At 44.0% G+C, this 72,089-nt stretch overlaps 3 pseudogenes; all 3 read left to right on the forward strand.

The window, feature by feature from the left end:
- The first annotated feature begins 7,932 nt into the window (after positions 1 to 7,932).
- On the forward strand, positions 7,933 to 14,635 carry LOC141562560 (germinal-center associated nuclear protein pseudogene; annotated as a pseudogene).
- A 20,713-nt stretch (positions 14,636 to 35,348) lies between these two features.
- LOC141562561 (germinal-center associated nuclear protein pseudogene) lies at positions 35,349 to 42,491 on the forward strand (annotated as a pseudogene).
- Positions 42,492 to 64,464: 21,973 nt separating this feature from the next.
- Positions 64,465 to 71,611, forward strand: LOC141562563 (germinal-center associated nuclear protein pseudogene; annotated as a pseudogene).
- Positions 71,612 to 72,089: the final 478 nt, after the last annotated feature.

The following is a 72,089-nucleotide window of genomic DNA, read 5'->3' on the forward strand; positions in this document are numbered from 1 at the left end:
CAGAAGGCAGGCAGAAATATTAAAGTCTTTCTTTTTAGATCACGATGCAATAAAAACTACATTCAACAAAAAGTTAGGGGTAAATAGATCAAAAAGTCATGGGAAACTAAATAAAATCTCATCTTGAAGAATGATTGGGTGAAACAGCAAATTATGCACACAATTAATAATTTCACTCAACACAGTGACAATGATGAGACATCATACCAAAATTTGTGGGATGCAGTTAAAACGGTAGTCAGGGGAAATTTTATATCTTTGGAGGCTTACTTGAAGAAAATAGAGAAATAGAAGATCAATGAATTGGGCTTGCAACTTAAAAAGCTAGAAAAAGACTAAATAAATTAAAAGCCCCAATCAAATACTAAACATGAAATTCTAAAATGAAAAGGAGAAATTAATGATATTGAAAGTAAAAATACTATTGAACTAATAAATAAAACTAAGAGTTGATTGTATGACAAACCAATAAAATAAATAAACCTTTGGCAAATCTGATTAGAAAAAGGAGAGAGGAAAATCAAAGTGTTAGTCTTAAAAATGGAAATGGGGAACTGTCCACCAATGAGGAGGAAAATAGAGAAATAATGAGTTATTTTGCCCAACTGTATGCCAATAAATTCGATAACCTAAGCGAAATGGACGACTACCTCCAAAAATGTAGGCTTCCCAGATAAAGAGAGGAGGAAGTAAATTGCTTAAATAGTCCCATTTCAGAAAAAGAAATACAACAAGCTATTCATCAACTCCCTAAGAAAAAATCCCCAGGGATAGATGCATTTACAGGTGAATTCTACCCAACATTCAAAGAACAATTAGCTCCAATGTTGTATAACCTATTTGAAAAAATAGGGAATGAAGGAGTCCTACCAAATTCCTTTTATGACACAGACATGGTACTGATACCCAAACCAGGTAGGGTGAGAACAGAGAAAAAAAATTATAGACCATTCTACCTAATAAATATTGATGCTAAAATCTTAAATAAGATATTAGCAAAAAGACTCTCCCCAGGATAATACATCATGATCAAGTAGATTTTATACCAGAAATGCAGGGCTGGTTAAATATCAGGAAAACTTTCAGTATAATAGGCCATATTAATAACCAAATTAACAAAACTCATATGATCATCTCAATAGATGCAGAAAAGGCATTTGATAAACTCCAACATCCATTTCTATGAAAAACACTTGAGAATATTGGAATAAATGAACTTTTCCTTAAAATAATCAGTAGCATCTGTTTAAAATCAACAATAGTCATATGTATTGGGGAAAGACTGCAACCATTCCCATTAAGATCAGGGGTGAAACAAGTTTGTCCTCTATCACATTACTATTCAATATTGCATTAGAAATTCTAGGCTGGGCAATAAGACCCCAGAAAGTGATTAAAGGAAGTAGAGTAGGTAATGAGGAAACCCAACTATCCTCTTTGCAGATGATATGATGGTATACTTAGGGAACCCCAAAGATTCTGCTAAAAAGCTATTAGAAATAATTTGGAACTTTAACAAAGTTGCAGGATACAAAATAAATCCACATAAATCCTCGGCATTTTTATACATTAACAACACAATCCAACAGCAAGAGCAACAAAGAGAATTTCCATTGAAAATAACATTTGCTAGTATAAAATCTTTAGGAATCTATCTCCAAAAGGAAAGTCCAGAATTATATGAGCAAAATTACAAAACACTTGCCACGAAGAAAAAGTCAGATTTAAACAATTGGAAAAATATTAAGTGCTCTTGGATGGGCCGAGCGAATATAATAAAGATGACAATACTCCCTAAACTAATCTATTTATTTAGCACTATAACAATCAGACTCCAAAAAAACTATTTTAAAGACCTAGATAAAACAACAACAACAACAACAACAACAACAACAACAACAACAACAACAAACTTCATATGGAAAAACAAAAGGTTAAGAATTTGAAGGGAATTAATTAAAAAAAAAAAAAATCAGACAAAGGTGGCCTAACTGTACGTGATCTAAAACTATATTATAAAGCATCATTCACCAAAATCATCTGGTATTGGCTAAGAAACATACTAGCTGATCAGTGGAATAGGTTAGGTTCACAGGACAAGATAGTGAATAAAAATATTAATCTAATGTTTGATAAACCCAAAGATCCCAAATTTTGGGAATAGAAATCTTTTTTGACAGAAACTGCTGGGAAAACTGGAAATTAGTAAGGCAGAAACTAGGCATAGACCCACATTTAACACCACATACTAAGATGAGATCAACATGGGTCCATGATTTAGGCATAAAGAACAAGATCATAAATAAATTAGAGGGGCGTAGGATAGCTTACCTCTCAGACTTGTGTCTGAGGAAGGAAGGAGGAGGAAGGAATTTGTGACCAAAGGAGAACTAGAGATCATTATTGATCACAAAATAGAAAATTTTGATTACATCAAATTAAAAAGCTTTTGTACAAACAAAACTAATGCAAACAAGATTAGAAGGGAAGTAACAAATTGGGAAAACATTTTTTTTACAATTAAAGGTTCTGATAAGGGAGTCATCTCCAAAATATACAGAGAATTGACTCTAATTTAAAAGAAATCAAGCCATTCTCCAATTGAAAAGTGGTCAAAGAATATGACCAGACAATTTTCAGATGATGAAATTGAAACTATTTCCACTCATATGAAAGAGTGTTCCAAATCATTATTGATCAGAGAAATGCAATTTTTAAAATTTTTTTAAATTAATTTTATAATTATAATATTTTTGACAATACATATGCATAGGTAATTTTTTACAACATTACCCTTTGTACACTCTTCTGTTCCAAAATTTCCCCTCTTTCCCTCCACTCCCTCCCCTAGAAGACAAACATTACAATACATATTAAGTATGTTATAATATATCCTAGATACAATATATATGTGGAGAACTGGATTTTTTTGTTGTTGTTCTTCTTGTGAAGGAATAATTGGATTTGGAAGGCAAAAAAACCCTGGGAAGAAAAACAAAAAATGTAAACAATTTACACTCATTTCCCAGTGTCCCTGCTCTGGGTGCAGCTGATTCTGTCCATCATTGATCATTTGGAACTGGATTTGATCTAAGAAATGTAAATGAAGACAACTCTAAGATACCACTACACACCTGTCAGATTGGCTAAGATGACAGGAACAAATAATGATGAATGTTGGAGGCGATGTGCTAAAACAGGGACACTGATGCATTGTTTGTGGAGTGGTGAAAGAATCCAACCATTCTGGAGAGCAATCTGGAATTATGCCCAAAATGTTATCAAACTGTGCATGCCCTTTGATCCATCAGTGCTACTACAGGACTTATATCGCAAAGAAAATACTAAAGAAGGGAAAGGCACCAGTATGTGCCAAAACATTTATGGCAGCCGTTTTTGTAGTGCCTACAAACTAGAAAATGAATTGTAGAATGGATAGGTCAATGATGGTATATGAATGTTTTGGAATATTATTGTTCTGTACGAAATGACCAGCAGGATGACTACAAAGAGGTTTGGAGAGACTTACATCAACTGATGCTGAGTGAAATGAGCAGAACCAGAAGATCACTATACACTTCAACAACAATACTGTATGAAGATATATTCTGATGGAAGTGGATATCTTCAACATACACAAGATCCAACTCACTTCCAATTGATCAATGACAAGCAGAAACAACAACACCCAGAGAAAGATCACTGGGAATTGAATGTAAACTGTTAGCACTACTGCCTTTCTAACCAGGTTACTTATACCTTCGGAATCCAATTCTTAATGTGCAAGAAGAAAATTGGCTTTATACACATATATTGTATCTAGGTTATACTCTAACACATGTGATATTGTATGGGGCTGCCTGTCATCTTGGGGAGGAAGTAGAGGAAGGGAGGAGAAAATTTGGAAAAATGAATACAAAGGATAATGCTATAAAAAAATAATTACTCATGCTTATATACTGTCAAAAATTATAATTATAAAATTAATTTTAAAAGAGTAAAAAAAATAAAAACTAAATTCGACACCTATTAAAAAAAGAAAGAAAGAAACAAGAAAAAAAAAAGAAATGATCAGCAGGATGAATACAGAGAGTCTTGGAGAGACTTACATCAACTGATGCTGAGTGAAATGATCAGAAGCAGGTGATCATTATACACTTCAAGAACAATACTGTGTGAAGAGGATGTATTCTGATGGAAGTGGACATCTTCACCAAGAAAAGATCTAACTCACATCCAATTGATCAAAGATTGACACAATCAGCTACACTAAGAGAAGGATCACTGGTAAATGAGTGAAAACCATTTGCAATTTTTGTTTTTCTTCCCAGTTTATTTTTACTTTCTGAATCCAATTCTTCCATTGCAACAATAACAACAACAACAACAACAAAAATCGATTCTGCATACATATATTGTATCTAGGATACATTATAACATAGTTAATATGTATGGGCATGCCTGCCAACTAGGGAAGGTGGTGGAGGGAAGGAGGATAAAATTCGGAAAAGTGCAATGGATAATGTTATAAATTACCTATGCATATGTCAAAAAAAATTATAATTATAAAATGAATAAAAAGAAAGACACAATTCAAACATACAATAGAATTCAACTGGTTTTAGGAAATTATTTAAGTTATAGAAAAAGGAAAAAGAAGAAGGAGCTATAGGGGGAGGGGTCAACTAAACAAGGTGAGAAGGATGAATCAGATAACAATGGAGTTAAATACAATTTTGAGCAACAAGAGCATTTCCCATCTCCTCCCTCAATTAACCCTTCCGTGTTGGAAGAAGGAGGAGGAGGGGAAGAGGCAGAAACACAAGCAGAATTGCCTGTTAAGCAGCCTGACAAGATTAGAAAAAGCATTGATTAAGGCTAAGAAGAAGAACAGGATGTAAGAGATTTTATAGATGCATAGCCTGGAATTGAAGAGATTGACTCTTCAGATCAAAAAAAGAGAAGTGACACTCCTTTTAATTTGGATAAAATGAAGGATTTGAAAAAAAAGGTTACACCCTTTATGGAGCCACATCATCTTATGTTAAGATGTTAATAGTTCATTTGTCTTATGAAATCCTAACCCCAAGTGATTGGAAATCCATAGCAGGGACATGTTCAGAACCTGGACAAAACTTGTTGTGGCTTTGAGAATTTCATGAATTATGTAGGATTCAAGTCAGAGGCAATAGGGAAATAGGAGTTAACACACAATTGACTTTTGACCAACTAGCAGGTGAAGGTCAGTATGGAGAAAATTCAGAACAGATTGATTATCCCATAAGAGTGTATGAGCAAATTTCTAAGGCTGCAATAAAAGCTTGGGGTTCTCTCCCCAGACAGAAAGATCGAAGGGAGGCTTTCACTAAAATAGAGCAAGGTCCCAATAAACCTTTTGCGGATTTTGTGGGATGTCTGCTAACTGCTCTCAAAAGAAGTATTGGAGAAAATGCAGCTACAGAAATAATGACTAGACATTTGGCTATGGAAAATGCCCATGAGATTTGCAAAAGAATTCTATGGGGACTAGACAAAGATGCTTCTTTAGAGGAGATCATAAGAAGCTGTGCTACAGTGGGCAGCAATTCTCATTATGCTCAGACTATGAAGAACATGGAAAGACAGGGTCCTTCCTGGCAAAGGATTTTTAGGGAAACTCGTTGATGTTTTCAATGTGGAAAAGTTGGACATCTAAGAGCTCAGTGTAGATAAGAAGATAGAGTGAGAAGACAGGGTGAAAGAAGACCTAAAACCCCATGTCCAAAATGTCACAAGGGCTTCCACTGGGCCTCAGAATGTAGACTGACCCAGAGAAATGAGAGGTGAGGCCCAGCTCCAAGAACACAATGAAAAGATACATGGGGCAAGATGGCAACTGAAGTTACACCCAAATAGTCTTGGACTCTGCTGTAATCTATCAGATGAAAAGTTATCACATGGAAGAAAGGGATTACCTGATCAGTCAGCCAAAAAGCAATCAGATATCAGAAATGGAGAGAAATTCACCTGGGAGAATACACGCCTTTTAAACCCATGGGGCTGTGTCCAATGCAAACAGCTCCAATGTGATTGCCAGATGATGAGAAGAGATTTAAAAAGTGGTCAAAAGAAGGGGAAATTAGGTAGGTTAACTACCTGGGAGAGAGGGTTTGCTTATATTTTAACAGGCATGAGGAAACAGGTGGAGAAGGAAACAGATGGATGGCAACAAGCACCTGGAGACAGAAAGAAAATGAGCAAAAACTTAAAAGAAAGAGAAGATCTAAGAAACATCTGACACTGAAAGAGCATGGCTGATAAAGAGACTGTTAAAGAACTTTAAAACTAGCAGGAATCATTAGATTCCTTAATACAAGATAAAACTGTTAAAGTACTTGAAAACCAGCAGAGATCATTGATTCCTTGAGATAAAAAATTGTTAATGAGACTATTGTAGGATTTCAAAACTTGTAGGAATTATTGGATTATTGGCACATGAACTAATGGAGAATGGATTCCCTTTGGACTATTTCTAAAACTTATGGACATGTATAAATTCTCAATTTATGACTATTTCATCATGTTATTGGTTACATCACTTCCAGCATGTGTTATGATGCTATGTATTTGTGTAATTTATGTAATTATGTGTAATATCTCCCATAGTAATGGATTTATGTATTCCTGTTTCTTTTTAAAATTTTTTTAAAAATTAATTTTATACTTATAACATTTTATTGAAAGTAGATATGCATAGGTAATTTTTTCAACATTATCCCTTTACTCCCTTCTGTTCTGAGTTTCCCCCTCCTTCCCTCCACCCCGTCACATAGATGGCAGGCATTTCCATACATATTAAATATGTTCTAGTATATCCAAGATACAATATATGTTGCAGTACCGAATTTTGTTGTAGTTGTAGTTGTTGTTGTTGTTGTTGTTGTTGTTGTTGCAAAGGAAGAATTAGATTCAGAAGGTAAAAATCACCTGAGAAGAAAAACAAAAAAAAGCAAACAGTTTACAACTATTTGCCTGTGTTCCTTCCCTGAATGTAGCTGAATCTGTCCCTCATTGATCAATTGGATCTGAGTTAGATCTTCTCTTTGTTGAAGATAGCCACTTCCATCAGAATACATCCTCATACAGTATTGTTGTTGAAGTGTCTAATGATCTCCTGGTTCTGCTCAAGTCACTCAGCATCAGGTGATGTAAGTCTCTCCAAGCCTCTCTTTATTCATCCTGCTGGTCACTTCTTACAGAACAATAACATTCCATAACATTCATATACCATCATTTACCCAAGCATTCTCCAATTGATGGGCATCCATTCATTTTCCACTTTCAATCCACTACAAAAAGGGCTGCCACAAACCCTTTGGCCGATACAGGTCCCTTTCCCTTCTTTAGTAGTTCCTTGGGATATAAGCCCAGTAGTAGTAGCACTGCTGGATCAAAGGGTATGAACAGTTTGATAACTTTTTGGGCAATGTCTACCTGTTTCAAGGTCATGACCACCCTATGTGCTAAATCAAAAGAAAGGGGGGAATGCTAGCTAGGTTCCTTCCTGGGTGCTAAGTAGGTACCTAACAATTCTGTAGGGCAGAATTCAGACCTTTAAAAGCACTTGACACTTTCAGGATGCTGAAAGGAGTTAACACCTTTCAAAGGGCTTGCTCATTGGTCTAGAAGGAGTTCCCTCCCACAAGCCCCTTCTCTGGGAGGATTTAAGGAGCCAGCATTCAGGAAGAAGAGCATCTGAGATTCCACTTTGGTGCTGACTGGAGACACTTGGAGAAGAGCAGATTCACAAGGACTAAAGGAAAAGCCGGCTTGTGGAGATTCACAGGTAGGATTGACTTCCGGGAAAGCCAGGTAAGTCTGATTCCTTTCGGCGTCTACCTTTGTCTGCCTGTCCTTCTGTGCGTGCTTCCAGGAGCTGCTGGGATGGCCGCGATGAAGACAAACTTAGAGGAGGAAGTGATTTCTTTGCTCTCCTCTTCTACCAGTGGCTCCCTGGGAACGTTCCAGGTTCAGCCACCATTTCGATTCGGTCAGTCCTGGCTTTTTGGCCAGAGCGCCGTGGGCTCGGGGCAGAGTACGGGATTGGCCCAGACTTCTTGGGGGACCCAGTGTTCCTCAGGATCTACGGTCGGATTCCCGGCCACCTGCCGAGCCCCCCAGGCTCCTGAATGCACGGCGCCTTCTGGAACCCCCAGTGCGTCTGGATTTAGTTTCAAGATGCCCACCAACCTCGGAGCTTTCCCCAGCAAACCGGGCTTTGGGCACCGTAGCCGGGAGGCATCGGGTTGTAGTTTGGGGGCATCCGACTTCAGCTTTAAGGCTCCTGAAAGCTCAGTCTTCAGACCAATCTTTGGGGCCCAATCGGAGCCGGAGAAGACGCAGAGCCGCATCAGTGCGGCCTCTTTCACTTTCTCCCTCCCAGTTAGAGGGGGGCCTGAGACGCTGGGCTCCTTCACGTTTTCCCCGGGCTCAAGCAGCTCAGGCACCAGCCCGAGCGCCGTGGGCTCGGGGCAGAGAACGGGATTGGCCCAGACTTCTTGGGGGACCCAATCTTCCTCAGGTTCTAAGCTCGGATTCCCGGGCACCTCTGGAGCCCCCCAGGCTCCTGTTTTCGAGGCGCCTTCTGCAACCCCCAGTGCATCGGGATTTAGTTTCAAGATGCCCACCAACAACGGAACTTTCCCCAGCACCCCGGGCTTTGGACACCGTAGCCGGAAGGCATCCGGCTGTAGTTTGGGGGCATCCCAGTTCAGCTTTAAGGCTCCTGAAAGCTCAACCTTCAGACCAATCTTTGGGGCCCAATCGGAGCCAGGAGAAGATGGAGAGGGACATCAGTCCGGCCTCTTTCACTTTCTCCCTCCCAGTTAGTGGGGGGCCTGAGGCGCTGGGCTGCTTCACGTTATCCCAGGGCTCAAGCAGCTCAGGCACCAGCCCGAGCGCCGTGGGCTCGGGGCAGAGCACGGGATTGGCCCAGACTTCTTGGGGGACCCAGTCTTCCTCAGGATCTACGCTCAGATTCCCGGCCAATTCCGGAGCCCTCCAGGCTCCTGTCTTCCCAGCGCCTTCTGCAACCCCCAGTGCATCCGGATTTAGTTTCAAGATGCCCACCAACAACGGAACTTTCCCCAGCACCCCAGGCTTTGGACACCGTAGCCAGGAGGCATCCGGTTGTAGTTTGGGGGCATCCGAGTTCAGCTTTAAGGGTCCTGAAAGCTCAGTCTTCAGACCAATCTTTGGGGCCCAATCGGAGCCGGAGAAGATGGAGAGCGACATCAGTCCGGCCTCTTTCACCTTCTCCTTCCCAGTTAATGGGGGGCCTGAGGCGCTGGGCTCCTTCACGTTTTCCCAGGGCTCAAGCAGCTCAGGCAGCAGCCCGAGTCTTCCTTTGTCCAACGCATCTAGCAAGCCTCCCTCCTCTACTTTTGCCTCTCCAAGTCAGAATGTGGAGGAGGAAAAGAGGGGCCCTAAACCAGCATTTGGCAGTTCAGGGAGCGGCTTCACGAGCTTCGCCTCCCCGGGCTCTGGAGGGGAGCCCTTTCGTAGGAGCAAAGCAGAGGGCAAGCTAGGAAGGGGAGATGCTGCTGGCCACGGAGGGTCGCTCTCTGGCCACGTGAAGGGGCCGAAAAGGAAGAAAGAGCACGACGGCTCACCCAGGAGACGAAACTACGACTGTGTGGAGGACATGCAGCTCTTGTCCCAGGGAGATCATCCTCGAAAGAAGCGCCCTCCTCGCCTGGCTCGCCCACGGGCTGGCGGCTCGTTCGGGGGGACGCTGCAGGACACGCTGAGGAGTAACAAAGGAGGCGGCCACCTGGGAAGCACAGGAATGAAAAAGGAAGTGGGCAGTGTAGAATCCAGTGAGACGGAGCAAAGCGCTGGAGCGGGAGCCACCTGGTCCACGTTGTTCGCCCCCCGGCTGAAGGAAGAGGAGATGGGTGGCAAAAGGAGCCAGGAAGTGTCCGCCTGCAGGGCTACCCCTTCCCGCCGCGGAGGGAAGAAGGAGAGCGTGGAGAGCTCGAGCAGCCTGTCCCCCAGCGAGCTCCCCGCCATTCAGTGCAAGAAGATCCCCAACTACCTCAAGGACAGAGCCATCCTGCAGGAGCACTTTGGCCGATTGAGGAAGGTGCGGCGCATCCATCCCCGGCGCCGAGGCAAGCTCGCCTCTGTGCCCTTCTGGGACCACGCCTCTGCAGCCCTGGCTCGGAAGAAAGGGAAAGGGAAAGGCTTGCACAGAGTCCTCCTCTTTTGGCGCGAGAACAAAAGAAGTCCCAGGAAGAAGACCTTTTTCCCAAAGGAGAAAATAGCGAGTCAGAGCTGGGAAGACTCTGGTTTCCAGCGCTCCCCGCTGCCCAAAGCCCTCTGGAGACCTGCAACTGGCCAGAGCAGCAGCCTTCTCGGGAAGAGTTGTCCAGTGAAGAAATCGAGGCAGCCCGAGTCTCTGCAGTCTGAGGGGGAGCCCTTGGATTGTGGGCCTGAGATCCCGAGCTCAGACCTGCCGGGACTGTCAGTGAGCAGCCTGAGCACCTTGATGGGCGCGGTGGCCGAGACGTCGGAGGACAAGTACCGCCTCCTGGACCGGAGGGATAAGATCCTGAGGCAAGCTCGCGGGAAGAGAACGGCTCTGGACCAAGCCAAAGGCTTTTGGGGCACGTGCCGAGACATGTGTCCTGAGAAAGAGCGCTACATGAGAGAGAGCAGGAAGCAGCTGAGCTCTTTCGAAGTGATCCCTGGCACAGATCAGGTGGACCACGCGGCGGCAATCAAGGAATACAGCCGCTCCTCCGCTGACCAGGAGGAGCCTCTGCCTCAGGAGCTGCGTCCTTCCGGGGTGCTGGGCATGACCATGGACTACCTGGTCACTCAGGTCCTGGACCGGAGGGAAGGGAGCTCGCGCGACTGGTACGACTTTGTGTGGAACAGGACCCGCGCCATCAGGAAGGACATCACCCAGCAGCACCTCGGTGACCCGCTCACCGTGTCGCTGATGGAGAAGTGCACCCGCTTCCACATCCACTGTGCGCACGCGATGTGTGAGGAGCCCGTGGGCTCCTTCGACGCCAAGATCAACCAGGAGAACATGACCAAGTGCCTGCAGAGCCTTAAGGAGATGTACCAGGACCTGGCCGACGAGGGCGTCCTCTGTGCGCGGGAAGCGGAATTCCGAGGCTACCAAGTTCTGCTCCATCTCCACCAGGGCGACATCCTGAGAGAGGTGCAGCAGTTCCGGCCCGAGGTGCGAAACTCCCCCGAGGTGAAATTTGCAGTGCAGGCTTTGGCGGTTGTGAACAGCAACAACTTTGTCCGGTTCTTCAAGCTGGTGCGCTCTGCCTCCTACCTCAACGCCTGCCTCCTGCACTGCTACTTCCATCAGATCCGGAAAGAGGCATTGCGGGCTCTCCTCGTGGCCTACACGGGGAGCGCTCGGAGATCCACACGCTTTCCGGTGGATCACCTGGTGCCCATGTTACTGTTTCGAGATGCCCAGGAAGCCAGCGACTTCTTGACTTCCTGTGGCCTCGCGGTGTCTGATGGCTGCGTGGAGCTGAAGCGGTCCGCCTTCTTGGAAGCCGGGGGCTCAGCCAAGGCAAAGAAGTGCCCTTTGATCACCGAGAAGCTCGCCGTCTCCGTTGGAGAAGTGGTGAATGGGGGGCCGTTACCCCCCGTCCCTCGTCACATCCCGGCGTGTAGCTTCAACACCCACAACGAATACGTGGGCGAGAGCGCGGCCCCCGAGTCTGCTCCGCGTGGACAGAAACCCGCTGTGGAGAGGGGGGGAGGCGGCAAGCTGGAAGAAGGCAGCCCTGGGACCGAAGCGCTGGCGCTGTGTGTTCCGCCGCAGCCCTGCCCGCCCCTGCCTCAGCCGCTGCTGACCCAGAGCGCCGGGCTGCCGCCAGCCCTCGGGGCTCCCGGCCCTGTCCTGCCAGGGGCTGCCTCGTCATCTCGCTTCCAGCCCGTGGGGCGGCCCGAGCTGCCTGCTCCCCGGCCTCGGCCGAGCTACACCGACTCGGACCTCGTGGGGGTCGTGGAAGACCTTGCCCGGGACGTCCTCAGAGGCTACTATGAAGAAGTCGGCCAGGCCGGAGCTGCCTACGCCGCTGCGGCCTGGAGGGTTTCCCAAGTGCTCACGGAGGAGCTCCTGGCCACCACCACCGGGGACATGCTGAGGCAGACCGCCGCTGAGGAACTGAAGGAAGAAAGAGCAAGAATTCAAGAAGAACAGAAGAGAGCTGAAGAACAAAGACGGGCCCAGGAGCTGGAGAGCGCCCTGGAGACCGAGAGGAGGGCCTGTGTGGCCCGCTGCTCTGAAGACGTCTGCGATCGCCTCATGGATCTCTTCTTGCCAGAGGAGATTTTCCAGAGTGCCCGAGAGACCCTGCAGGAACTTCAGGGCCTCTGTCAATACTGGCAGAGGTGGAGGAAAGCCCTGGCAGCGCGGAAAAAACTCCAGAGACAGAGGAGACCATTCCCCGCGGCCCCCTGCCGTGTGGACCTCAGCAACGGATTGCAGGCCTTGGCCCCCCGTGCCCAGAGTCCCCTTGCTAAAGAGCGCCTGGCCAAAGGAGTCCCGGATCTGGGGCACCCGGGAAAACTGGGGCTCTCCTGCACCAGGTTACAGTGGACGAGAAACAAGACGATCCATCCAATGAAGGTTCACTCTTTCTCCCAGCAATTGCTCAGTGAAGCGGTGTGGAGCCCTCTGGACCTGCCGGCCCTCGTCGCCGAGCATTACCCTGGGCAGCGGGAACAGGTGTTCTGGAAGCTGGTGTTGGCGCTGCCGGACGGTGAAGAGGCCGACAGTGAAGAGCCCGCCTCTGGCTATCCCAGCAGGATGCTAGAGACTTGGCTGAAGGTCAAGTTCATGGGTGGGGAAGATTTCCAAAAGGGGGCCCGTCACGCTTCCCAGGGGATCCAGACGCTGACCCTGCTGAAGGCCTGGAGCCCCAAAGGGGCTCGAGCGGTCCGGGTCAACGTGTGCATTAAGGTGGCCCACGGCCTGTTGAGCGACTGGGCCCTGGATGCCACGGAGACGCAGAAGGCCCTTCTGGGCACCAGCGGCCTTCTCTTCGTGCTGCCCCCCCGCGGCAAGAGTGTGGTGGCGGCCGAGGAGGACGCGTGCTGGCTCTCGGCCCTGCTGCGGCTCCAACAGCTGCTGCAGGCCAAGCCCTTGCAGCCCCCGGTGCCCCTGGTGGTTCTGGTGCCCGGCCGCGAGGGGGCCAGCGTGAGGGACGTGGAGGAGGGTCTGAGGCTTCGGGACTTGCTTTCCTCGCAGCTTCTCTCGGATTACACGGTCTTGGAGATCCCAGCTGCCGTCAACGATGTCCAAGGCACCAACAGGGTGTCGCAGGCCGTCCAGTGGCTGGTGTCTCGCTGCCCCAGCTCCCCGGAGCTCTGCTGCCAGACCCTGCCCCAGTACATCGAGGACGGCGTCAGGCGCGAGTTCAGCGAGCGCTTCTTCCAGGACCGCAAGGAGCGGCGTGTGGCCGGCCTGGCCTGGCAGGAGCCCGGCGCCATCATCGAGCTCTTCAACGGCGTGCTGCACTTCCTGGCGGACGTGGCCTCCTCCGAGCAGCTCTGCCAGCTGTCCTGGCCCATCACGGAGTTCGCCGAGCCGGGCGGCAACAAGCTGCTTCCTCCCCTGCGCTGGAACGCGCCCGGCCACCTGGCCTGGCTGAAGAAGGTCGTTCTCTCCTTGCAGCTGCCCCCCGTGGACCTCCCCGCCCCGGGCGCTCCTTGGCCTCTGGCGTGCAACGCCATCTCCCGCTACGTCTCGCAGATCCCGAGCTGTGGCCAGACGCAGCCCATCCTGCAGTCTCAGCTGGACAACCTCCTGAGTCGGACGTACGCCAAGTGGACGAACCAAGACCTGGGGGCCTTGGGCGACACGGGGCCCCGTGGGGAGGAGATTCCGTGGGATGACATCATCGCTCTGTGCATTAATCACAAGCTGCGGGACTGGAAGCCTCCCAGTCTGCCCGTCACGCCAGAGGCTCTGAGCCAAGATGGGCACATCTGCGTCTACTTTTTCAAGAGCCACTTACAAAGCTACCAGGTCCCCGGGGCCTGGGCACACGCCCGGCTGCAGACCCACAAGGAGGTGGTCCAGCGGCCCGCCCGCCGACCTTTGGGCCTAAAGCCTTGGCGCTCCGCCAAGAGCCTCTCCCCGTCGTGGCTCCACGTTCCCTACGGCGGGACCAGGGCCCCCGACAGCGGCCAAACCGGCCGCGTGCCCGACGCCCAGGAGCTGGCCCGCCCCGCCTCGGCCGAGGAGCTGCTCCCGGGGCGCCTGGCCGCCAGCCTGCAGCTGGAGAAGGAGGAGAGCAGGAGGTTCGAACAGCAGCTGCGTCACTGGCTGTCGGGAGACGCCGAGCAGGGCCCGGACTCCAGCCCCCTCCCCGTCTACCTTCCTCAAGCTCTCCTATCGACGCCTCAGGCTCTGCGGCCCGTCCTCCGAGGGTCAGCGCCCAGCAGCCCCCGGGACCAGAAGGCCGCCGAGGGGCGGAGGCCGGCCCCGGCCATGGGCGGCTCTCTGACCCACAAGCTGAGACACTTAGAAAGCCTGATTCAGCGCACTCGACAGGAGGAGCTCGTCTGGGAGCGGCACCTCTCCAACTTGCTGGACATGGTGGACATCTGACAAGCCGGACAGTGGGGAGGGTCTCTGCGCGCACACAATCATGTTCTCTGCCGATGCTTGCCCAGTGGCTGCCACTGGGGCTGTAAATCAAGAAAATAAAGACTGGGACTTAACAAAACCAACAAACAAACAAACAAACGAAGGAATGAATGAATAAAGAAATAAGTGAATAAATAGATAAATAAATAAATAAACAAAAATCAAACAAACAAACGAATGAATGAATAAAGAAATAAGTGAATAAATAGATAAATAAATAAATAAACAAAAATCAAACAAAAAAGAAAAAACAAACAAAAACAAAAACAAAATAAACGAACAAAAAAAAAAGAATGAAAAATGTGATATATTTACATTTATGATATGCAGTCTGAATGAAACGGGCAATCAAAATATTTTACTCTTATCCCAGACTCAGAAAAGTTACTATTAATTAAATGAGTAAATTTGATATGATACATGGAAAATAGGGAGAGAAACTGAGGCTGATCAAAGTTGAGGGCTGGCATGAAAGCCTAAGGCTGCCAAAAGCAGGGAGGAAAAAATGAGGAGGGGGCTAGTTTTGGTTGCAGGCGGCCAGTTTTCCCATGAAAGAAGAGTACCTACCCTCTGTGGGTTTCCATGAGCTCCATCATCATAATTCTCACCGACATCGAGCCAGTGCTTTCAATGATATCCATATTTGCACAACAAAAAAAGAAAAAACAAACAAAAACAAAAACAAAATAAACGAAGAAAAAAAAAAAAAGAATGAAAAATGTGATATATTTACATTTATGATATGCAGTCTGAATGAAATGGGCAATCAAAATATTTTACTCTTATCCCAGACTCAGAAAAGTTACTATTAATTAAATGAGTAAATTTGATATGATACATGGAAAATAGGGAGAGAAACTGAGGCTGATCAAAGTTGAGGGCTGGCATGAAAGCCTAAGGCTGCCAAAAGCAGGGAGGAAAAATGAGGAGGGGGCTAGTTTTGGTTGCAGGCGGCCAGTTTTCCCATGAAAGAAGAGTACCTACCCTCTGTGGGTTTCCATGAGCTCCATCATCATAATTCTCACCGACATCGAGCCAGTGCTTTCAATGATATCCATATTTGCACAGCACAGGTGTTTGAGCACAGGGCATGAAATAAAGACTTAAAAAAAAACTGCTTCTGCTACTGCCTGTCTACACGACCATGAACAAGGGCCTCAATCTCTTTAAGACTGCTTTCTTGTCCATAAAATGACAATGTTAATAACTGTAAGGTCTATGTTGTTGGGAGGTTGAAAGGAGACAATGAATAGAAAAGTTGTTCCAAACCTCCCAGCCATAGCTCTCCAAAGTTACTTATTATCTTTGAAGGGTCCAATGTGGTTTACAAACACTAGAATACTCCATTTAAAGCTGGAAAAAGATTCCACAGATTTGATCAATCAATGTGCATTAATTAAACACTTACTATGTTGGAGATACTGTGCTAGGTGCTAGGAACAGCAATCTCACAAGTAGGAATTATTCTCAAGGAAGATAACAATGTGTATCCATATTGGCATATTTTCTTCTTGTGCAGTCTGTAATGTCTGACTCTTTGTTACCCCATCTGGGGTGTTTTTGGAAAAATTACCCACATAGTTTGGCCTTTCCTTCTCCAGCAATTTTACATGTTAGGAAACTGAGGCAGACAGGTTGAAGGGATGTGTCCAGAATCACACAGCTAGGGAATGTCTGAATTCAGGAAAATAAATCTTGCTGACTCCAGGTCCACTAATCTATACATTGCACCACCTACCTGTCCTTCAGTTATAAACATGATACATACATACATATAAATTAGAACCATCAGTTTAGCACCAGAAGGGAATAGGAAAATCTTTTAGTTCAACTTCTTTCATACACATGAGGAAACTGAGATCAGAGAGGCAAATTGATTTGCCAATAGAACTAATAAATATTAGGAAGCACGATCTAAACCCAGGTTTCTACTGAGTCAAAATTTAGAAATTAGAGTTTAAATTTAGAAAATTTAGAATTTAGTCAAATTTAGACTGGGTAGCATGCTTTTGTTTTCTTGGGGGAGAGGAACCACTGCAGTCTGGTGACTTCAGCCAAGAGAGACAGAAACTGGGCCTTTGGAACTCTCAGTGCTCATTTGGAGATAGCCTTGTGCCTTGATGCATGTGGGCCAACCCTGATTATTGCTTGCAAACAGCAGGTTCTGAAGGCAGAAAGCCTGACAGCACTTATGTCGTGCAGCTTGTTTTCCTAGACATTATTTCTCAGTTGCCACAACCGGCTGACATGGAGACTATGCCTTCCAAGAGGAAACAATGATCCCCTATTCATGGGGAAGCATATAGAGATAGAAAATCATGATATCCAATGATGGACAGAATCAGATACACCCAGAGAAGGAACACTGGGAATTGAGTGTAAACTGTTTGCACTATTGTCTTTCTACCCAGGTGACCTTTACCTTCTGAATCCAATCGCCCATGCATATGTACTATCAAAAAATTATAATTATAAAATTAAAAAAAAAAAAGAAATGGACTCAGACACAATCAGTTCTTTCTCTGGAGGTGTATAGCATTTTTCATCATAAATACTACAGAAGTATCTTGAATCATTTTAATGCTGAAACAAGCTAAGTCCCTCATGGTCATCATGCAATATTGCTGTTATTGTGTATTTTGCTCTGGTTCTGCTTGCTTCGCTTTGCATCAGTAAATTTAAGTCTTCCCAGATATTTCTGAAAGCATCCTTTTTGTAATTTTATATATTTCAATAGTATTAAATCATGATTATATATGTTCAACTATTCTCTAACTGACGTTATCCTCTCAATTTTAATTTTTTTTTGCTACCACAAAAATCATTTGGGTGTGTATATCTATATACATATCACAAAGAAGTCCTTTCCCTTGTATTTTATCGCTTTAATTTTTTGGTTTTACCAAACATATTGCTACGTTCATTTAATACGATTTAAAAAATTGTGTACCTATTCTATTTATTTCACTTGTCCACTGCTTTATTTTGTAGCCTGTACCAGATTGTTTTGATGGTTACCATTTTGTAATACATCTTGAAATTTGGTTTGTCTTGCTAGCGATTAATCATGCTATTGACCATACCACTATCTCTCCTGAAAATGAGTTATGTTACATATCATCTTTGCCTGGAGATTTTTCTCATTCAATCATGGAATCAATAAACATACATTTAGTGAGTGCTTATTAATTGGAAAGTCATGCTAAATGCTGGAGATACACAATTTTTAATGTAAAGTTCCCTGTTCTCAGGGAATTTATTCTTTATTTTATTTTCTGTGGAACATGTAGCCAGATATGTGAAGGGGAAATAGACAAAGTAATTTAATGTAGAGAACAGAACTGGAAAATATCAGGATAAATCTTCTGTAGAATCTGAGATATGGCTTGAAGGAAGCTATGGATTCTAGAGTTGAAGGAGAAGAGATAGTGAATTCCAGGTAGAGAGCACACCCTATGCAAAGGCACGGAGGTGAGAGATCATAAAGTTCTATACAAGAAAAATAATTCTATGTAAAAGCGGGCCAGTTTGTCTGGAACATAAAATGCTTGGGAGTGAAGTGTAGTATAGCCTACAAAAGTAGGCAGAAGAATTAAGATTTTGAAGAGATTGAAAAAGAGGAGTTAATTGTTGATCCAACAGGCTATATGGAGGCCCTATAACTTCTGGAACAGTTGATGGAGCATATTTTAAGAATATTTCATTCATGTGACTCATTATTCGAGCCCATCTTAGTGTCTGGGAACCTCAGTATCTGGCACTACTTCTAAATTAGTGATCAATCTTCTGGGGTTCTGTTTTGATTGTAATTCATTGTCTTTTTTTCTGTTCTCTCCTCTGGAAGGGACTCACAGGATATGCAATAATTTCCCTAATGACTCAGGAACCATTTTTGCATCTTCCAGAGTTAGAATACTTCTGGCTTATCTACATCTTCTGTGCTATAATGCAAAGGTTCCACAGTACTATCTTCTGGAAGAGACACAAACAAACAATATATCCTTAGATGGCTCTATAAGGATCATTCTTCTCAACTGCTGCAATAATTCTCCTATTTATTAGTTACTGTTGAGTGCATCTTGTCTTCTTTATATTAAAAAAAATAAAATCTTTGTAAATGATTTTTGTTTGATCAACTCCTCCAACTGATTTGTTAATTGTTTTCTTTTCCCCTGAAAAACACGCTTCTCTATATTTTTACTCCTTTGTAACTCCTATTTTTCTTCAGGACACCTGATCTGGGTCATATAATAGTTGAACCTGCTTCTAATACTTCCTCAAACCAATAGAAACTGATGCCCCAAAATAAAGTTTTTTGTTTGTTTTTTTTTTTTTTTATGCTAAGGATACTGTATTAATCTGCATTCATTCCAGTCAAAGTAGACACTTTAAATATTTGTTGTAAGTATGAATGAACAAATGAGCAAAAAAAAAGAGAGAGAGAGCAAATTAAACATAGGTCAAAAAAGATATAGAAGGAAATAATTGTTTGGACATGGATAGATACATTATATTTGAATAATACTTTAATATATTTTACATGTATTGGTCAACCTGTCATGTGGGGGAGGGGAGAGGGAAAGGAGGGGAAATGTTGGAATAAAAGGTTTTGCAATTGTCAATGCAGATATCTTGTAGATAAAATGCTATAATAATAGATAGATAAACAAACAAACAAACAAATACATAAATACATAAATATACAGATGAATGGATGAATAAATGAATAAATAAATAAAACAAAAAAAGAGATTAAAGGACTTCAAGATCATATCATATGATCATCATCTGAATGTACTAGCGATAAGATAAGATTAAAGTCTGACACAAAATGATGAGGTTGGGAAGTGTAGCAATTGATGAGTTTTGGCACCAAATGTTGGGGTTCAGTGCCAGTTCCTCGTTTAAAATACAAGGTGCAAGGCCTGTATGATGAATCCACAAGAGTTTTCTCCTTGTCAAATGATAATTGTGTTTATTGGAAGAGATTATGAACAATATGAAGAAGTAAAATAGATACTAAAAGTGGCAAATATGAAATAGTATCTGGAGAGCATAGTGCTCACAAAGAAAGGGGTTTTAAAAATCAACAAGGGAAAATACAAGTTCCCTAGTGGAGTTCCCAGTTCATCAGAAGAATGAGAATACACCATGAAGTGGGAATATTCCATCGAGAAGTTTAGTATCCTAAGGGAAAAGACACCATGAGGCATGGGGAGGAATGAGAAAACACTACTAGGCAGAACCCAGTAGCAGGATAATGCCAATAGTGATAGCACAAATCAATAAAACTAAGAGTTGATTGTATGAAAAAACCAACAAAATAGACAAGCCCTTAGTAAATCTGATTAAAAAAGGAAAGAGGAAGATCAAATGGTTAGTCTTAAAAATGAAAAGGGAGAATTCACCACTAATAAAGAGGAAATTAGAACAATAATCAGGAGATACTTTGCCCAACTTTATGCCAAAAAATTCGATAACCTAAAGGAACTGGATGACTACTTCCAAAAATATAGGCTTCCAAGATCAACAGAGGATGAAGTAAATTGCTTAAATAGTCCCATTTTAGAAAAAGAAATACAACAAGCTATTCATCAACTCCCTAAGAAAAAATCCCCTGGGCCAGATGGATTTACAGGTGAATTCTACCAAACATTCAAAGAACAATTTTAGCTCCAATGTTATATAAACTATTTGAAAAAATAGGGAATGAAGGAGTCCTGCCAAATTCCTTTTATGACACAGACATTGTACTGATACCCAAACCAGGCAGGTTGAAAATGGAGAAAGAAAACTATAAACCAATCTCCATAATGAATATTGATGCTAAAATCTGAAATAAGATATTTATTAGCCAAAAGATTCTCCCCAGGATACTACATCGTGATCAAGTAGGATTTATACCAGGAATGCAGGGCTGGTTCAATATTAGGAAAACTATCAGTATAATAGAACATATTAAGAACCAATTTAACAAAAATCATATGATCATCTCAATAGATGCAGAAAAAGCATTTGATAAAATCCAACATCCATTTCTATGAAAAACACTTGAGAATATTGGAATAAATGGACTTTTCCTTAAAATACTGAGTAGCATCTATTTAAAACCATCAATAAGCGTCCTATGTAATGGGGGCAGATTGCATCCATTCCCATTAAGATCAGGGGTGAAACAAGTTTGTCCACTATCACCATTACTATTCAATATTGTATTAGAAATGCTGGCTTTGGCAATAAGAGTGGAGAAAGAGATTAAAGGAATTAGAGTAGGTAATGAGGAAAGCAAAGTATCACTCTTTGCTGATGAGATGATGGTGTAATTAGAGAACCCCAAAGATTCAACCGAAATGCTATTAGAATAATCCACACCTTTAGCAAAGTTGCAGGATACAAAAATAAACCCACATAAATCATCAGCACTCTTGTATGCCACTAACAAAATCCAACAGTTAGAGTTACAAAGAGAAATTCCATTTAAAGTAACTACTGATAGTATAAAATATTTAAGAACCTATCTGCCAAGGGAAAAATCAGGAACTATTTGAGCAAAACTGCAAAACACTTTCCACACAAATTAAGTCTGATCTAACCAATTGGAAAAATAGTAAATGCTCTTGGATAGGGTGAGCAAATATCGTAAAGATGACAATACTACCTAAAACAATCTATTTATTTAGTGCTATGCCAATCAGACTCCAAAAAGACTATTTTAATGACCTAGAAAATAATAACAACAAAGTTCAAATGGAAAAACAAAAGGTCAAGAATTTCAAGGTAATTAATGAAAACCAAACCAAACCAAACCAAACAAAACAAAACAAAAAAAAAATCCAACGAAGGTGGCCTAGCTGTACCTGATCTAAAACCATATTATACAGCAGCAGTCACCAAAACCACTTGGTAATGGCTAAGAAATGGACTAGTTGATCGTTGGAATAGGTTAGGTTCGCAGGACAAGATAGTGAATGAAAATAACAATCTTGTGTTTAACAAACCCAAAGATCCCAACTTTGGGGATAAGAATTCATTATTTGACAAAAACTGCTGGGAAAACTGGAAATTAGTATGGCAGAAACTAGGCATGGACCCACACTTAACACCACATACTAAGATGAGATCACAATGGGTCCATGATTTAGGCATAAAGAACAAGATCATTAGAGGAGCATAGGATAGTTTACCTCTCAGACTTGTGGAGGAGGAAGGAATTTGTGTCCAAAGGAGAACTAGAGCTCATTATTGATGACAAGAGAGAAAAGTTTGATTACATCAAATTTAAAAGCTTTTGTACAAACAAAACTAATGCAAACAAGATTAGAAGGGAAGTAACACATTGGGAAAGCATTGTTACTGTTAAAGGCCTTTATCAGAAAAGGCCTCATCTCCAAACTATATAGAGAATTGACTCTAATTTATAAGAAATCAAGCCATTCTCCACTTGATAAATGGTCAAAGGATATGAACAGACAATTTTCAGAGGATGAAATTGAAACTATTTCCACTCATAGGAAAGAGTGTTCCAAATCACTATTGATCAGAGAAATGCAAATCAAGACAACTCTGAGATACCACTACACACCTGTCAGATTGGCTAACATGACAGGAATAAATAATGATGAATGTTGGAGGCGATGTGGTAAAACAGGGACACTGATGCATTGTTGGTGGAGTTGTGAAAGAATCCAACCATTCTGGAGAGCAGTCTGGAATTATGTCAAAAAAGTTATCAAACAGTGCATCCCCTTTGATCCATCAGTGCTACTACTGGACTTATATCCCAAAGAAATACTAAAGAAGGGAAAAGGTCATGTATGTGCCAACATGTTTCTGGCAGCCCTTTTTGTAGTGGCTACAAACTGGAAAATGAATGCATGCTCATCAACTGGAAAATGGTTGGGTAAATGATGGTATATGAATGTTATGGAATTGTGGAATATCATTGTTCTGTAAGAAATGACCAACGGGATGAATACAGAGAAGCTTGTAGAAACGTACATCAACTGATGCTGAGTGAAAGGAGAAGAACTAGCAGATCATTATACCTTCAACAACAATACTGCATGAGAATGTATCCTGATGGAAGTGGGCATCTTCAACAAAGAGAAGATCTAACTCAGATACAATTATTCAAAGGTGGACAGAATCAGCTACAATCAGAGAAGGAACACTGGTAAATGAGTGAAAACTGTTTGCATTTTTTGTTTTGTTTCCCACTTTATTTTTACTTTCTGAATCCAATTCTTCCGTTACAACAAGAACAACAACAACAACAACAAAAATCGGTTCTGCACACATATATTGTATCTAGCATATCCTATAACATATTTAATATGTATGGGAATGCCTGCCAACTAGGGAAGGTGGTGGAGGGAAGAAGGATAAAATTCGGAAAAGTGCAATGGATAATGTTATAAATTACCTATGCATATGTCAAAAAAAAGTTATAATTATAAAATGAATAAAAAGAAAGACACACTTCAAACATACAACATAATTCAACTGGTTTTAGGAAATTATATAAGTTATAGAAAAAGGAAAAAGAAGAAGGAGCTATAGGGGGAGGGGTCAACTAAACAAGGTGAGAAGGATGAATCAGATAACAATGGAGTTAAATACAATTTTGAGCAACAGGAGCATTTCCCATCTCCTCCCTCAATTAACCCTTCAGTGTTGGAAGAAGAAGGAGGCAGGAAGAGGCAGAAACACAAACAGAATTGCCTGTTAAGCAGCCTATGACAACATTAGAAAAAGCATTGATTAAGGCTAAGAGGGAAGGACAGGATGTAAGTGATTTTATAGAAGCATACCCTGTGATTGAAGAGACTGACTCTTCAGGTCAAAAAAGGAGAAGTGACACTCCTTTTAATTTGGATGAAATGAAGGATTTGAAAAAAGGTTGCAACCTTTATGGAGCCACATCATCTTATGTTAAGATGTTGTTACTAGTTCATTTGTCTTATGAAATCCTAACCCCAAATGATTGGAAATCCACAGCAGGGACATGTTCAGGACCTCGACAAAACTTGTTGTTGCTTTCAGAGTTTCATGAATTATGTAGGATTCAAGTCCGATGCAATAGGGAAACTGGAGTTTAACACACAATTCACTTTTGACCAACTAGCAGGTGAAGGTCAGTATGGAGAAAATTCAGAACAGATTGATTATTCCATGAGAGTGTATGAGCAAATTTCTAAGGCTGCAATAAAAGCTTTTGGTTCCTTCCCTGGACAGAGAGATCGAGGGGAGGCTTTCACTAAAATAGAGCAAGGTCCCAATAAACCTTTTGCGGATTTTGTGCGATGTCTGTTAACTGCTCTCAAAAGAACTAGTGGAGAAAATGCAGCTACAGAAATAACGACTAGACATTTGGCTATGGAAAATGCCCATGAGATTTGCAAAAGAATTCTATGGGAAATAGGCAAAGATGCTTCTTTAGTGGAGATCCTAAGATGCTGTGCTACAGTGGGCACTAATACTCATTATGCTCAGACTATGAAGAACATGGAAAGACAGGGTCCTTTTGGGCAAAGGAATTCTAGAGAAACTCGTTGGTGTTTTCAATGTGGCAAAGTTGGACATTTAATAGCTCAGTGTAGATATGAGATAGAGTGAGAAGACCAGGTGAAAGAAGACCTAAAACCCCATGTCCAAAGTATCACAAGGGCTTCCACTGGGCCTCAGAATGTAGACCGATCCAGAGAAATGAGAGCTGGGACCCAGCTCCAAGAACTCAATCAAAAGATAGATGGGGCATGATGGCAACTGAGGTTACAGCCACCAAGTCTTTAGAAGGTCAGGACACTCTGGGGCAGAGCCAAGATGGTGGAGAAGCTAGATGGAACTTTCTAAGCTCTCTAATTCCCTTTCTACCTTGGTATTTAATTCAGCCTCAGAAACAGCACTTGACTGGTAAAACCCACGAAGATTGGAAATACAAAAACTTACCAGAGGAAGAGAATCTGGAATATTGCCAGAAAAGGTTTGACCTGAGGTGGTGTGAGTAGCCCAGTGCAGGGCATGGATAGAAACGGGAGCGGAGTGGTTTTTGTGGTTGAAAAATTTACAAAGAGTCCCCTGCAGTATCCTGACTGCTTTGCTTTGATGAGGGAGCAGGGGGCCAGCAGAGAAGTTGGAGCCTGGGGTAGTGGGTACTCAGGGGGTCACCAAAGCCACAGAGGATCTGTCTGGGATCACCCAGGACCAGAAGTGCCTCAAGGCAGACCATAACACAGCACTTCACAGCATTCTGCAGTGAGGGGCTCTTGCCCCTGGGGGGCCAGTAATACACAGCAGGGGCACAGCCTGGGTCAGCCTTTCATCTGTATAGTGAGGGGCTCGGCCAGGGGAAGTGGAATTTCCCCAGCTCGACTGTGCTCCCCAGGCAGTGGCACTTCCAGTTCGGTGAGGGACAGGACCACTTTGAGGGCATTTGTGGGGGCGCAGTGATACCTTTACTCCTTAACCTCTAGCCCCAAGGCGGTCACTAATCTTCACAGTGGGGCTCCTCTCAGGGTACTTACACAGCCCTGTCTGTAATACCTAGACATGCTCACTTCTGCATAAAGTTCTTCCCAGAGCCCTCCTGCAGCTTGGCTGTTCCTTGCAGCACATTGAGAGGGCAGATACTGTCCATAAACCCATCCTTGCTCTGCAGAGGAACCTGGTAGTCCCCTTGTCCTCAGGACAGACCCTGAAGGCTTTAAAAAAATGAGCAAAAAAATGAAGAAAACCCTTTACAGCTTCTATGCAGAAAAACAGCTTGTTTCCCACCCTGAGGCGGCTACAACCTCCAGACAATACCCCAAATAACACTCTGCTAGAAGAAACTATTAAAAATCTGAAGAGAGAATTAGAAGAAAAATGGGGAAAGGAAAGAGAAGCTATGCTAGATTATATCAATGTCCTGAAATGTGAATTAGAAAAGGCAAACAACTTCCTCAAATGGAAAGGATTTACAGAAAGTGCAGGGAAACAGAATTAAGGAGCTGGAAAAAGGTAAAGAAACCACAGGACAGTAGGATCTATGAATTGGAAAAGATAAAGAATTCCCAAGAAAGTAAAATTTGTGAATTGGAAAAAGAAAATAACTCATTAAAAAACAAATTTAGTGAAGTGGAAAAAAAATTCATAGACCAAAACAACTCATTTAAAAACTCAATTGGACACATACAAAAAGAAGGAAAAAAAAAAAAAGCTAATGAAGAAAATAACTCATTAAAAATCAGAACTGAACAAATAGAAATGAATGATTCACTGAGACACCAAGAATCAGTCAAGCAAAGCCAAAAAATTGAAAATCTGCAGAAAAATGTCAGCTATCTACTTGCCAAAACGACAGACCTGGAAAACAGATCGAGGAGAGACAATCTGAGGATTATTGGACTTCCTGAAAATTATGATGAAAAAAATAGCGTAGATACTATTATACAGGAAATCATCAAAGAAAACTGCCCAGGGGTAATAGAAACAGAAGGTAAAACAGACATTGAAAGAATTCATTCAACACCTTCTGAAAAAGACCCCCCAAAAAACACAAACAAATAAACAACAACAACAAAAAAAACTCCCCGGAACATTGTGGCCAAAGTTCATAAGTATTAGACTAAGGAAAAAATACTACAAGCAGCCAGGATACAACAATTCAAATACCAAGGTGCCACAATGAGGGTGACTCAAGACCTGGCTGGTTGGAATGGAAAGGGGATAGTGTCAGAAAAAGAGGAAAGGGGAGATAAAAAGAGGGAAACTACATCCCACAAAGAGGCAAAGAAAACCTATCATATCTGAGGGAAGTTAGAGAGGGGGAGGAACATTGTGTAAACGTTACTCCCAGCAGAATTGTCTCAAAGAGAAAATAATGGACATATTAGTATTACAGAAAATTCTTTCTCACCTCATTAAAAAGAGGGAGAGGAAAAGGGAAAAGGAAAAAGAGCAATAAGGACAGGGAACAAGAAAGGGTAAGGGATTTCAAGGGAGGAGAGAGGGATATTAAAGAGGGAGGGCTGTGTGACACAAGTGAGGCTCATAAGTTTAATTCTGGGAAAGGGGTTCAGGAAGGTAAGGTAAAAAAGCATAATCAGGGGATATTACGCTGGCAGGAAATACAGAATTAGTCATTTTAACTGCAAATGTGAATGGGATGAATTCTCCCATAACACAGAGACAGATAGCAGATTGGATCAAAAGTCTGAACCCTACAATATGCTGTTTCCAGGAAACACATTTAAAGCAGAGAGATACATACAGAGAAAGGTAAAAGGCTGGAGCAGAATCTATTATGCCTCAAGTGAAGTCAAAAAAGCAGGGAGAGCCATCCTTATCTCAGATGAAGAAAAAGCAAAAATTGATCTAATCAAAAGAGATAAGGAAGGAAACTATATCTTGCTAAAGGGTAGCAGAGACAATGAAGCAATTTCTATACTAAATATATATGAACCAAGTGGTATAGCATCTAACTTCCTAAAGGAGAAGTTAAGAAAGTTGCAAGAAGAAATAGACAACACAACCTTGCACTCTCAGAATTAGAGAAATCAAACCACAAAACAAAACAAATCAGAAAGAAATTAAAGAGGTAAATCAAATATTAGGAAAATTAGGTATGATAGCTCTCTGGAGAAAACTGAATGGTGACAGAAAGGAGGATACTTTCTTCTCAGCAGTTCATGGAACCTATCCAAAAAAAATGACCATATATTAGGACATAAAGATCTCAAAATTAAATGCAGAAGGAAGGCAGAAATATTAAAGTCTTTCTTTTTAGATCACGATGCAATAAAAACTACATTCAACAAAAAGTTAGGGGTAAATAGATCAAAAAGTCATGGGAAACTAAATAAAATCTCATCTTGAAGAATGATTGGGTGAAACAGCAAATTATGCACACAATTAATAATTTCACTCAACACAGTGACAATGATGAGACATCATACCAAAATTTGTGGGATGCAGTTAAAACGGTAGTCAGGGGAAATTTTATATCTTTGGAGGCTTACTTGAAGAAAATAGAGAAATAGAAGATCAATGAATTGGGCTTGCAACTTAAAAAGCTAGAAAAAGACTAAATAAATTAAAAGCCCCAATCAAATACTAAACATGAAATTCTAAAATGAAAAGGAGAAATTAATGATATTGAAAGTAAAAATACTATTGAACTAATAAATAAAACTAAGAGTTGATTGTATGACAAACCAATAAAATAAATAAACCTTTGGCAAATCTGATTAGAAAAAGGAGAGAGGAAAATCAAAGTGTTAGTCTTAAAAATGGAAATGGGGAACTGTCCACCAATGAGGAGGAAAATAGAGAAATAATGAGTTATTTTGCCCAACTGTATGCCAATAAATTCGATAACCTAAGCGAAATGGACGACTACCTCCAAAAATGTAGGCTTCCCAGATAAAGAGAGGAGGAAGTAAATTGCTTAAATAGTCCCATTTCAGAAAAAGAAATACAACAAGCTATTCATCAACTCCCTAAGAAAAAATCCCCAGGGATAGATGCATTTACAGGTGAATTCTACCCAACATTCAAAGAACAATTAGCTCCAATGTTGTATAACCTATTTGAAAAAATAGGGAATGAAGGAGTCCTACCAAATTCCTTTTATGACACAGACATGGTACTGATACCCAAACCAGGTAGGGTGAGAACAGAGAAAAAAAATTATAGACCATTCTACCTAATAAATATTGATGCTAAAATCTTAAATAAGATATTAGCAAAAAGACTCTCCCCAGGATAATACATCATGATCAAGTAGGATTTATACCAGGAATGCAGGGCTGGTTAAATATCAGGAAAACTTTCAGTATAATAGGCCATATTAATAACCAAATTAACAAAACTCATATGATCATCTCAATAGATGCAGAAAAGGCATTTGATAAACTCCAACATCCATTTCTATGAAAAACACTTGAGAATATTGGAATAAATGAACTTTTCCTTAAAATAATCAGTAGCATCTGTTTAAAATCAACAATAGTCATATGTATTGGGGAAAGACTGCAACCATTCCCATTAAGATCAGGGGTGAAACAAGTTTGTCCTCTATCACATTACTATTCAATATTGCATTAGAAATTCTAGGCTGGGCAATAAGACCCCAGAAAGTGATTAAAGGAAGTAGAGTAGGTAATGAGGAAACCCAACTATCCTCTTTGCAGATGATATGATGGTATACTTAGGGAACCCCAAAGATTCTGCTAAAAAGCTATTAGAAATAATTTGGAACTTTAACAAAGTTGCAGGATACAAAATAAATCCACATAAATCCTCGGCATTTTTATACATTAACAACACAATCCAACAGCAAGAGCAACAAAGAGAATTTCCATTGAAAATAACATTTGCTAGTATAAAATCTTTAGGAATCTATCTCCAAAAGGAAAGTCCAGAATTATATGAGCAAAATTACAAAACACTTGCCACGAAGAAAAAGTCAGATTTAAACAATTGGAAAAATATTAAGTGCTCTTGGATGGGCCGAGCGAATATAATAAAGATGACAATACTCCCTAAACTAATCTATTTATTTAGCACTATAACAATCAGACTCCAAAAAAACTATTTTAAAGACCTAGATAAAACAACAACAACAACAACAACAACAACAACAACAACAACAACAACAACAAAGTTCATATGGAAAAACAAAAGGTTAAGAATTTGAAGGGAATTAATTAAAAAAAAAAAATCAAACAAAGGTGGCCTAACTGTACGTGATCTAAAACTATATTATAAAGCATCATTCACCAAAATCATCTGGTATTGGCTAAGAAACAGACTAGTTGATCAGTGGAATAGGTTAGGTTCACAGGACAAGATAGTGAATAAAAATATTAATCTAATGTTTGATAAACCCAAAGATCCCAAATTTTGGGAATAGAAATCTTTTTTGACAGAAACTGCTGGGAAAACTGGAAATTAGTAAGGCAGAAACTAGGCATGGACCCACATTTAACACCACATACTAAGATGAGATCAACATGGGTCCATGATTTAGGCATAAAGAACAAGATCATAAATAAATTAGAGGGGCATAGGATAGCTTACCTCTCAGACTTGTGTCTGAGGAAGGAAGGAGGAGGAAGGAATTTGTGACCAAAGGAGAACTAGAGATCATTATTGATCACAAAATAGAAAATTTTGATTACATCAAATTAAAAAGCTTTTGTACAAACAAAACTAATGCAAACAAGATTAGAAGGGAAGTAACAAATTGGGAAAACATTTTTTTTACAATTAAAGGTTCTGATAAGGGAGTCATCTCCAAAATATACAGAGAATTGACTCTAATTTAAAAGAAATCAAGCCATTCTCCAATTGAAAAGTGGTCAAAGGATATGACCAGACAATTTTCAGATGATGAAATTGAAACTATTTCCACTCATATGAAAGAGTGTTCCAAATCACTATTGATCAGAGAAATGCAATTTAAAAAATTTTTTTTAAATTAATTTTATAATTATAATATTTTTGACAATACATATGCATAGGTAATTTTTTTACAACATTACCCTTTGTACACTCTTCTGTTCCAAAATTTCCCCTCTTTCCCTCCACTCCCTCCCCTAGAAGACAGGCATTACAATACATATTAAGTATGTTATAATATATCCTAGATACAATATATATGTGGAGAACTGGATTTTTTTGTTGTTGTTCTTGTTGTAAAGGAATAATTGGATTTGGAAGGCAAAAAAACCCTGGGAAGAAAAACAAAAAATGTAAACAATTTACACTCATTTCCCAGTGTCCCTGCTCTGGGTGCAGCTGATTCTGTCCATCATTGATCATTTGGAACTGGATTTGATCTAAGAAATGTAAATGAAGACAACTCTAAGATACCACTACACACCTGTCAGATTGGCTAAGATGACAGGAACAAATAATGATGAATGTTGGAGGCGATGTGCTAAAACAGGGACACTGATGCATTGTTTGTGGAGTGGTGAAAGAATCCAACCATTCTGGAGAGCAATCTGGAATTATGCCCAAAATGTTATCAAACTGTGCATGCCCTTTGATCCATCAGTGCTACTACAGGACTTATATCGCAAAGAAAATACTAAAGAAGGGAAAGGCACCAGTATGTGCCAAAACATTTATGGCAGCCGTTTTTGTAGTGCCTACAAACTAGAAAATGAATTGTAGAATGGATAGGTCAATGATGGTATATGAATGTTTTGGAATATTATTGTTCTGTACGAAATGACCAGCAGGATGACTACAAAGAGGTTTGGAGAGACTTACATCAACTGATGCTGAGTGAAATGAGCAGAACCAGAAGATCACTATACACTTCAACAACAATACTGTATGAAGATATATTCTGATGGAAGTGGATATCTTCAACATACACAAGATCCAACTCACTTCCAATTGATCAATGACAAGCAGAAACAACAACACCCAGAGAAAGATCACTGGGAATTGAATGTAAACTGTTAGCACTACTGCCTTTCTAACCAGGTTACTTATACCTTCGGAATCCAATTCTTAATGTGCAAGAAGAAAATTGGCTTTATACACATATATTGTATCTAGGTTATACTCTAACACATGTGATATTGTATGGGGCTGCCTGTCATCTTGGGGAGGAAGTAGAGGAAGGGAGGAGAAAATTTGGAAAAATGAATACAAAGGATAATGCTATAAAAAATAATTACTCATGCTTATATACTGTCAAAAATTATAATTATAAAATTAATTTTAAAAGAGTAAAAAAAATAAAAACTAAATTCGACACCTATTAAAAAAAGAAAGAAAGAAACAAGAAAAAAAAAGAAATGATCAGCAGGATGAATACAGAGAGTCTTGGAGAGACTTACATCAACTGATGCTGAGTGAAATGATCAGAAGCAGGTGATCATTATACACTTCAAGAACAATACTGTGTGAAGAGGATGTATTCTGATGGAAGTGGACATCTTCACCAAGAAAAGATCTAACTCACATCCAATTGATCAAAGATTGACACAATCAGCTACACTAAGAGAAGGATCACTGGTAAATGAGTGAAAACCATTTGCAATTTTTGTTTTTCTTCCCAGTTTATTTTTACTTTCTGAATCCAATTCTTCCATTGCAACAATAACAACAACAACAACAACAAAAATCGATTCTGCATACATATATTGTATCTAGGATACATTATAACATAGTTAATATGTATGGGCATGCCTGCCAACTAGGGAAGGTGGTGGAGGGAAGGAGGATAAAATTCGGAAAAGTGCAATGGATAATGTTATAAATTACCTATGCATATGTCAAAAAAAAATTATAATTATAAAATGAATAAAAAGAAAGACACAATTCAAACATACAATAGAATTCAACTGGTTTTAGGAAATTATTTAAGTTATAGAAAAAGGAAAAAGAAGAAGGAGCTATAGGGGGAGGGGTCAACTAAACAAGGTGAGAAGGATGAATCAGATAACAATGGAGTTAAATACAATTTTGAGCAACAAGAGCATTTCCCATCTCCTCCCTCAATTAACCCTTCAGTGTTGGAAGAAGGAGGAGGAGGGGAAGAGGCAGAAACACAAGCAGAATTGCCTGTTAAGCAGCCTAACAAGATTAGAAAAAGCATTGATTAAGGCTAAGAAGAAGAACAGGATGTAAGAGATTTTATAGATGCATAGCCTGGAATTGAAGAGATTGACTCTTCAGATCAAAAAAAGAGAAGTGACACTCCTTTTAATTTGGATAAAATGAAGGATTTGAAAAAAAAGGTTACACCCTTTATGGAGCCACATCATCTTATGTTAAGATGTTAATAGTTCATTTGTCTTATGAAATCCTAACCCCAAGTGATTGGAAATCCATAGCAGGGACATGTTCAGAACCTGGACAAAACTTGTTGTGGCTTTGAGAATTTCATGAATTATGTAGGATTCAAGTCAGAGGCAATAGGGAAATAGGAGTTAACACACAATTGACTTTTGACCAACTAGCAGGTGAAGGTCGGTATGGAGAAAATTCAGAACAGATTGATTATCCCATAAGAGTGTATGAGCAAATTTCTAAGGCTGCAATAAAAGCTTGGGGTTCTCTCCCCAGACAGAAAGATCGAAGGGAGGCTTTCACTAAAATAGAGCAAGGTCCCAATAAACCTTTTGCGGATTTTGTGGGATGTCTGCTAACTGCTCTCAAAAGAAGTATTGGAGAAAATGCAGCTACAGAAATAATGACTAGACATTTGGCTATGGAAAATGCCCATGAGATTTGCAAAAGAATTCTATGGGGACTAGACAAAGATGCTTCTTTAGAGGAGATCATAAGAAGCTGTGCTACAGTGGGCAGCAATTCTCATTATGCTCAGACTATGAAGAACATGGAAAGACAGGGTCCTTCCTGGCAAAGGATTTTTAGGGAAACTCGTTGATGTTTTCAATGTGGAAAAGTTGGACATCTAAGAGCTCAGGGTAGATAAGAAGATAGAGTGAGAAGACAGGGTGAAAGAAGACCTAAAACCCCATGTCCAAAATGTCACAAGGGCTTCCACTGGGCCTCAGAATGTAGACTGACCCAGAGAAATGAGAGGTGAGGCCCAGCTCCAAGAACACAATGAAAAGATACATGGGGCAAGATGGCAACTGAAGTTACACCCAAATAGTCTTGGACTCTGCTGTAATCTATCAGATGAAAAGTTATCACATGGAAGAAAGGGATTACCTGATCAGTCAGCCAAAAAGCAATCAGATATCAGAAATGGAGAGAAATTCACCTGGGAGAATACACGCCTTTTAAACCCATGGGGCTGTGTCCAATGCAAACAGCTCCAATGTGATTGCCAGATGATGAGAAGAGATTTAAAAAGTGGTCAAAAGAAGGGGAAATTAGGTAGGTTAACTACCTGGGAGAGAGGGTTTGCTTATATTTTAACAGGCATGAGGAAACAGGTGGAGAAGGAAACAGATGGATGGCAACAAGCACCTGGAGATAGAAAGACAATGAGCAAAAACTTAAAAGAAAGAGAAGATCTAAGAAACATCTGACACTGAAAGAGCATGGCTGATAAAGAGACTGTTAAAGAACTTTAAAACTAGCAGGAATCATTAGATTCCTTAATACAAGATAAAACTGTTAAAGTACTTGAAAACCAGCAGAGATCATTGATTCCTTGAGATAAAAAATTGTTAATGAGTCTATTGTAGGATTTCAAAACTTGTAGGAATTATTGGATTATTGGCACATGAACTAATGGAGAATGGATTCCCTTTGGACTATTTCTAAAACTTATGGACATGTATAAATTCTCAATTTATGACTATTTCATCATGTTATTGGTTACATCACTTCCAGCATGTGTTATGATGCTATGTATTTGTGTAATTTATGTAATTATGTGTAATATCTCCCATAGTAATGGATTTATGTATTCCTGTTTCTTTTTAAAATTTTTTTAAAAATTAATTTTATACTTATAACATTTTATTGAAAGTAGATATGCATAGGTAATTTTTTCAACATTATCCCTTTACTCCCTTCTGTTCTGAGTTTCCCCCTCCTTCCCTCCACCCCGTCACATAGATGGCAGGCATTTCCATACATATTAAATATGTTCTAGTATATCCAAGATACAATATATGTTGCAGTACCGAATTTTGTTGTAGTTGTAGTTGTTGTTGTTGTTGTTGTTGTTGTTGTTGCAAAGGAAGAATTAGATTCAGAAGGTAAAAATCACCTGAGAAGAAAAACAAAAAAAAGCAAACAGTTTACAACTATTTGCCTGTGTTCCTTCCCTGAATGTAGCTGAATCTGTCCCTCATTGATCAATTGGATCTGAGTTAGATCTTCTCTTTGTTGAAGATAGCCACTTCCATCAGAATACATCCTCATACAGTATTGTTGTTGAAGTGTCTAATGATCTCCTGGTTCTGCTCAAGTCACTCAGCATCAGGTGATGTAAGTCTCTCCAAGCCTCTCTTTATTCATCCTGCTGGTCACTTGTTACAGAACAATAACATTCCATAACATTCATATACCATCATTTACCCAAGCATTCTCCAATTGATGGGCATCCATTCATTTTCCACTTTCAATCCACTACAAAAAGGGCTGCCACAAACCCTTTGGCCGATACAGGTCCCTTTCCCTTCTTTAGTAGTTCCTTGGGATATAAGCCCAGTAGTAGTAGCACTGCTGGATCAAAGGGTATGAACAGTTTGATAACTTTTTGGGCAATGTCTACCTGTTTCAAGGTCATGACCACCCTATGTGCTAAATCAAAAGAAAGGGGGGAATGCTAGCTAGGTTCCTTCCTGGGTGGTAAGTAGGTACCTAACAATTCTGTAGGGCAGAATTCAGACCTTTCGTTCGCACCTTTAAAGCACTTGACACTTTCAGGATGCTGAAAGGAGTTAACACCTTTCAAAGGGCTTGCTCATTGGTCTAGAAGGAGTTCCCTCCCACAAGCCCCTTCTCTGGGAGGATTTAAGGAGCCAGCATTCAGGAAGAAGAGCATCTGAGATTCCACTTTGGTGCTGACTGGGGACACTTGGAGAAGAGCAGATTCACAAGGACTAAAGGAAAAGCCGGCTTGTGGAGATTCACAGGTAGGATTGACTTCCGGGAAAGCCAGGTAAGTCTGATTCCTTTCGGCGTCTACCTTTGTCTGCCTGTCCTTCTGTGCGTGCTTCCAGGAGCTGCTGGGATGGCCGCGATGAAGACAAACTTAGAGGAGGAAGTGATTTCTTTGCTCTCCTCTTCTACCAGTGGCTCCCTGGGAACGTTCCAGGTTCAGCCACCATTTCGATTCGGTCAGTCCTGGCTTTTTGGCCAGAGCGCCGTGGGCTCGGGGCAGAGTACGGGATTGGCCCAGACTTCTTGGGGGACCCAGTGTTCCTCAGGATCTACGGTCGGATTCCCGGCCACCTGCCGAGCCCCCCAGGCTCCTGAATGCACGGCGCCTTCTGGAACCCCCAGTGCGTCTGGATTTAGTTTCAAGATGCCCACCAACCTCGGAGCTTTCCCCAGCAAACCGGGCTTTGGGCACCGTAGCCGGGAGGCATCGGGTTGTAGTTTGGGGGCATCCGACTTCAGCTTTAAGGCTCCTGAAAGCTCAGTCTTCAGACCAATCTTTGGGGCCCAATCGGAGCCGGAGAAGACGCAGAGCCGCATCAGTGCGGCCTCTTTCACTTTCTCCCTCCCAGTTAGAGGGGGGCCTGAGACGCTGGGCTCCTTCACGTTTTCCCAGGGCTCAAGCAGCTCAGGCACCAGCCCGAGCGCCGTGGGCTCGGGGCAGAGCACGGGATTGGCCCAGACTTCTTGGGGGACCCAATCTTCCTCAGGTTCTAAGCTCGGATTCCCGGGCACCTCTGGAGCCCCCCAGGCTCCTGTTTTCGAGGCGCCTTCTGCAACCCCCAGTGCATCGGGATTTAGTTTCAAGATGCCCACCAACAACGGAACTTTCCCCAGCACCCCGGGCTTTGGACACCGTAGCCGGAAGGCATCCGGCTGTAGTTTGGGGGCATCCGAGTTCAGCTTTAAGGCTCCTGAAAGCTCAACCTTCAGACCAATCTTTGGGGCCCAATCGGAGCCGGAGAAGATGGAGAGGGACATCAGTCCGGCCTCTTTCACTTTCTCCCTCCCAGTTAGTGGGGGGCCTGAGGCGCTGGGCTGCTTCACGTTATCCCAGGGCTCAAGCAGCTCAGGCACCAGCCCGAGCGCCGTGGGCTCGGGGCAGAGCACGGGATTGGCCCAGACTTCTTGGGGGACCCAGTCTTCCTCAGGATCTACGCTCAGATTCCCGGCCAATTCCGGAGCCCTCCAGGCTCCTGTCTTCCCAGCGCCTTCTGCAACCCCCAGTGCATCGGGATTTAGTTTCAAGATGCCCACCAACAACGGAACTTTCCCCAGCACCCCAGGCTTTGGACACCGTAACCAGGAGGCATCCGGCTGTAGTTTGGGGGCATCCGAGTTCAGCTTTAAGGCTCCTGAAGGCTCAGTCTTCAGACCAATCTTTGGGGCCCAATCGGAGCCAGAGAAGATGGAGAGGGACATCAGTCCGGCCTCTTTCACTTTCTCCCTCCCAGTTAGTGGGGGACCTGAGGCGCTGGGCTGCTTCACGTTATCCCAGGGCTCAAATAGCTCAGGCACCAGCCCGAGCGCCGTGGGCTCGGGGCAGAGCACGGGATTGGCCCAGACTTCTTGGGGGACCCAATCTTCCTCAGGTTCTAAGCTCGGATTCCCGGGCACCTCCGGAGCCCCCCAGGCTCCTGTTTTCGAGGCGCCTTCTGCAACCCCCAGTGCATCCGGATTTAGTTTCAAGATGCCCACCAACAACGGAACTTTCCCCAGCAAACCGGGCTTTGGGCACCGTAGCCGGGAGGCATCCGGTTGTAGTTTGGGGGCATCCGAGTTCAGCTTTAAGGGTCCTGAAAGCTCAGTCTTCAGACCAATCTTTGGGGCCCAATCGGAGCCGGAGAAGATGGAGAGCGACATCAGTCCGGCCTCTTTCACCTTCTCCTTCCCAGTTAATGGGGGGCCTGAGGCGCTGGGCTCCTTCACGTTTTCCCAGGGCTCAAGCAGCTCAGGCAGCAGCCCGAGTCTTCCTTTGTTCAACGCATCTAGCAAGCCTCCCTCCTCCACTTTTGCCTCTCCAAGTCAGAATGTGGAGGAGGAAAAGAGGGGCCCTAAACCAGCATTTGGCAGTTCAGGGAGCGGCTTCACGAGCTTCGCCTCCCCGGGCTCTGGAGGGGAGCCCTTTCGTAGGAGCAAAGCAGAGGGCAAGCTAGGAAGGGGAGATGCTGCTGGCCACGGAGGGTCGCTCTCTGGCCACGTGAAGGGGCCGAAAAGGAAGAAAGAGCACGACGGCTCACCCAGGAGACGAAACTACGACTGTGTGGAGGACATGCAGCTCTTGTCCCAGGGAGATCATCCTCGAAAGAAGCGCCCTCCTCGCCTGGCTCGCCCACGGGCTGGCGGCTCGTTCGGGGGGACGCTGCAGGACACGCTGAGGAGTAACAAAGGAGGCGGCCACCTGGGAAGCACAGGAATGAAAAAGGAAGTGGGCAGTGTAGAATCCAGTGAGACGGAGCAAAGCGCTGGAGCGGGAGCCACCTGGTCCACGTTGTTCGCCCCCCGGCTGAAGGAAGAGGAGATGGGTGGCAAAAGGAGCCAGGAAGTGTCCGCCTGCAGGGCTACCCCTTCCCGCCGCGGAGGGAAGAAGGAGAGCGTGGAGAGCTCGAGCAGCCTGTCCCCCAGCGAGCTCCCCGCCATTCAGTGCAAGAAGATCCCCAACTACCTCAAGGACAGAGCCATCCTGCAGGAGCACTTTGGCCGATTGAGGAAGGTGCGGCGCATCCATCCCCGGCGCCGAGGCAAGCTCGGCTCTGTGCCCTTCTGGGACCACGCCTCTGGAGCCCGGGCTCGGAAGAAAGGGAAAGGGAAAGGCTTGCACAGAGTCCTCCTCTTTTGGCGCGAGAACAAAAGAAGTCCCAGGAAGAAGACCTTTTTCCCAAAGGAGAAAATAGCGAGTCAGAGCTGGGAAGACTCTGGTTTCCAGCGCTCCCCGCTGCCCAAAGCCCTCTGGAGACCTGCAACTGGCCAGAGCAGCAGCCTTCTCGGGAAGAGTTGTCCAGTGAAGAAATCGAGGCAGCCCGAGTCTCTGCAGTCTGAGGGGGAGCCCTTGGATTGTGGGCCTGAGATCCCGAGCTCAGACCTGCCGGGACTGTCAGTGAGCAGCCTGAGCACCTTGATGGGCGCGGTGGCCGAGACGTCGGAGGACAAGTACCGCCTCCTGGACCGGAGGGATAAGATCCTGAGGCAAGCTCGCGGGAAGAGAACGGCTCTGGACCAAGCCAAAGGCTTTTGGGGCACGTGCCTGGACATGTGTCCTGAGAAAGAGCGCTACATGAGAGAGAGCAGGAAGCAGCTGAGCTCTTTCGAAGTGATCCCTGGCACAGATCAGGTGGACCACGCGGCGGCAATCAAGGAATACAGCCGCTCCTCCGCTGACCAGGAGGAGCCTCTGCCTCAGGAGCTGCGTCCTTCCGGGGTGCTGGGCATGACCATGGACTACCTGGTCACTCAGGTCCTGGACCGGAGGGAAGGGAGCTCGCGCGACTGGTACGACTTTGTGTGGAACAGGACCCGCGCCATCAGGAAGGACATCACCCAGCAGCACCTCGGTGACCCGCTCACCGTGTCGCTGATGGAGAAGTGCACCCGCTTCCACATCCACTGTGCGCACGCGATGTGTGAGGAGCCCGTGGGCTCCTTCGACGCCAAGATCAACCAGGAGAACATGACCAAGTGCCTGCAGAGCCTTAAGGAGATGTACCAGGACCTGGCCGACGAGGGCGTCCTCTGTGCGCGGGAAGCGGAATTCCGAGGCTACCAAGTTCTGCTCCATCTCCACCAGGGCGACATCCTGAGAGAGGTGCAGCAGTTCCGGCCCGAGGTGCGAAACTCCCCCGAGGTGAAATTTGCAGTGCAGGCTTTGGCGGTTGTGAACAGCAACAACTTTGTCCGGTTCTTCAAGCTGGTGCGCTCTGCCTCCTACCTCAACGCCTGCCTCCTGCACTGCTACTTCCATCAGATCCGGAAAGAGGCATTGCGGGCTCTCCTCGTGGCCTACACGGGGAGCGCTCGGAGATCCACACGCTTTCCGGTGGATCACCTGGTGCCCATGTTACTGTTTCGAGATGCCCAGGAAGCCAGCGACTTCTTGACTTCCTGTGGCCTCGCGGTGTCTGATGGCTGCGTGGAGCTGAAGCGGTCCGCCTTCTTGGAAGCCGGGGGCTCAGCCAAGGCAAAGAAGTGCCCTTTGATCACCGAGAAGCTCGCCGTCTCCGTTGGAGAAGTGGTGAATGGGGGGCCGTTACCCCCCGTCCCTCGTCACATCCCGGCGTGTAGCTTCAACACCCACAACGAATACGTGGGCGAGAGCGCGGCCCCCGAGTCTGCTCCGCGTGGACAGAAACCCGCTGTGGAGAGGGGGGGAGGCGGCAAGCTGGAAGAAGGCAGCCCTGGGACCGAAGCGCTGGCGCTGTGTGTTCCGCCGCAGCCCTGCCCGCCCCTGCCTCAGCCGCTGCTGACCCAGAGCGCCGGGCTGCCGCCAGCCCTCGGGGCTCCCGGCCCTGTCCTGCCAGGGGCTGCTTCGTCATCTCGCTTCCAGCCCGTGGGGCGGCCCGAGCTGCCTGCTCCCCGGCCTCGGCCGAGCTACACCGACTCGGACCTCGTGGGGGTCGTGGAAGACCTTGCCCGGGACGTCCTCAGAGGCTACTATGAAGAAGTCGGCCAGGCCGGAGCTGCCTACGCCGCTGCGGCCTGGAGGGTTTCCCAAGTGCTCACGGAGGAGCTCCTGGCCACCACCACCGGGGACATGCTGAGGCAGACCGCCGCTGAGGAACTGAAGGAAGAAAGAGCAAGAATTCAAGAAGAACAGAAGAGAGCTGAAGAACAAAGACGGGCCCAGGAGCTGGAGAGCGCCCTGGAGACCGAGAGGAGGGCCTGTGTGGCCCGCTGCTCTGAAGACGTCTGCGATCGCCTCATGGATCTCTTCTTGCCAGAGGAGATTTTCCAGAGTGCCCGAGAGACCCTGCAGGAACTTCAGGGCCTCTGTCAATACTGGCAGAGGTGGAGGAAAGCCCTGGCAGCGCGGAAAAAACTCCAGAGACAGAGGAGACCATTCCCCGCGGCCCCCTGCCGTGTGGACCTCAGCAACGGATTGCAGGCCTTGGCCCCCCGTGCCCAGAGTCCCCTTGCTAAAGAGCGCCTGGCCAAAGGAGTCCCGGATCTGGGGCACCCGGGAAAACTGGGGCTCTCCTGCACCAGGTTACAGTGGACGAGAAACAAGACGATCCATCCAATGAAGGTTCACTCTTTCTCCCAGCAATTGCTCAGTGAAGCGGTGTGGAGCCCTCTGGACCTGCCGGCCCTCGTCGCCGAGCATTACCCTGGGCAGCGGGAACAGGTGTTCTGGAAGCTGGTGTTGGCGCTGCCGGACGGTGAAGAGGCCGACAGTGAAGAGCCCGCCTCTGGCTATCCCAGCAGGATGCTAGAGACTTGGCTGAAGGTCAAGTTCATGGGTGGGGAAGATTTCCAAAAGGGGGCCCGTCACGCTTCCCAGGGGATCCAGACGCTGACCCTGCTGAAGGCCTGGAGCCCCAAAGGGGCTCGAGCGGTCCGGGTCAACGTGTGCATTAAGGTGGCCCACGGCCTGTTGAGCGACTGGGCCCTGGATGCCACGGAGACGCAGAAGGCCCTTCTGGGCACCAGCGGCCTTCTCTTCGTGCTGCCCCCCCGCGGCAAGAGTGTGGTGGCGGCCGAGGAGGACGCGTGCTGGCTCTCGGCCCTGCTGCGGCTCCAACAGCTGCTGCAGGCCAAGCCCTTGCAGCCCCCGGTGCCCCTGGTGGTTCTGGTGCCCGGCCGCGAGGGGGCCAGCGTGAGGGACGTGGAGGAGGGTCTGAGGCTTCGGGACTTGCTTTCCTCGCAGCTTCTCTCGGATTACACGGTCTTGGAGATCCCAGCTGCCGTCAACGATGTCCAAGGCACCAACAGGGTGTCGCAGGCCGTCCAGTGGCTGGTGTCTCGCTGCCCCTGCTCCCCGGAGCTCTGCTGCCAGACCCTGCCCCAGTACATCGAGGACGGCGTCAGGCGCGAGTTCAGCGAGCGCTTCTTCCAGGACCGCAAGGAGCGGCGTGTGGCCGGCCTGGCCTGGCAGGAGCCCGGCGCCATCATCGAGCTCTTCAACGGCGTGCTGCACTTCCTGGCGGACGTGGCCTCCTCCGAGCAGCTCTGCCAGCTGTCCTGGCCCATCACGGAGTTCGCCGAGCCGGGCGGCAACAAGCTGCTTCCTCCCCTGCGCTGGAACGCGCCCGGCCACCTGGCCTGGCTGAAGAAGGTCGTTCTCTCCTTGCAGCTGCCCCCCGTGGACCTCCCCGCCCCGGGCGCTCCTTGGCCTCTGGCGTGCAACGCCATCTCCCGCTACGTCTCGCAGATCCCGAGCTGTGGCCAGACGCAGCCCATCCTGCAGTCTCAGCTGGACAACCTCCTGAGTCGGACGTACGCCAAGTGGACGAACCAAGACCTGGGGGCCTTGGGCGACACGGGGCCCCGTGGGGAGGAGATTCCGTGGGATGACATCATCGCTCTGTGCATTAATCACAAGCTGCGGGACTGGAAGCCTCCCAGTCTGCCCGTCACGCCAGAGGCTCTGAGCCAAGATGGGCACATCTGCGTCTACTTTTTCAAGAGCCACTTACAAAGCTACCAGGTCCCCGGGGCCTGGGCACACGCCCGGCTGCAGACCCACAAGGAGGTGGTCCAGCGGCCCGCCCGCCGACCTTTGGGCCTAAAGCCTTGGCGCTCCGCCAAGAGCCTCTCCCCGTCGTGGCTCCACGTTCCCTACGGCGGGACCAGGGCCCCCGACAGCGGCCAAACCGGCCGCGTGCCCGACGCCCAGGAGCTGGCCCGCCCCGCCTCGGCCGAGGAGCTGCTCCCGGGGCGCCTGGCCGCCAGCCTGCAGCTGGAGAAGGAGGAGAGCAGGAGGTTCGAACAGCAGCTGCGTCACTGGCTGTCGGGAGACGCCGAGCAGGGCCCGGACTCCAGCCCCCTCCCCGTCTACCTTCCTCAAGCTCTCCTATCGACGCCTCAGGCTCTGCGGCCCGTCCTCCGAGGGTCAGCGCCCAGCAGCCCCCGGGACCAGAAGGCCGCCGAGGGGCGGAGGCCGGCCCCGGCCATGGGCGGCTCTCTGACCCACAAGCTGAGACACTTAGAAAGCCTGATTCAGCGCACTCGACAGGAGGAGCTCGTCTGGGAGCGGCACCTCTCCAACTTGCTGGACATGGTGGACATCTGACAAGCCGGACAGTGGGGAGGGTCTCTGCGCGCACACAATCATGTTCTCTGCCGATGCTTGCCCAGTGGCTGCCACTGGGGCTGTAAATCAAGAAAATAAAGACTGGGACTTAACAAAACCAACAAACAAACAAACAAACGAAGGAATGAATGAATAAAGAAATAAGTGAATAAATAGATAAATAAATAAATAAACAAAAATCAAACAAACAAACGAATGAATGAATAAAGAAATAAGTGAATAAATAGATAAATAAATAAATAAACAAAAATCAAACAAAAAAGAAAAAACAAACAAAAACAAAAACAAAATAAACGAACAAAAAAAAAAGAATGAAAAATGTGATATATTTACATTTATGATATGCAGTCTGAATGAAACGGGCAATCAAAATATTTTACTCTTATCCCAGACTCAGAAAAGTTACTATTAATTAAATGAGTAAATTTGATATGATACATGGAAAATAGGGAGAGAAACTGAGGCTGATCAAAGTTGAGGGCTGGCATGAAAGCCTAAGGCTGCCAAAAGCAGGGAGGAAAAAATGAGGAGGGGGCTAGTTTTGGTTGCAGGCGGCCAGTTTTCCCATGAAAGAAGAGTACCTACCCTCTGTGGGTTTCCATGAGCTCCATCATCATAATTCTCACCGACATCGAGCCAGTGCTTTCAATGATATCCATATTTGCACAACAAAAAAAGAAAAAACAAACAAAAACAAAAACAAAATAAACGAACAAAAAAAAAAAAAAAGAATGAAAAATGTGATATATTTACATTTATGATATGCAGTCTGAATGAAATGGGCAATCAAAATATTTTACTCTTATCCCAGACTCAGAAAAGTTACTATTAATTAAATGAGTAAATTTGATATGATACATGGAAAATAGGGAGAGAAACTGAGGCTGATCAAAGTTGAGGGCTGGCATGAAAGCCTAAGGCTGCCAAAAGCAGGGAGGAAAAATGAGGAGGGGGCTAGTTTTGGTTGCAGGCGGCCAGTTTTCCCATGAAAGAAGAGTACCTACCCTCTGTGGGTTTCCATGAGCTCCATCATCATAATTCTCACCGACATCGAGCCAGTGCTTTCAATGATATCCATATTTGCGCAACAAAAAAAGAAAAAACAAACAAAAACAAAAACAAAATAAACGAACAAAAAAAAAAAAAAAAGAATGAAAAATGTGATATATTTACATTTATGATATGCAGTCTGAATGAAATGGGCAATCAAAATATTTTACTCTTATCCCAGACTCAGAAAAGTTACTATTAATTAAATGAGTAAATTTGATATGATACATGGAAAATAGGGAGAGAAACTGAGGCTGATGAAAGTTGAGGGCTGGCATGAAAGCCTAAGGCTGCCAAAAGCAGGGAGGAAAAATGAGGAGGGGGCTAGTTTTGGTTGCAGGCGGCCAGTTTTCCCATGAAAGAAGAGTACCTACCCTCTGTGGGTTTCCATGAGCTCCATCATCATAATTCTCACCGACATCGAGCCAGTGCTTTCAATGATATCCATATTTGCACAACAAAAAAAGAAAAAACAAACAAAAACAAAAACAAAATAAACGAACAAAAAAAAAAAAAAAAGAATGAAAAATGTGATATATTTACATTTATGATATGCAGTCTGAATGAAATGGGCAATCAAAATATTTTACTCTTATCCCAGACTCAGAAAAGTTACTATTAATTAAATGAGTAAATTTGATATGATACATGGAAAATAGGGAGAGAAACTGAGGCTGATCAAAGTTGAGGGCTGGCATGAAAGCCTAAGGCTGCCAAAAGCAGGGAGGAAAAATGAGGAGGGGGCTAGTTTTGGTTGCAGGCGGCCAGTTTTCCCATGAAAGAAGAGTACCTACCCTCTGTGGGTTTCCATGAGCTCCATCATCATAATTCTCACCGACATCGAGCCAGTGCTTTCAATGATATCCATATTTGCGCAACAAAAAAAGAAAAAACAAACAAAAACAAAAACAAAATAAACGAACAAAAAAAAAAAAAAGAATGAAAAATGTGATATATTTACATTTATGATATGCAGTCTGAATGAAATGGGCAATCAAAATATTTTACTCTTATCCCAGACTCAGAAAAGTTACTATTAATTAAATGAGTAAATTTGATATGATACATGGAAAATAGGGAGAGAAACTGAGGCTGATGAAAGTTGAGGGCTGGCATGAAAGCCTAAGGCTGCCAAAAGCAGGGAGGAAAAATGAGGAGGGGGCTAGTTTTGGTTGCAGGCGGCCAGTTTTCCCATGAAAGAAGAGTACCTACCCTCTGTGGGTTTCCATGAGCTCCATCATCATAATTCTCACCGACATCGAGCCAGTGCTTTCAATGATATCCATATTTGCACAGCACAGGTGTTTGAGCACAGGGCATGAAATAAAGACTTAAAAAAAAACTGCTTCTGCTACTGCCTGTCTACACGACCATGAACAAGGGCCTCAATCTCTTTAAGACTGCTTTCTTGTCCATAAAATGACATTGTTAATAACTGTAAGGTCTATGTTGTTGGGAGGTTGAAAGGAGACAATGAATAGAAAAGTTGTTCCAAACCTCCCAGCCATAGCTCTCCAAAGTTACTTATTATCTTTGAAGGGTCCAATATGGTTTACAAACACTAGAATACTCCATTTAAAGCTGGAAAAAGATTCCACAGATTTGATCAATCAATGTGCATTAATTAAACACTTACTATGTTGGAGATACTGTGCTAGGTGCTAGGAACAGCAATCTCACAAGTAGGAATTATTCTCAAGGAAGATAACAATGTGTATCCATATTGGCATATTTTCTTCTTGTGCAGTCTGTAATGTCTGACTCTTTGTTACCCCATCTGGGGTGTTTTTGGAAAAATTACCCACATAGTTTGGCCTTTCCTTCTCCAGCAATTTTACATGTTAGGAAACTGAGGCAGACAGGTTGAAGGGATGTGTCCAGAATCACACAGCTAGGGAATGTCTGAATTCAGGAAAATAAATCTTGCTGACTCCAGGTCCACTAATCTATACATTGCACCACCTACCTGTCCTTCAGTTATAAACATGATACATACATACATATAAATTAGAACCATCAGTTTAGCACCAGAAGGGAATAGGAAAATCTTTTAGTTCAACTTCTTTCATACACATGAGGAAACTGAGATCAGAGAGGCAAATTGATTTGCCAATAGAACTAATAAATATTAGGAAGCACGATCTAAACCCAGGTTTCTACTGAGTCAAAATTTAGAAATTAGAGTTTAAATTTAGAAAATTTAGAATTTAGTCAAATTTAGACTGGGTAGCATGCTTTTGTTTTCTTGGGGGAGAGGAACCACTGCAGTCTGGTGACTTCAGCCAAGAGAGACAGAAACTGGGCCTTTGGAACTCTCAGTGCTCATTTGGAGATAGCCTTGTGCCTTGATGCATGTGGGCCAACCCTGATTATTGCTTGCAAACAGCAGGTTCTGAAGGCAGAAAGCCTGACAGCACTTATGTCGTGCAGCTTGTTTTCCTAGACATTATTTCTCAGTTGCCACAACCGGCTGACATGAAGACTATGCCTTCCAAGAGGAAACAATGATCCCCTATTCATGGGGAAGCATATAGAGATAGAAAATCATGATATCCAATGATGGACAGAATCAGATACACCCAGAGAAGGAACACTGGGAATTGAGTGTAAACTGTTTGCACTATTGTCTTTCTACCCAGGTGACCTTTACCTTCTGAATCCAATCGCCCATGCATATGTACTATCAAAAAATTATAATTATAAAATTAAAAAAAAAAAAGAAATGGACTCAGACACAATCAGTTCTTTCTCTGGAGGTGTATAGCATTTTTCATCATAAATACTACAGAAGTATCTTGAATCATTTTAATGCTGAAACAAGCTAAGTCCCTCATGGTCATCATGCAATATTGCTGTTATTGTGTATTTTGCTCTGGTTCTGCTTGCTTCGCTTTGCATCAGTAAATTTTAGTCTTCCCAGATATTTCTGAAAGCATCCTTTTTGTAATTTTATATATTTCAATAGTATTAAATCATGATTATATATGTTCAACTATTCTCTAACTGACGTTATCCTCTCAATTTTAATTTTTTTTTGCTACCACAAAAATCATTTGGGTGTGTATATCTATATACATATCACAAAGAAGTCCTTTCCCTTGTATTTTATCGCTTTAATTTTTTGGTTTTACCAAACATATTGCTACGTTCATTTAATACGATTTAAAAAATTGTGTACCTATTCTATTTATTTCACTTGTCCACTGCTTTATTTTGTAGCCTGTACCAGATTGTTTTGATGGTTACCATTTTGTAATACATCTTGAAATTTGGTTTGTCTTGCTAGCGATTAATCATGCTATTGACCATACCACTATCTCTCCTGAAAATGAGTTATGTTACATATCATCTTTGCCTGGAGATTTTTCTCATTCAATCATGGAATCAATAAACATACATTTAGTGAGTGCTTATTAATTGGAAAGTCATGCTAAATGCTGGAGATACACAATTTTTAATGTAAAGTTCCCTGTTCTCAGGGAATTTATTCTTTATTTTATTTTCTGTGGAACATGTAGCCAGATATGTGAAGGGGAAATAGACAAAGTAATTTAATGTAGAGAACAGAACTGGAAAATATCAGGATAAATCTTCTGTAGAATCTGAGATATGGCTTGAAGGAAGCTATGGATTCTAGAGTTGAAGGAGAAGAGATAGTGAATTCCAGGTAGAGAGCACACCCTATGCAAAGGCACGGAGGTGAGAGATCATAAAGTTCTGTACAAGAAAAATAATTCTATGTAAAAGCGGGCCAGTTTGTCTGGAACATAAAATGCTTGGGAGTGAAGTGTAATATAGCCTACAAAAGTAGGCAGAAGAATTAAGATTTTGAAGAGATTGAAAAAGAGGAGTTAATTGTTGATCCAACAGGCTATATGGAGGCCCTATAACTTCTGGAACAGTTGATGGAGCATATTTTAAGAATATTTCATTCATGTGACTCATTATTCGAGCCCATCTTAGTGTCTGGGAACCTCAGTATCTGGCACTACTTCTAAATTAGTGATCAATCTTCTGGGGTTCTGTTTTGATTGTAATTCATTGTCTTTTTTTCTGTTCTCTCCTCTGGAAGGGACTCACAGGATATGCAATAATTTCCCTAATGACTCAGGAACCATTTTTGCATCTTCCAGAGTTAGAATACTTCTGGCTTATCTACATCTTCTGTGCTATAATGCAAAGGTTCCACAGTACTATCTTCTGGAAGAGACACAAACAAACAATATATCCTTAGATGGCTCTATAAGGATCATTCTTCTCAACTGCTGCAATAATTCTCCTATTTATTAGTTACTGTTGAGTGCATCTTGTTTTCTTTATATTAAAAAAAATAAAATCTTTGTAAATGATTTTTGTTTGATCAACTCCTCCAACTGATTTGTTAATTGTTTTCTTTTCCCCTGAAAAACACGCTTCTCTATATTTTTACTCCTTTGTAACTCCTATTTTTCTTCAGGACACCTGATCTGGGTCATATAATAGTTGAAGCTGCTTCTAATACTTCCTCAAACCAATAGAAACTGATGCCCCAAAATAAAGTTTTTTTTTTTTTTTTTTTTTTTTTATGCTAAGGATACTGTATTAATCTGCATTCATTCCAGTCAAAGTAGACACTTTAAATATTTGTTGTAAGTATGAATGAACAAATGAACAAAAAAAAAGAGAGAGAGAGCAAATTAAACATAGGTCAAAAAAGATATAGAAGGAAATAATTGTTTGGACATGGATAGATACATTATATTTGAATAATACTTTAATATATTTTACATGTATTGGTCAACCTGTCATGTGGGGGAGGGGAGAGGGAAAGGAGGGGAAATGTTGGAATAAAAGGTTTTGCAATTGTCAATGCAGATATCTTGTAGATAAAATGCTATAATAATAGATAGATAAACAAACAAACAAACAAATACATAAATACATAAATATACAGATGAATGGATGAATAAATGAATAAATAAATAAAACAAAAAAAGAGATTAAAGGACTTCAAGATCATATCATATGATCATCATCTGAATGTACTAGCGATAAGATAAGATTAAAGTCTGACACAAAATGATGAGGTTGGGAAGTGTAGCAATTGATGAGTTTTGGCACCAAATGTTGGGGTTCAGTGCCAGTTCCTCGTTTAAAATACAAGGTGCAAGGCCTGTATGATGAATCCACAAGAGTTTTCTCCTTGTCAAATGATAATTGTGTTTATTGGAAGAGATTATGAACAATATGAAGAAGTAAAATAGATACTAAAAGTGGCAAATATGAAATAGTATCTGGAGAGCATAGTGCTCACAAAGAAAGGGGTTTTAAAAATCAACAAGGGAAAATACAAGTTCCCTAGTGGAGTTCCCAGTTCATCAGAAGAATGAGAATACACCATGAAGTGGGAATATTCCATCGAGAAGTTTAGTATCCTAAGGGAAAAGACACCATGAGGCATGGGGAGGAATGAGAAAACACTACTAGGCAGAACCCAGTAGCAGGATAATGCCAATAGTGATAGCACAAATCAATAAAACTAAGAGTTGATTGTATGAAAAAACCAACAAAATAGACAAGCCCTTAGTAAATCTGATTAAAAAAGGAAAGAGGAAGATCAAATGGTTAGTCTTAAAAATGAAAAGGGAGAATTCACCACTAATAAAGAGGAAATTAGAACAATAATCAGGAGATACTTTGCCCAACTTTATGCCAAAAAATTCGATAACCTAAAGGAACTGGATGACTACTTCCAAAAATATAGGCTTCCAAGATCAACAGAGGATGAAGTAAATTGCTTAAATAGTCCCATTTCAGAAAAAGAAATACAACAAGCTATTCATCAACTCCCTAAGAAAAAATCCCCTGGGCCAGATGGATTTACAGGTGAATTCTACCAAACATTCAAAGAACAATTTTAGCTCCAATGTTATATAAACTATTTGAAAAAATAGGGAATGAAGGAGTCCTGCCAAATTCCTGTTATGACACAGACATTGTACTGATACCCAAACCAGGCAGGTTGAAAATGGAGAAAGAAAACTATAAACCAATCTCCATAATGAATATTGATGCTAAAATCTGAAATAAGATATTTATTAGCCAAAAGATTCTCCCCAGGATACTACATCGTGATCAAGTAGGATTTATACCAGGAATGCAGGGCTGGTTCAATATTAGGAAAACTATCAGTATAATAGAACATATTAAGAACCAATTTAACAAAAATCATATGATCATCTCAATAGATGCAGAAAAAGCATTTGATAAAATCCAACATCCATTTCTATGAAAAACACTTGAGAATATTGGAATAAATGGACTTTTCCTTAAAATACTGAGTAGCATCTATTTAAAACCATCAATAAGCGTCCTATGTAATGGGGGCAGATTGCATCCATTCCCATTAAGATCAGGGGTGAAACAAGTTTGTCCACTATCACCATTACTATTCAATATTGTATTAGAAATGCTGGCTTTGGCAATAAGAGTGGAGAAAGAGATTAAAGGAATTAGAGTAGGTAATGAGGAAAGCAAAGTATCACTCTTTGCTGATGAGATGATGGTGTAATTAGAGAACCCCAAAGATTCAACCGAAATGCTATTAGAATAATCCACACCTTTAGCAAAGTTGCAGGATACAAAAATAAACCCACATAAATCATCAGCACTCTTGTATGCCACTAACAAAATCCAACAGTTAGAGTTACAAAGAGAAATTCCATTTAAAGTAACTACTGATAGTATAAAATATTTAAGAACCTATCTGCCAAGGGAAAAATCAGGAACTATTTGAGCAAAACTGCAAAACACTTTCCACACAAATTAAGTCTGATCTAACCAATTGGAAAAATAGTAAATGCTCTTGGATAGGGTGAGCAAATATCGTAAAGATGACAATACTACCTAAAACAATCTATTTATTTAGTGCTATGCCAATCAGACTCCAAAAAGACTATTTTAATGACCTAGAAAATAATAACAACAAAGTTCAAATGGAAAAACAAAAGGTCAAGAATTTCAAGGTAATTAATGAAAACCAAACCAAACCAAACAAAACAAAACAAAACAAAAAAAAAAATCCAACGAAGGTGGCCTAGCTGTACCTGATCTAAAACCATATTATACAGCAGCAGTCACCAAAACCACTTGGTAATGGCTAAGAAATGGACTAGTTGATCGTTGGAATAGGTTAGGTTCGCAGGACAAGATAGTGAATGAAAATAACAATCTTGTGTTTAACAAACCCAAAGATCCCAACTTTGGGGATAAGAATTCATTATTTGACAAAAACTGCTGGGAAAACTGGAAATTAGTATGGCAGAAACTAGGCATGGACCCACACTTAACACCACATACTAAGATGAGATCACAATGGGTCCATGATTTAGGCATAAAGAACAAGATCATTAGAGGAGCATAGGATAGTTTACCTCTCAGACTTGTGGAGGAGGAAGGAATTTGTGTCCAAAGGAGAACTAGAGCTCATTATTGATGACAAGAGAGAAAAGTTTGATTACATCAAATTTAAAAGCTTTTGTACAAACAAAACTAATGCAAACAAGATTAGAAGGGAAGTAACACATTGGGAAAGCATTGTTACTGTTAAAGGCCTTTATCAGAAAAGGCCTCATCTCCAAACTATATAGAGAATTGACTCTAATTTATAAGAAATCAAGCCATTCTCCACTTGATAAATGGTCAAAGGATATGAACAGACAATTTTCAGAGGATGAAATTGAAACTATTTCCACTCATAGGAAAGAGTGTTCCAAATCACTATTGATCAGAGAAATGCAAATCAAGACAACTCTGAGATACCACTACACACCTGTCAGATTGGCTAACATGACAGGAATAAATAATGATGAATGTTGGAGGCGATGTGGTAAAACAGGGACACTGATGCATTGTTGGTGGAGTTGTGAAAGAATCCAACCATTCTGGAGAGCAGTCTGGAATTATGTCAAAAAAGTTATCAAACAGTGCATCCCCTTTGATCCATCAGTGCTACTACTGGACTTATATCCCAAAGAAATACTAAAGAAGGGAAAAGGTCATGTATGTGCCAACATGTTTCTGGCAGCCCTTTTTGTAGTGGCTACAAACTGGAAAATGAATGCATGCTCATCAACTGGAAAATGGTTGGGTAAATGATGGTATATGAATGTTATGGAATTGTGGAATATCATTGTTCTGTAAGAAATGACCAACGGGATGAATACAGAGAAGCTTGTAGAAACGTACATCAACTGATGCTGAGTGAAAGGAGAAGAACTAGCAGATCATTATACCTTCAACAACAATACTGCATGAGAATGTATCCTGATGGAAGTGGGCATCTTCAACAAAGAGAAGATCTAACTCAGATACAATTATTCAAAGGTGGACAGAATCAGCTACAATCAGAGAAGGAACACTGGTAAATGAGTGAAAACTGTTTGCATTTTTTGTTTTGTTTCCCACTTTATTTTTACTTTCTGAATCCAATTCTTCCGTTACAACAAGAACAACAACAACAACAACAAAAATCGGTTCTGCACACATATATTGTATCTAGCATATCCTATAACATATTTAATATGTATGGGAATGCCTGCCAACTAGGGAAGGTGGTGGAGGGAAGAAGGATAAAATTCGGAAAAGTGCAATGGATAATGTTATAAATTACCTATGCATATGTCAAAAAAAAGTTATAATTATAAAATGAATAAAAAGAAAGACACACTTCAAACATACAACATAATTCAACTGGTTTTAGGAAATTATATAAGTTATAGAAAAAGGAAAAAGAAGAAGGAGCTATAGGGGGAGGGGTCAACTAAACAAGGTGAGAAGGATGAATCAGATAACAATGGAGTTAAATACAATTTTGAGCAACAGGAGCATTTCCCATCTCCTCCCTCAATTAACCCTTCAGTGTTGGAAGAAGAAGGAGGCAGGAAGAGGCAGAAACACAAACAGAATTGCCTGTTAAGCAGCCTATGACAACATTAGAAAAAGCATTGATTAAGGCTAAGAGGGAAGGACAGGATGTAAGTGATTTTATAGAAGCATACCCTGTGATTGAAGAGACTGACTCTTCAGGTCAAAAAAGGAGAAGTGACACTCCTTTTAATTTGGATGAAATGAAGGATTTGAAAAAAGGTTGCAACCTTTATGGAGCCACATCATCTTATGTTAAGATGTTGTTACTAGTTCATTTGTCTTATGAAATCCTAACCCCAAATGATTGGAAATCCACAGCAGGGACATGTTCAGGACCTCGACAAAACTTGTTGTTGCTTTCAGAGTTTCATGAATTATGTAGGATTCAAGTCCGATGCAATAGGGAAACTGGAGTTTAACACACAATTCACTTTTGACCAACTAGCAGGTGAAGGTCAGTATGGAGAAAATTCAGAACAGATTGATTATTCCATGAGAGTGTATGAGCAAATTTCTAAGGCTGCAATAAAAGCTTTTGGTTCCTTCCCTGGACAGAGAGATCGAGGGGAGGCTTTCACTAAAATAGAGCAAGGTCCCAATAAACCTTTTGCGGATTTTGTGCGATGTCTGTTAACTGCTCTCAAAAGAACTAGTGGAGAAAATGCAGCTACAGAAATAACGACTAGACATTTGGCTATGGAAAATGCCCATGAGATTTGCAAAAGAATTCTATGGGAAATAGGCAAAGATGCTTCTTTAGTGGAGATCCTAAGATGCTGTGCTACAGTGGGCACTAATACTCATTATGCTCAGACTATGAAGAACATGGAAAGACAGGGTCCTTTTGGGCAAAGGAATTCTAGAGAAACTCGTTGGTGTTTTCAATGTGGCAAAGTTGGACATTTAATAGCTCAGTGTAGATATGAGATAGAGTGAGAAGACCAGGTGAAAGAAGACCTAAAACCCCATGTCCAAAGTATCACAAGGGCTTCCACTGGGCCTCAGAATGTAGACCGATCCAGAGAAATGAGAGCTGGGACCCAGCTCCAAGAACTCAATCAAAAGATAGATGGGGCATGATGGCAACTGAGGTTACAGCCACCAAGTCTTTAGAAGGTCAGGACACTCTGGGGCAGAGCCAAGATGGTGGAGAAGCTAGATGGAACTTTCTAAGCTCTCTAATTCCCTTTCTACCTTGGTATTTAATTCAGCCTCAGAAACAGCACTTGACTGGTAAAACCCACGAAGATTGGAAATACAAAAACTTACCAGAGGAAGAGAATCTGGAATATTGCCAGAAAAGGTTTGACCTGAGGTGGTGTGAGTAGCCCAGTGCAGGGCATGGATAGAAACGGGAGCGGAGTGGTTTTTGTGGTTGAAAAATTTACAAAGAGTCCCCTGCAGTATCCTGACTGCTTTGCTTTGATGAGGGAGCAGGGGGCCAGCAGAGAAGTTGGAGCCTGGGGTAGTGGGTACTCAGGGGGTCACCAAAGCCACAGAGGATCTGTCTGGGATCACCCAGGACCAGAAGTGCCTCAAGGCAGACCATAACACAGCACTTCACAGCATTCTGCAGTGAGGGGCTCTTGCCCCTGGGGGGCCAGTAATACACAGCAGGGGCACAGCCTGGGTCAGCCTTTCATCTGTATAGTGAGGGGCTCGGCCAGGGGAAGTGGAATTTCCCCAGCTCGACTGTGCTCCCCAGGCAGTGGCACTTCCAGTTCGGTGAGGGACAGGACCACTTTGAGGGCATTTGTGGGGGCGCAGTGATACCTTTACTCCTTAACCGCTAGCCCCAAGGCGGTCACTAATCTTCACAGTGGGGCTCCTCTCAGGGTACTTACACAGCCCTGTCTGTAATACCTAGACATGCTCACTTCTGCATAAAGTTCTTCCCAGAGCCCTCCTGCAGCTTGGCTGTTCCTTGCAGCACATTGAGAGGGCAGATACTGTCCATAAACCCATCCTTGCTCTGCAGAGGAACCTGGTAGTCCCCTTGTCCTCAGGACAGACCCTGAAGGCTTTAAAAAAATGAGCAAAAAAATGAAGAAAACCCTTTACAGCTTCTATGCAGAAAAACAGCTTGTTTCCCACCCTGAGGCGGCTACAACCTCCAGACAATACCCCAAATAACACTCTGCTAGAAGAAACTATTAAAAATCTGAAGAGAGAATTAGAAGAAAAATGGGGAAAGGAAAGAGAAGCTATGCTAGATTATATCAATGTCCTGAAATGTGAATTAGAAAAGGCAAACAACTTCCTCAAATGGAAAGGATTTACAGAAAGTGCAGGGAAACAGAATTAAGGAGCTGGAAAAAGGTAAAGAAACCACAGGACAGTAGGATCTATGAATTGGAAAAGATAAAGAATTCCCAAGAAAGTAAAATTTGTGAATTGGAAAAAGAAAATAACTCATTAAAAAACAAATTTAGTGAAGTGGAAAAAAATTTCATAGACCAAAACAACTCATTTAAAAACTCAATTGGACACATACAAAAAGAAGGAAAAAAAAAAAAGCTAATGAAGAAAATAACTCATTAAAAATCAGAACTGAACAAATAGAAATGAATGATTCACTGAGACACCAAGAATCAGTCAAGCAAAGCCAAAAAATTGAAAATCTGCAGAAAAATGTCAGCTATCTACTTGCCAAAACGACAGACCTGGAAAACAGATCGAGGAGAGACAATCTGAGGATTATTGGACTTCCTGAAAATTATGATGAAAAAAATAGCGTAGATACTATTATACAGGAAATCATCAAAGAAAACTGCCCAGGGGTAATAGAAACAGAAGGTAAAACAGACATTGAAAGAATTCATTCAACACCTTCTGAAAAAGACCCCCCAAAAAACACAAACAAATAAACAACAACAACAAAAAAAACTCCCCGGAACATTGTGGCCAAAGTTCATAAGTATTAGACTAAGGAAAAAATACTACAAGCAGCCAGGATACAACAATTCAAATACCAAGGTGCCACAATGAGGGTGACTCAAGACCTGGCTGGTTGGAATGGAAAGGGGATAGTGTCAGAAAAAGAGGAAAGGGGAGATAAAAAGAGGGAAACTACATCCCACAAAGAGGCAAAGAAAACCTATCATATCTGAGGGAAGTTAGAGAGGGGGAGGAACATTGTGTAAACGTTACTCCCAGCAGAATTGTCTCAAAGAGAAAATAATGGACATATTAGTATTACAGAAAATTCTTTCTCACCTCATTAAAAAGAGGGAGAGGAAAAGGGAAAAGGAAAAAGAGCAATAAGGACAGGGAACAAGAAAGGGTAAGGGATTTCAAGGGAGGAGAGAGGGATATTAAAGAGGGAGGGCTGTGTGACACAAGTGAGGCTCATAAGTTTAATTCTGGGAAAGGGGTTCAGGAAGGTAAGGTAAAAAAGCATAATCAGGGGATATTACGCTGGCAGGAAATACAGAATTAGTCATTTTAACTGCAAATGTGAATGGGATGAATTCTCCCATAACACAGAGACAGATAGCAGATTGGATCAAAAGTCTGAACCCTACAATATGCTGTTTCCAGGAAACACATTTAAAGCAGAGAGATACATACAGAGAAAGGTAAAAGGCTGGAGCAGAATCTATTATGCCTCAAGTGAAGTCAAAAAAGCAGGGAGAGCCATCCTTATCTCAGATGAAGAAAAAGCAAAAATTGATCTAATCAAAAGAGATAAGGAAGGAAACTATATCTTGCTAAAGGGTAGCAGAGACAATGAAGCAATTTCTATACTAAATATATATGAACCAAGTGGTATAGCATCTAACTTCCTAAAGGAGAAGTTAAGAAAGTTGCAAGAAGAAATAGACAACACAACCTTGCACTCTCAGAATTAGAGAAATCAAACCACAAAACAAAACAAATCAGAAAGAAATTAAAGAGGTAAATCAAATATTAGGAAAATTAGGTATGATAGCTCTCTGGAGAAAACTGAATGGTGACAGAAAGGAGGATACTTTCTTCTCAGCAGTTCATGGAACCTATCCAAAAAAAATGACCATATATTAGGACATAAAGATCTCAAAATTAAATGCAGAAGGAAGGCAGAAATATTAAAGTCTTTCTTTTTAGATCACGATGCAATAAAAACTACATTCAACAAAAAGTTAGGGGTAAATAGATCAAAAAGTCATGGGAAACTAAATAAAATCTCATCTTGAAGAATGATTGGGTGAAACAGCAAATTATGCACACAATTAATAATTTCACTCAACACAGTGACAATGATGAGACATCATACCAAAATTTGTGGGATGCAGTTAAAACGGTAGTCAGGGGAAATTTTATATCTTTGGAGGCTTACTTGAAGAAAATAGAGAAATAGAAGATCAATGAATTGGGCTTGCAACTTAAAAAGCTAGAAAAAGACTAAATAAATTAAAAGCCCCAATCAAATACTAAACATGAAATTCTAAAATGAAAAGGAGAAATTAATGATATTGAAAGTAAAAATACTATTGAACTAATAAATAAAACTAAGAGTTGATTGTATGACAAACCAATAAAATAAATAAACCTTTGGCAAATCTGATTAGAAAAAGGAGAGAGGAAAATCAAAGTGTTAGTCTTAAAAATGGAAATGGGGAACTGTCCACCAATGAGGAGGAAAATAGAGAAATAATGAGTTATTTTGCCCAACTGTATGCCAATAAATTCGATAACCTAAGCGAAATGGACGACTACCTCCAAAAATGTAGGCTTCCCAGATAAAGAGAGGAGGAAGTAAATTGCTTAAATAGTCCCATTTCAGAAAAAGAAATACAACAAGCTATTCATCAACTCCCTAAGAAAAAATCCCCAGGGATAGATGCATTTACAGGTGAATTCTACCCAACATTCAAAGAACAATTAGCTCCAATGTTGTATAACCTATTTGAAAAAATAGGGAATGAAGGAGTCCTACCAAATTCCTTTTATGACACAGACATGGTACTGATACCCAAACCAGGTAGGGTGAGAACAGAGAAAAAAAATTATAGACCATTCTACCTAATAAATATTGATGCTAAAATCTTAAATAAGATATTAGCAAAAAGACTCTCCCCAGGATAATACATCATGATCAAGTAGGATTTATACCAGGAATGCAGGGCTGGTTAAATATCAGGAAAACTTTCAGTATAATAGGCCATATTAATAACCAAATTAACAAAACTCATATGATCATCTCAATAGATGCAGAAAAGGCATTTGATAAACTCCAACATCCATTTCTATGAAAAACACTTGAGAATATTGGAATAAATGAACTTTTCCTTAAAATAATCAGTAGCATCTGTTTAAAATCAACAATAGTCATATGTATTGGGGAAAGACTGCAACCATTCCCATTAAGATCAGGGGTGAAACAAGTTTGTCCTCTATCACATTACTATTCAATATTGCATTAGAAATTCTAGGCTGGGCAATAAGACCCCAGAAAGTGATTAAAGGAAGTAGAGTAGGTAATGAGGAAACCCAACTATCCTCTTTGCAGATGATATGATGGTATACTTAGGGAACCCCAAAGATTCTGCTAAAAAGCTATTAGAAATAATTTGGAACTTTAACAAAGTTGCAGGATACAAAATAAATCCACATAAATCCTCGGCATTTTTATACATTAACAACACAATCCAACAGCAAGAGCAACAAAGAGAATTTCCATTGAAAATAACATTTGCTAGTATAAAATCTTTAGGAATCTATCTCCAAAAGGAAAGTCCAGAATTATATGAGCAAAATTACAAAACACTTGCCACGAAGAAAAAGTCAGATTTAAACAATTGGAAAAATATTAAGTGCTCTTGGATGGGCCGAGCGAATATAATAAAGATGACAATACTCCCTAAACTAATCTATTTATTTAGCACTATAACAATCAGACTCCAAAAAAACTATTTTAAAGACCTAGATAAAACAACAACAACAACAACAACAACAACAACAACAACAACAACAACAACAAAGTTCATATGGAAAAACAAAAGGTTAAGAATTTGAAGGGAATTAATTAAAAAAAAAAAATCAAACAAAGGTGGCCTAACTGTACGTGATCTAAAACTATATTATAAAGCATCATTCACCAAAATCATCTGGTATTGGCTAAGAAACAGACTAGTTGATCAGTGGAATAGGTTAGGTTCACAGGACAAGATAGTGAATAAAAATATTAATCTAATGTTTGATAAACCCAAAGATCCCAAATTTTGGGAATAGAAATCTTTTTTGACAGAAACTGCTGGGAAAACTGGAAATTAGTAAGGCAGAAACTAGGCATGGACCCACATTTAACACCACATACTAAGATGAGATCAACATGGGTCCATGATTTAGGCATAAAGAACAAGATCATAAATAAATTAGAGGGGCATAGGATAGCTTACCTCTCAGACTTGTGTCTGAGGAAGGAAGGAGGAGGAAGGAATTTGTGACCAAAGGAGAACTAGAGATCATTATTGATCACAAAATAGAAAATTTTGATTACATCAAATTAAAAAGCTTTTGTACAAACAAAACTAATGCAAACAAGATTAGAAGGGAAGTAACAAATTGGGAAAACATTTTTTTTACAATTAAAGGTTCTGATAAGGGAGTCATCTCCAAAATATACAGAGAATTGACTCTAATTTAAAAGAAATCAAGCCATTCTCCAATTGAAAAGTGGTCAAAGGATATGACCAGACAATTTTCAGATGATGAAATTGAAACTATTTCCACTCATATGAAAGAGTGTTCCAAATCACTATTGATCAGAGAAATGCAATTTAAAAAATTTTTTTTAAATTAATTTTATAATTATAATATTTTTGACAATACATATGCATAGGTAATTTTTTTACAACATTACCCTTTGTACACTCTTCTGTTCCAAAATTTCCCCTCTTTCCCTCCACTCCCTCCCCTAGAAGACAGGCATTACAATACATATTAAGTATGTTATAATATATCCTAGATACAATATATATGTGGAGAACTGGATTTTTTTGTTGTTGTTCTTGTTGTAAAGGAATAATTGGATTTGGAAGGCAAAAAAACCCTGGGAAGAAAAACAAAAAATGTAAACAATTTACACTCATTTCCCAGTGTCCCTGCTCTGGGTGCAGCTGATTCTGTCCATCATTGATCATTTGGAACTGGATTTGATCTAAGAAATGTAAATGAAGACAACTCTAAGATACCACTACACACCTGTCAGATTGGCTAAGATGACAGGAACAAATAATGATGAATGTTGGAGGCGATGTGCTAAAACAGGGACACTGATGCATTGTTTGTGGAGTGGTGAAAGAATCCAACCATTCTGGAGAGCAATCTGGAATTATGCCCAAAATGTTATCAAACTGTGCATGCCCTTTGATCCATCAGTGCTACTACAGGACTTATATCGCAAAGAAAATACTAAAGAAGGGAAAGGCACCAGTATGTGCCAAAACATTTATGGCAGCCGTTTTTGTAGTGCCTACAAACTAGAAAATGAATTGTAGAATGGATAGGTCAATGATGGTATATGAATGTTTTGGAATATTATTGTTCTGTACGAAATGACCAGCAGGATGACTACAAAGAGGTTTGGAGAGACTTACATCAACTGATGCTGAGTGAAATGAGCAGAACCAGAAGATCACTATACACTTCAACAACAATACTGTATGAAGATATATTCTGATGGAAGTGGATATCTTCAACATACACAAGATCCAACTCACTTCCAATTGATCAATGACAAGCAGAAACAACAACACCCAGAGAAAGATCACTGGGAATTGAATGTAAACTGTTAGCACTACTGCCTTTCTAACCAGGTTACTTATACCTTCGGAATCCAATTCTTAATGTGCAAGAAGAAAATTGGCTTTATACACATATATTGTATCTAGGTTATACTCTAACACATGTGATATTGTATGGGGCTGCCTGTCATCTTGGGGAGGAAGTAGAGGAAGGGAGGAGAAAATTTGGAAAAATGAATACAAAGGATAATGCTATAAAAAATAATTACTCATGCTTATATACTGTCAAAAATTATAATTATAAAATTAATTTTAAAAGAGTAAAAAAAATAAAAACTAAATTCGACACCTATTAAAAAAAGAAAGAAAGAAACAAGAAAAAAAAAGAAATGATCAGCAGGATGAATACAGAGAGTCTTGGAGAGACTTACATCAACTGATGCTGAGTGAAATGATCAGAAGCAGGTGATCATTATACACTTCAAGAACAATACTGTGTGAAGAGGATGTATTCTGATGGAAGTGGACATCTTCACCAAGAAAAGATCTAACTCACATCCAATTGATCAAAGATTGACACAATCAGCTACACTAAGAGAAGGATCACTGGTAAATGAGTGAAAACCATTTGCAATTTTTGTTTTTCTTCCCAGTTTATTTTTACTTTCTGAATCCAATTCTTCCATTGCAACAATAACAACAACAACAACAACAAAAATCGATTCTGCATACATATATTGTATCTAGGATACATTATAACATAGTTAATATGTATGGGCATGCCTGCCAACTAGGGAAGGTGGTGGAGGGAAGGAGGATAAAATTCGGAAAAGTGCAATGGATAATGTTATAAATTACCTATGCATATGTCAAAAAAAAATTATAATTATAAAATGAATAAAAAGAAAGACACAATTCAAACATACAATAGAATTCAACTGGTTTTAGGAAATTATTTAAGTTATAGAAAAAGGAAAAAGAAGAAGGAGCTATAGGGGGAGGGGTCAACTAAACAAGGTGAGAAGGATGAATCAGATAACAATGGAGTTAAATACAATTTTGAGCAACAAGAGCATTTCCCATCTCCTCCCTCAATTAACCCTTCAGTGTTGGAAGAAGGAGGAGGAGGGGAAGAGGCAGAAACACAAGCAGAATTGCCTGTTAAGCAGCCTGACAAGATTAGAAAAAGCATTGATTAAGGCTAAGAAGAAGAACAGGATGTAAGAGATTTTATAGATGCATAGCCTGGAATTGAAGAGATTGACTCTTCAGATCAAAAAAAGAGAAGTGACACTCCTTTTAATTTGGATAAAATGAAGGATTTGAAAAAAAAGGTTACACCCTTTATGGAGCCACATCATCTTATGTTAAGATGTTAATAGTTCATTTGTCTTATGAAATCCTAACCCCAAGTGATTGGAAATCCATAGCAGGGACATGTTCAGAACCTGGACAAAACTTGTTGTGGCTTTGAGAATTTCATGAATTATGTAGGATTCAAGTCAGAGGCAATAGGGAAATAGGAGTTAACACACAATTGACTTTTGACCAACTAGCAGGTGAAGGTCGGTATGGAGAAAATTCAGAACAGATTGATTATCCCATAAGAGTGTATGAGCAAATTTCTAAGGCTGCAATAAAAGCTTGGGGTTCTCTCCCCAGACAGAAAGATCGAAGGGAGGCTTTCACTAAAATAGAGCAAGGTCCCAATAAACCTTTTGCGGATTTTGTGGGATGTCTGCTAACTGCTCTCAAAAGAAGTATTGGAGAAAATGCAGCTACAGAAATAATGACTAGACATTTGGCTATGGAAAATGCCCATGAGATTTGCAAAAGAATTCTATGGGGACTAGACAAAGATGCTTCTTTAGAGGAGATCATAAGAAGCTGTGCTACAGTGGGCAGCAATTCTCATTATGCTCAGACTATGAAGAACATGGAAAGACAGGGTCCTTCCTGGCAAAGGATTTTTAGGGAAACTCGTTGATGTTTTCAATGTGGAAAAGTTGGACATCTAAGAGCTCAGGGTAGATAAGAAGATAGAGTGAGAAGACAGGGTGAAAGAAGACCTAAAACCCCATGTCCAAAATGTCACAAGGGCTTCCACTGGGCCTCAGAATGTAGACTGACCCAGAGAAATGAGAGGTGAGGCCCAGCTCCAAGAACACAATGAAAAGATACATGGGGCAAGATGGCAACTGAAGTTACACCCAAATAGTCTTGGACTCTGCTGTAATCTATCAGATGAAAAGTTATCACATGGAAGAAAGGGATTACCTGATCAGTCAGCCAAAAAGCAATCAGATATCAGAAATGGAGAGAAATTCACCTGGGAGAATACACGCCTTTTAAACCCATGGGGCTGTGTCCAATGCAAACAGCTCCAATGTGATTGCCAGATGATGAGAAGAGATTTAAAAAGTGGTCAAAAGAAGGGGAAATTAGGTAGGTTAACTACCTGGGAGAGAGGGTTTGCTTATATTTTAACAGGCATGAGGAAACAGGTGGAGAAGGAAACAGATGGATGGCAACAAGCACCTGGAGATAGAAAGACAATGAGCAAAAACTTAAAAGAAAGAGAAGATCTAAGAAACATCTGACACTGAAAGAGCATGGCTGATAAAGAGACTGTTAAAGAACTTTAAAACTAGCAGGAATCATTAGATTCCTTAATACAAGATAAAACTGTTAAAGTACTTGAAAACCAGCAGAGATCATTGATTCCTTGAGATAAAAAATTGTTAATGAGTCTATTGTAGGATTTCAAAACTTGTAGGAATTATTGGATTATTGGCACATGAACTAATGGAGAATGGATTCCCTTTGGACTATTTCTAAAACTTATGGACATGTATAAATTCTCAATTTATGACTATTTCATCATGTTATTGGTTACATCACTTCCAGCATGTGTTATGATGCTATGTATTTGTGTAATTTATGTAATTATGTGTAATATCTCCCATAGTAATGGATTTATGTATTCCTGTTTCTTTTTAAAATTTTTTTAAAAATTAATTTTATACTTATAACATTTTATTGAAAGTAGATATGCATAGGTAATTTTTTCAACATTATCCCTTTACTCCCTTCTGTTCTGAGTTTCCCCCTCCTTCCCTCCACCCCGTCACATAGATGGCAGGCATTTCCATACATATTAAATATGTTCTAGTATATCCAAGATACAATATATGTTGCAGTACCGAATTTTGTTGTAGTTGTAGTTGTTGTTGTTGTTGTTGTTGTTGTTGTTGCAAAGGAAGAATTAGATTCAGAAGGTAAAAATCACCTGAGAAGAAAAACAAAAAAAAGCAAACAGTTTACAACTATTTGCCTGTGTTCCTTCCCTGAATGTAGCTGAATCTGTCCCTCATTGATCAATTGGATCTGAGTTAGATCTTCTCTTTGTTGAAGATAGCCACTTCCATCAGAATACATCCTCATACAGTATTGTTGTTGAAGTGTCTAATGATCTCCTGGTTCTGCTCAAGTCACTCAGCATCAGGTGATGTAAGTCTCTCCAAGCCTCTCTTTATTCATCCTGCTGGTCACTTGTTACAGAACAATAACATTCCATAACATTCATATACCATCATTTACCCAAGCATTCTCCAATTGATGGGCATCCATTCATTTTCCACTTTCAATCCACTACAAAAAGGGCTGCCACAAACCCTTTGGCCGATACAGGTCCCTTTCCCTTCTTTAGTAGTTCCTTGGGATATAAGCCCAGTAGTAGTAGCACTGCTGGATCAAAGGGTATGAACAGTTTGATAACTTTTTGGGCAATGTCTACCTGTTTCAAGGTCATGACCACCCTATGTGCTAAATCAAAAGAAAGGGGGGAATGCTAGCTAGGTTCCTTCCTGGGTGGTAAGTAGGTACCTAACAATTCTGTAGGGCAGAATTCAGACCTTTCGTTCGCACCTTTAAAAGCACTTGACACTTTCAGGATGCTGAAAGGAGTTAACACCTTTCAAAGGGCTTGCTCATTGGTCTAGAAGGAGTTCCCTCCCACAAGCCCCTTCTCTGGGAGGATTTAAGGAGCCAGCATTCAGGAAGAAGAGCATCTGAGATTCCACTTTGGTGCTGACTGGGGACACTTGGAGAAGAGCAGATTCACAAGGACTAAAGGAAAAGCCGGCTTGTGGAGATTCACAGGTAGGATTGACTTCCGGGAAAGCCAGGTAAGTCTGATTCCTTTCGGCGTCTACCTTTGTCTGCCTGTCCTTCTGTGCGTGCTTCCAGGAGCTGCTGGGATGGCCGCGATGAAGACAAACTTAGAGGAGGAAGTGATTTCTTTGCTCTCCTCTTCTACCAGTGGCTCCCTGGGAACGTTCCAGGTTCAGCCACCATTTCGATTCGGTCAGTCCTGGCTTTTTGGCCAGAGCGCCGTGGGCTCGGGGCAGAGTACGGGATTGGCCCAGACTTCTTGGGGGACCCAGTGTTCCTCAGGATCTACGGTCGGATTCCCGGCCACCTGCCGAGCCCCCCAGGCTCCTGAATGCACGGCGCCTTCTGGAACCCCCAGTGCGTCTGGATTTAGTTTCAAGATGCCCACCAACCTCGGAGCTTTCCCCAGCAAACCGGGCTTTGGGCACCGTAGCCGGGAGGCATCGGGTTGTAGTTTGGGGGCATCCGACTTCAGCTTTAAGGCTCCTGAAAGCTCAGTCTTCAGACCAATCTTTGGGGCCCAATCGGAGCCGGAGAAGACGCAGAGCCGCATCAGTGCGGCCTCTTTCACTTTCTCCCTCCCAGTTAGAGGGGGGCCTGAGACGCTGGGCTCCTTCACGTTTTCCCAGGGCTCAAGCAGCTCAGGCACCAGCCCGAGCGCCGTGGGCTCGGGGCAGAGCACGGGATTGGCCCAGACTTCTTGGGGGACCCAATCTTCCTCAGGTTCTAAGCTCGGATTCCCGGGCACCTCTGGAGCCCCCCAGGCTCCTGTTTTCGAGGCGCCTTCTGCAACCCCCAGTGCATCGGGATTTAGTTTCAAGATGCCCACCAACAACGGAACTTTCCCCAGCACCCCGGGCTTTGGACACCGTAGCCGGAAGGCATCCGGCTGTAGTTTGGGGGCATCCGAGTTCAGCTTTAAGGCTCCTGAAAGCTCAACCTTCAGACCAATCTTTGGGGCCCAATCGGAGCCGGAGAAGATGGAGAGGGACATCAGTCCGGCCTCTTTCACTTTCTCCCTCCCAGTTAGTGGGGGGCCTGAGGCGCTGGGCTGCTTCACGTTATCCCAGGGCTCAAGCAGCTCAGGCACCAGCCCGAGCGCCGTGGGCTCGGGGCAGAGCACGGGATTGGCCCAGACTTCTTGGGGGACCCAGTCTTCCTCAGGATCTACGCTCAGATTCCCGGCCAATTCCGGAGCCCTCCAGGCTCCTGTCTTCCCAGCGCCTTCTGCAACCCCCAGTGCATCGGGATTTAGTTTCAAGATGCCCACCAACAACGGAACTTTCCCCAGCACCCCAGGCTTTGGACACCGTAACCAGGAGGCATCCGGCTGTAGTTTGGGGGCATCCGAGTTCAGCTTTAAGGCTCCTGAAGGCTCAGTCTTCAGACCAATCTTTGGGGCCCAATCGGAGCCAGAGAAGATGGAGAGGGACATCAGTCCGGCCTCTTTCACTTTCTCCCTCCCAGTTAGTGGGGGGCCTGAGGCGCTGGGCTGCTTCACGTTATCCCAGGGCTCAAATAGCTCAGGCACCAGCCCGAGCGCCGTGGGCTCGGGGCAGAGCACGGGATTGGCCCAGACTTCTTGGGGGACCCAATCTTCCTCAGGTTCTAAGCTCGGATTCCCGGGCACCTCCGGAGCCCCCCAGGCTCCTGTTTTCGAGGCGCCTTCTGCAACCCCCAGTGCATCCGGATTTAGTTTCAAGATGCCCACCAACAACGGAACTTTCCCCAGCAAACCGGGCTTTGGGCACCGTAGCCGGGAGGCATCCGGTTGTAGTTTGGGGGCATCCGAGTTCAGCTTTAAGGGTCCTGAAAGCTCAGTCTTCAGACCAATCTTTGGGGCCCAATCGGAGCCGGAGAAGATGGAGAGCGACATCAGTCCGGCCTCTTTCACCTTCTCCTTCCCAGTTAATGGGGGGCCTGAGGCGCTGGGCTCCTTCACGTTTTCCCAGGGCTCAAGCAGCTCAGGCAGCAGCCCGAGTCTTCCTTTGTTCAACGCATCTAGCAAGCCTCCCTCCTCCACTTTTGCCTCTCCAAGTCAGAATGTGGAGGAGGAAAAGAGGGGCCCTAAACCAGCATTTGGCAGTTCAGGGAGCGGCTTCACGAGCTTCGCCTCCCCGGGCTCTGGAGGGGAGCCCTTTCGTAGGAGCAAAGCAGAGGGCAAGCTAGGAAGGGGAGATGCTGCTGGCCACGGAGGGTCGCTCTCTGGCCACGTGAAGGGGCCGAAAAGGAAGAAAGAGCACGACGGCTCACCCAGGAGACGAAACTACGACTGTGTGGAGGACATGCAGCTCTTGTCCCAGGGAGATCATCCTCGAAAGAAGCGCCCTCCTCGTCTGGCTCGCCCACGGGCTGGCGGCTCGTTCGGGGGGACGCTGCAGGACACGCTGAGGAGTAACAAAGGAGGCGGCCACCTGGGAAGCACAGGAATGAAAAAGGAAGTGGGCAGTGTAGAATCCAGTGAGACGGAGCAAAGCGCTGGAGCGGGAGCCACCTGGTCCACGTTGTTCGCCCCCCGGCTGAAGGAAGAGGAGATGGGTGGCAAAAGGAGCCAGGAAGTGTCCGCCTGCAGGGCTACCCCTTCCCGCCGCGGAGGGAAGAAGGAGAGCGTGGAGAGCTCGAGCAGCCTGTCCCCCAGCGAGCTCCCCGCCATTCAGTGCAAGAAGATCCCCAACTACCTCAAGGACAGAGCCATCCTGCAGGAGCACTTTGGCCGATTGAGGAAGGTGCGGCGCATCCATCCCCGGCGCCGAGGCAAGCTCGGCTCTGTGCCCTTCTGGGACCACGCCTCTGGAGCCCGGGCTCGGAAGAAAGGGAAAGGGAAAGGCTTGCACAGAGTCCTCCTCTTTTGGCGCGAGAACAAAAGAAGTCCCAGGAAGAAGACCTTTTTCCCAAAGGAGAAAATAGCGAGTCAGAGCTGGGAAGACTCTGGTTTCCAGCGCTCCCCGCTGCCCAAAGCCCTCTGGAGACCTGCAACTGGCCAGAGCAGCAGCCTTCTCGGGAAGAGTTGTCCAGTGAAGAAATCGAGGCAGCCCGAGTCTCTGCAGTCTGAGGGGGAGCCCTTGGATTGTGGGCCTGAGATCCCGAGCTCAGACCTGCCGGGACTGTCAGTGAGCAGCCTGAGCACCTTGATGGGCGCGGTGGCCGAGACGTCGGAGGACAAGTACCGCCTCCTGGACCGGAGGGATAAGATCCTGAGGCAAGCTCGCGGGAAGAGAACGGCTCTGGACCAAGCCAAAGGCTTTTGGGGCACGTGCCTGGACATGTGTCCTGAGAAAGAGCGCTACATGAGAGAGAGCAGGAAGCAGCTGAGCTCTTTCGAAGTGATCCCTGGCACAGATCAGGTGGACCACGCGGCGGCAATCAAGGAATACAGCCGCTCCTCCGCTGACCAGGAGGAGCCTCTGCCTCAGGAGCTGCGTCCTTCCGGGGTGCTGGGCATGACCATGGACTACCTGGTCACTCAGGTCCTGGACCGGAGGGAAGGGAGCTCGCGCGACTGGTACGACTTTGTGTGGAACAGGACCCGCGCCATCAGGAAGGACATCACCCAGCAGCACCTCGGTGACCCGCTCACCGTGTCGCTGATGGAGAAGTGCACCCGCTTCCACATCCACTGTGCGCACGCGATGTGTGAGGAGCCCGTGGGCTCCTTCGACGCCAAGATCAACCAGGAGAACATGACCAAGTGCCTGCAGAGCCTTAAGGAGATGTACCAGGACCTGGCCGACGAGGGCGTCCTCTGTGCGCGGGAAGCGGAATTCCGAGGCTACCAAGTTCTGCTCCATCTCCACCAGGGCGACATCCTGAGAGAGGTGCAGCAGTTCCGGCCCGAGGTGCGAAACTCCCCCGAGGTGAAATTTGCAGTGCAGGCTTTGGCGGTTGTGAACAGCAACAACTTTGTCCGGTTCTTCAAGCTGGTGCGCTCTGCCTCCTACCTCAACGCCTGCCTCCTGCACTGCTACTTCCATCAGATCCGGAAAGAGGCATTGCGGGCTCTCCTCGTGGCCTACACGGGGAGCGCTCGGAGATCCACACGCTTTCCGGTGGATCACCTGGTGCCCATGTTACTGTTTCGAGATGCCCAGGAAGCCAGCGACTTCTTGACTTCCTGTGGCCTCGCGGTGTCTGATGGCTGCGTGGAGCTGAAGCGGTCCGCCTTCTTGGAAGCCGGGGGCTCAGCCAAGGCAAAGAAGTGCCCTTTGATCACCGAGAAGCTCGCCGTCTCCGTTGGAGAAGTGGTGAATGGGGGGCCGTTACCCCCCGTCCCTCGTCACATCCCGGCGTGTAGCTTCAACACCCACAACGAATACGTGGGCGAGAGCGCGGCCCCCGAGTCTGCTCCGCGTGGACAGAAACCCGCTGTGGAGAGGGGGGGAGGCGGCAAGCTGGAAGAAGGCAGCCCTGGGACCGAAGCGCTGGCGCTGTGTGTTCCGCCGCAGCCCTGCCCGCCCCTGCCTCAGCCGCTGCTGACCCAGAGCGCCGGGCTGCCGCCAGCCCTCGGGGCTCCCGGCCCTGTCCTGCCAGGGGCTGCTTCGTCATCTCGCTTCCAGCCCGTGGGGCGGCCCGAGCTGCCTGCTCCCCGGCCTCGGCCGAGCTACACCGACTCGGACCTCGTGGGGGTCGTGGAAGACCTTGCCCGGGACGTCCTCAGAGGCTACTATGAAGAAGTCGGCCAGGCCGGAGCTGCCTACGCCGCTGCGGCCTGGAGGGTTTCCCAAGTGCTCACGGAGGAGCTCCTGGCCACCACCACCGGGGACATGCTGAGGCAGACCGCCGCTGAGGAACTGAAGGAAGAAAGAGCAAGAATTCAAGAAGAACAGAAGAGAGCTGAAGAACAAAGACGGGCCCAGGAGCTGGAGAGCGCCCTGGAGACCGAGAGGAGGGCCTGTGTGGCCCGCTGCTCTGAAGACGTCTGCGATCGCCTCATGGATCTCTTCTTGCCAGAGGAGATTTTCCAGAGTGCCCGAGAGACCCTGCAGGAACTTCAGGGCCTCTGTCAATACTGGCAGAGGTGGAGGAAAGCCCTGGCAGCGCGGAAAAAACTCCAGAGACAGAGGAGACCATTCCCCGCGGCCCCCTGCCGTGTGGACCTCAGCAACGGATTGCAGGCCTTGGCCCCCCGTGCCCAGAGTCCCCTTGCTAAAGAGCGCCTGGCCAAAGGAGTCCCGGATCTGGGGCACCCGGGAAAACTGGGGCTCTCCTGCACCAGGTTACAGTGGACGAGAAACAAGACGATCCATCCAATGAAGGTTCACTCTTTCTCCCAGCAATTGCTCAGTGAAGCGGTGTGGAGCCCTCTGGACCTGCCGGCCCTCGTCGCCGAGCATTACCCTGGGCAGCGGGAACAGGTGTTCTGGAAGCTGGTGTTGGCGCTGCCGGACGGTGAAGAGGCCGACAGTGAAGAGCCCGCCTCTGGCTATCCCAGCAGGATGCTAGAGACTTGGCTGAAGGTCAAGTTCATGGGTGGGGAAGATTTCCAAAAGGGGGCCCGTCACGCTTCCCAGGGGATCCAGACGCTGACCCTGCTGAAGGCCTGGAGCCCCAAAGGGGCTCGAGCGGTCCGGGTCAACGTGTGCATTAAGGTGGCCCACGGCCTGTTGAGCGACTGGGCCCTGGATGCCACGGAGACGCAGAAGGCCCTTCTGGGCACCAGCGGCCTTCTCTTCGTGCTGCCCCCCCGCGGCAAGAGTGTGGTGGCGGCCGAGGAGGACGCGTGCTGGCTCTCGGCCCTGCTGCGGCTCCAACAGCTGCTGCAGGCCAAGCCCTTGCAGCCCCCGGTGCCCCTGGTGGTTCTGGTGCCCGGCCGCGAGGGGGCCAGCGTGAGGGACGTGGAGGAGGGTCTGAGGCTTCGGGACTTGCTTTCCTCGCAGCTTCTCTCGGATTACACGGTCTTGGAGATCCCAGCTGCCGTCAACGATGTCCAAGGCACCAACAGGGTGTCGCAGGCCGTCCAGTGGCTGGTGTCTCGCTGCCCCTGCTCCCCGGAGCTCTGCTGCCAGACCCTGCCCCAGTACATCGAGGACGGCGTCAGGCGCGAGTTCAGCGAGCGCTTCTTCCAGGACCGCAAGGAGCGGCGTGTGGCCGGCCTGGCCTGGCAGGAGCCCGGCGCCATCATCGAGCTCTTCAACGGCGTGCTGCACTTCCTGGCAGACGTGGCCTCCTCCGAGCAGCTCTGCCAGCTGTCCTGGCCCATCACGGAGTTCGCCGAGCCGGGCGGCAACAAGCTGCTTCCTCCCCTGCGCTGGAACGCGCCCGGCCACCTGGCCTGGCTGAAGAAGGTCGTTCTCTCCTTGCAGCTGCCCCCCGTGGACCTCCCCGCCCCGGGCGCTCCTTGGCCTCTGGCGTGCAACGCCATCTCCCGCTACGTCTCGCAGATCCCGAGCTGTGGCCAGACGCAGCCCATCCTGCAGTCTCAGCTGGACAACCTCCTGAGTCGGACGTACGCCAAGTGGACGAACCAAGACCTGGGGGCCTTGGGCGACACGGGGCCCCGTGGGGAGGAGATTCCGTGGGATGACATCATCGCTCTGTGCATTAATCACAAGCTGCGGGACTGGAAGCCTCCCAGTCTGCCCGTCACGCCAGAGGCTCTGAGCCAAGATGGGCACATCTGCGTCTACTTTTTCAAGAGCCACTTACAAAGCTACCAGGTCCCCGGGGCCTGGGCACACGCCCGGCTGCAGACCCACAAGGAGGTGGTCCAGCGGCCCGCCCGCCGACCTTTGGGCCTAAAGCCTTGGCGCTCCGCCAAGAGCCTCTCCCCGTCGTGGCTCCACGTTCCCTTACGGCGGGACCAGGGCCCCCGACAGCGGCCAAACCGCCGCCGCGTGCCCGACGCCCAGGAGCTGGCCCGCCCCGCCTCGGCCGAGGAGCTGCTCCCGGGGGCGCCTGGCCGCCAGCCTGCAGCTGGAGAAGGAGGAGAGCAGGAGGTTCGAACAGCAGCTGCGTCACTGGCTGTCGGGAGACGCCGAGCAGGGCCCGGACTCCAGCCCCCTCCCCGTCTACCTTCCTCAAGCTCTCCTATCGACGCCTCAGGCTCTGCGGCCCGTCCTCCGAGGGTCAGCGCCCAGCAGCCCCCGGGACCAGAAGGCCGCCGAGGGGCGGAGGCCGGCCCCGGCCATGGGCGGCTCTCTGACCCACAAGCTGAGACACTTAGAAAGCCTGATTCAGCGCACTCGACAGGAGGAGCTCGTCTGGGAGCGGCACCTCTCCAACTTGCTGGACATGGTGGACATCTGACAAGCCGGACAGTGGGGAGGGTCTCTGCGCGCACACAATCATGTTCTCTGCCGATGCTTGCCCAGTGGCTGCCACTGGGGCTGTAAATCAAGAAAATAAAGACTGGGACTTAACAAAACCAACAAACAAACAAACAAACGAAGGAATGAATGAATAAAGAAATAAGTGAATAAATAGATAAATAAATAAATAAACAAAAATCAAACAAACAAACGAATGAATGAATAAAGAAATAAGTGAATAAATAGATAAATAAATAAATAAACAAAAATCAAACAAAAAAGAAAAAACAAACAAAAACAAAAACAAAATAAACGAACAAAAAAAAAAGAATGAAAAATGTGATATATTTACATTTATGATATGCAGTCTGAATGAAACGGGCAATCAAAATATTTTACTCTTATCCCAGACTCAGAAAAGTTACTATTAATTAAATGAGTAAATTTGATATGATACATGGAAAATAGGGAGAGAA

The sequence above is a fragment of the Sminthopsis crassicaudata genome, chromosome 3 (genome assembly GCF_048593235.1).
Source record: "Sminthopsis crassicaudata isolate SCR6 chromosome 3, ASM4859323v1, whole genome shotgun sequence".
Taxonomy (NCBI): domain Eukaryota; kingdom Metazoa; phylum Chordata; class Mammalia; order Dasyuromorphia; family Dasyuridae; genus Sminthopsis; species Sminthopsis crassicaudata.